We start from the raw sequence: 72089 nt of genomic DNA, 5'->3' as shown, positions 1-72089 counted from the left end.
AAGCTGGGGTCAAAAATCTGTGTTGTATTTTTTTTATATTTTCTTCAAAAATTCATTTCTCTTCTTTTTATCCTCTATTAGTCATTCTACACCTCATATTTATGAGTGCAGCCCTGAAACCTATTTTACTATTTTAATATTGAAAAGTAAAACTTATCTAATTATGCTTTAAGCATGCATTATTACTAACGAAAATTAACTTCTACATTGGTATCATAGTTTTCATCAGGGGGTTTACTTTCTACCAATGAAATCACAACACAAGTCACCCTTATCACTTATAACAAAACTATATCAAAAACTCTAACATTCATATTTATAGAGAACTTCACTTTTTTAAATGTGAATTTTTCATAACAATCCTATGAGGTAGACTACATCTATAGTAATGGCTATCCCCACATAACAGGATTGTAATTGTGTGGTTTTTACCAAATGAGACTTTAATTCTTGCTAGACAGGAAAACAAAATGTTGGCATCAGAAGCTTGGACACTGCTTTCATCAGAAAGAATTGGTACCAGCCGAGAATTATCTCTATTGTCAACACAAAATATTATTAGTTTAATAGATGGAAGTTTCAGGCTTAAGCTAAACTTATGATGTCTATTCATTGATGAGGAATGGAGGACCCAAACTTAATATTCGAGGCTTACTTCTTTCTTACCAAATATTAGTTCTACAGTGAACCCACAGAGCAAATAGCAAAGACAATTAATCCAATTTGATAATGGAACAGAATTCAGAGAAGGTATATGTATAGGATAATATATACCAGAAAATATAGACTGAAGGAACTGACATTAACAGTAAGATAACTCAGTTCAACCAGAAGAGTCCCATACCAAAGATTTTTGGAACTCAAGTCACATCTTATTTTTTTCTCTACCTCAAAAGGAAACTAAAGAACAGAGATTCAGTGATTTTATGATTAAGGAACAAATAAACATCAGAGCTATAAACAGATTCAAAGCCTTCTAATTGAATTTTCTTTCTATTTTCCTTCACTTTTTCATTCCCTTATATAAGTAAAGCAAATGGTAGAATAGAGACTTACATAAAGAAACTAATGCACATATTTCATTACATCAATTAATCACTGCCCACATACTGTTTTATTATAGTGTAAAGTGAACGTTGGTAACAATATTTTGATTTTCTATTATCCATACTGAGAAATTAATTTATTTAATTTTGACATGTATTGACAGTTATTCCATGCTTCATCTTTTGCCCTCTCTGACCCCTCCCCAACACTAAAAGCAGGTATTTGAGTTGGTGAGATAGAAGACTTTATTCAAAAATAATTATTTTTTATAAGAATTAATTTGGACAAATATGCCATGAAGTACCAAATAATGAGATTGTCAAAGATACATTTCTTTCTAACTATGATACAGAATTTTAATTCATAAGTTTCCCTTTTAGCTTATTTTCCTTTAGTAACTTACTGATACTACTTTGAGGGCAGAATCTCTAAAACAGAGTCATCAATGTATATAAATACATACAATATAGTCTCTTGTGGGGAAAACAAAGGATGACATGCATTTCATTTTTAAGGTGTATATTTTCCCTCCCTGAATTGTAACCTGAACTAGAAGAACCAGAAAAAATGAATAATAACAACCTTTCAAAGATCTCAATGGCATACTTAGGTCTTCAGTTGTATATAATACGTAGCTACAACATCACAAGTGATTCCAAAATATAATTAAGAATTTACTTGAGGATCAGATAATGTATGTGAAAGTTCTTTGAACATATGAAGAGTTATAAAAATGTAAGGCAGTATTATTATAGAGGGAGAATATTCCTTAAAAAGCACTGTGGGGTAGTGGAAAAAGTAGTGGCTAGAGTCAGAATAAGTGATTTCAAGTCCCAGATCTACCACATACTAAATATGTGGTCTATAACAACTCTGGTGGGCTTTATTTTACTAATTCATGAAATGAACAACTACAGAAATTTTCTTGTTTGCTCTAATATTCTATTATTTTATCAAATGGGACATGAGATTCCTTTTGTGTTAAAGACCACTGATGCTAGTTCTCTATCAAAATTGCTAGCAAAAGGAATAGAGAATTGTCATTATGATTTAAAGTATGTTTTCACTTTTAAAATTATACTGAATATTTTTAAACACTTCAATAAGCATGTATTAAGACATCTCTGTTTCATGGGTCATTGAACTAGGTCCCAAGGATACAAAGATGAGGGGGGAAACCATAGCTCTTCTTTCCTTCAGGAATTTAAAATATAATGAAAACTGAAAGACACATACTTAAATATTTTTGTTAAATATTTATAAATTAATTGTAAAATGATAGAAGCAGGTATAGATAAAATGTTAAAAGAAAGTAAAGGAAGGAAAATCACTGACTGCTTGTCAAGGGAGAGGATTATTGAAATCTAATGGACATGATGAATTTAAGGAAAGTAACTCTATAAGGTTCTCTTTAAATGGAGTGGTAATGAGTTGTCATATAGTTCAGGGAAAGGATTAAGTCAGTACCAGTAGCCTAAAATTCTATGAAGGAATTTGATACAACTGGAAAAGAAGGTTTCCAGAATGAAATTCTAAAGATACAGAAAGCGTTATAATGAGGACCTAAAAAATGGAATCATCTATATTGAACAATGCAGATGTCTCAAGTTATGACACTATATCTTTTCCATTTTATAGCCAAGCTCCTCTATACTTGCCTCCATTTATTCATCTCTCACTGGTTTTAATGTCTTATAAATCCAGTTTCTTGTTGGAGAGGTTAACTGAAATGGCAGTTACTTAGGTTAAACTTTTCAGTCTATATAATTTCCTTTCACCAACTAAATGTATCACTACTTGAAATTATATTATTGGCACTATCCTTTTCATCTTTATTCATTTCATTTGATGAATTTCATCAGATCCACTGACTTTAAATATCTCTATGAAGCTTCTCAAAAATCTATATATTGTCTCACTTGGAATAATGTATTAATTATTGGTTATTAGATGATAAAACTTAAAATAACAAAAACTCAGAGATATTCTCATTTGGTTTTCTTTTCTCCAAATATGTTTAGACTTGAAATCAAAAGACTTGAAGTCAAATCCTGACAATCAATTGAGATATTTACACAACCTAAGAATTCTAAAATGCAAAATTAGTAAAATAAAACCGCAAATTTTCAGTCTTATGATTATCAAGTAAACTAATATGTAATATTATCTATAAATTTCAAAAAAAATTAAAATTTTAACCTTTATATAATATTATTTCTCTGTCTCTCTCTGTCTCTTCATCTCTTTCTCTGTCACACTCTCTCCTGGACTCCATACTTTAATGAGTAATGGCTGGATATTTTTATGTAGATGTTGTATAACCATCTGAAAATATAGTCAGAATAGAATCTCACTATGCCACTACCTCACACTGCCATCACCAACCCAATCACTTTCTAAATGTTCTTATTTTTACTGAAGGAAACATCATCCTTATACTCATTTACAACATTGAAATTATATATAAATCTCACCTGCAGGTACTAATCTCCATCACTCTAGATTCCTTGTCCAAAAGATTCTTCCATGTATATTATGGATCTATGTTTTTTTCTAGTAATATAAATTCCTAGAAGAGAGTTAACTTTCCTTACTTATATTTTTATATCCAGGTCTAAGCACAAGGACAAGGCCTGAACTTCAAACTTCCATTTATAGAAAGACTTTAGATCAGGCATCTTATCATTTCTCACCTGGTTACATTGGGATTTTTCTAACTTTTCTACCATGCTCCAGGAAGCTTATTATTTGGATAACCTCCTTATCTTGTAAGTTTTATCAGTATTTTACTCACCTCATCACTACCTAATATATTCTCTTTAACTTTAGTTGTGCAATTCAAGGTGAAAATACATTTAGTAATTCAACCAGAGCAGTCAAATTAACCTCATTTAGAAAACAATCACTTTTCATTGCTATCTCATTCTACATCTCAAAGATTTTGGTCCCATGCTTGTTTGTTTAAAGTTCTACTTGACAGAGTTGGAGGAAGCAAAATAAATACCAAGAAGACCTATTATTTCATTGAAATCTATTGCCTCTACTCAAAGGAGGCAATATATAGTCCCCATCAAACAAAAACCAGCCAACCATCTTTTAATCACGGGATTCCTGATCATTTTTCTGATGCTTTTCTCATCTCTTGTCCAAGATTCCTTAATCTGCTGCTGCCCCTTTTGAGCCACCTCCATGGTCCATTGCTAATATTGACACTATAAACTTTCTAGGTCATTGATGGCAAACCTATGGCACACAGAGCTCTCTCTGTTGGCACAAGGCACTCCTTTCCCCACCCCCACAGCAAGTTCATTACTAGAAAGGCAGAGGGATTTGGCCAGAGCTGCTGCCTTCCCCCTCTCCATAGTGCCTAATGACATTTTTACAGCTCTCACCCCAAAGCCCAACAGCCCAATGGGTGTACACAGATGATAAGATTGATGGCTCACAGGCTGAAGAGCTGGAGGGGAAAAAGTGCTCAAGTCACTCCCCTCTCCCTCTCTACTCCCACTGAAGATATTCCTCATTTCACCCACTCTTCTCTCCATTCCAATGGGAGTGCTACCTCTCTCCCCTGTGTGGGGTAAGGGTGGAAGAAGTCACCTGACACTCAATGGGAGCAGGGGCATGGCATGCTGTTTGGGGGGGGTAGGCATGACTTTTGGTATGGTGTGTGGGATAGGGACAGGGCCCAGCACTCTGTCTCCAAAAGGTTCACCATTACTATACTAGGTTTTTACCCTTCTCCAGTGTCATAGAACACTCCTACTGACCTCATAAAGTTGTCTTAGACTAGAAAACAATGACCCTCTCTGACCTTTTATTGGCTCTGCCTCTCCAAAATTCAATTTGAAAATAATAAACAAAAATTAATTTGAGGCATTATTAGAATTTTGGTTGGAGAGGAAAGTTATGAGAATTTGGAAGAGTCAATGATTCTAACTGCCCTCTTGACTCTCACAACTCTAGTTTTCTTGTCATTATGCCTAAGGTTTATTACAATCTTATATTCCATCTTGATTGTATGCTTACATTCCAGACTTTTTTTTGGGGGGGGATTTCAGTTGTTAAACCTGTGCCTTGGAGAAAAAATAAAATTGTTTAGGAGCCAATTCAAGAATATACCAGATGCTCTACACTTAGTGGGAAAAGTTCATACACACAAAGATGTCCAGAAACATAAATTTACCACTATAACTTGGCCCTCTTCTCATTTTGTGACATATACTCTTCCCTAGGGAGCTAGGTGGTCCCATTGATAGAATCCTATACTTAGCCTGAGTTTAAACATGTTTAAACCAATGGCCTCTAGTACTTACCAGCTGTATGATTCTGAAGAAGTGCCTTGCAGTCTTTGTTCATGGTGTTTCCTCACTCTGCAATGCCCTCTCTCCTAAGTTTCATCATTGTTCAAATGACACTATCTCTATAAAGCTTCTCTCTGCTCTCACTAGCCAGAATGAATTTTTTATCCGAAAAATAAAAGGAATTTGTACCTCTCTTATTTTTAATATATTTTACATACTATTTTTATATTTGAATATACTATGTTTTATATACTGTAATGTTTTAGAATTATTTATATGAAATATATCTCTTCTACCAGATGAAAATATTAATAAGGAAAGAGTCTGTTATATTACATATTCATGTATATTTGGAAGCAATGTGAGATAATAGGAAAAAAAAGTTGGCCTTTTAGTCAGAAAAAAATAACAAACTGTGTTTAATGTTGGTTTCTATAAGACAAACACTGGGCCAGTCACTTAATTTATTAGTTCACCAGGTAATTCCCTAAGACTATAAATTTCTGTTATACACCAGTAGAGTGAATATGCTTTTCCCCTATGTGTCAGCTATTTTAATGAAATCACATATCCAGTTCAAATAAAATATTGTTCAATATCTATTTCTATTCCTTCTCATAGTAGATACCACTATTTTTTTCAGAATTACTAGATTGTTTCACTCAGATTCTTCAAGTATCTGTAACTCCATCACTACAGATGCATTATCTCCAACAGAAGGGATCAACATATTTTCTCTACCTTGATAGAACAGTCCATAAAGTTGCTTAGGTTGAAAATCTATCCACTTGTATTTTTACAAATTTAGACTAGTCTTTAAATAACAGATAGTATATTATCCGATGTTACAAATTTTACTATTGTCACATACATTTCACTGATAATATATAACATTTAACATGTAATAAAATATATCATTGGAGTAATACAGAATGTAATACAGAAATGAAATAGAGGGGAAAGAGTGGATCTTTGATTTTATTGATAAAGTAAGTTTAGAATAAAGAACTCCCTCTTGCAATGGAGATTAACACCTTGACTGAAATTTAGTCTTGGAAATTTTACTGGAGCACTGAAAGGCGAGTGACCTGTATGTAAAAGGAAGCTTTAAATAGTGAGTACAAATCTGATACTGGATTCAGATAGACCTGATCTCTGACACATAACGTTTGTGTGACTCTTGGCAACTCACGTAACCTCTCAGGAAGTTCCATAAAACTGTAACTTGTAAAAAAGAGGCATATCCACTTTGATGTAGTAAATTCTTCTACAAGTGCTTCCCACACCAAGGAAATCCCAGGTTCAAATAAAATGCATGTATAAGCACACATGTATACCCATAAGCGTGTAAAGTTAGTGTATCTTTATACACCAGAGAGCAGTTTGGGACAGGAGGTAGAGAACTGCTCTCAGCATATGCATCATCTATCTTCAGGACCCACTTCTGATACATACGAGGATTTGGGGCCTGGGATGTTGGCATGAGGGTCAGAAAAACCTAGAATCAAATATTCACTAGTTACATGTGATGCAAGTATCTTAATCTCTCTTTTCCTTCTTCAACTCAATTAAAAGATAAAATAATTAGACTTTTTTTCTTTACAAGGTTCCTTCCAGCTTAAGTCTTTGAATTTATGATAAAAATGGCTCACTGTCATGTTTTCTTAGCTCCTTCACTCAAGATTTTGATTTCAGTTGTTAATTTAAGTTGTTTGGATAGGAATTATTACAAGAGTTCAACTGGCTTGCTGCCTCTATTCTGGGTGGAGAAGAGTTCTTATGCTCACTCACACTGGATAATGGGCTCTGGTCTCAGTTTTAGTGCAGAAAGGAGCACTAGCACTTGTGGCTGCATGAGAACAGGGACTCATACTGGTTAAAGAACAGGGTGTTGTCTAGGAGAGCATTGATTGCAATTCTCCTCTTAATATACCAGTTGGAAGCACTAAAAATTTAGATACCTCCAGAACTAGATCTGAAAATAGTAGCTCAAAAACCCTTAATCTTTGGACATTTCTGACCCATGCACACTCCATCCCAAGAACAATTTAAACATAAAGTTAAAAGTCAAGAAACAGAAAAGATAAGCAAACAACAACAACAAAAAAGATCTGACCGTAAAAATGTAGTAATGATAACAGGGAAGATCAAGACACAAAGTAAGAAGAAGTGATGGACTGATAGCCTTAGCTACTCTGATCAAACATAGTGATTCAAGATGATTACAAAGGCCTCTTGATAAAAGATGCTATCCACTTCCAGAAAGAGAACCAATGAAGTCTAAGTAGAGAGACAAGTAAAGATAATGATTTTAGTATTCATTGTAAAATGTTATGAATATTATTTTAAGAGGCATGTATCTAATAGCTATATGGAAATTTAGAATAATAAAATAAATCCCTTTTTTAAAAGATAAGGCAATAGGTTCAGAAAGGTTAGTAAATTCTATGAGATTGAATTTCTATCTATGAAAGAATATTTTCACTTCACCAAAATGATAAAAATTATCCTTCCATTTATATGATGGAAAATAAAATGAATATTGACTTTTCCCTCATAAAACTGACGTGGAATGCTAAAGTGTAAAACAGAATATTGTTATCATTAAAAAAAACTATTACTATATTTTTTCTAAAATTTTTTTCAATTTCTGCCCAATTAGTGTAATCACAGAAATCTCAGTTCAATTAAATCAATTGATAAAAAGTGCAACCTCGGTGGGAAGATGTTCAATCAATTAATGAGGAATATATTTCTTTGATCATGCTGATGTAAGGAAGGGGATGTCTTGTGATTCACTAAAAGAAAAGGATGCACCTTTGAGCTTAATGTAAAAAAGAATGACAGCAAAGAATCCTGCAATGCAATATCAGACTAGTCTAGTAATGGAGAAATATTGGCCACCACACTGAAAGAGATTTTTTCTCTTCTCTCTCCTCCCCAATTCCCCAATTGACCAAGTGAGTTTGGAATACTGTGAATTCCAATCATAAGTCCCCCTGGTGACTAAAGTTGATTTTGGACTCTCAATCAAAGTTAGTATCAGTAAGCATAATCATTCAGAGATGACAGGCAGCATAGTGGAGATCAAAGTGTGGAGTGATCTTTAGAGTCTAGCTTAGAGCCATGCCTACATAGAATTTTTAGAGCACTTTGCCAAGAAAGAAAAGAACTTGTTTCTTACAGGTAACAAATACCTGTAAGATATCACTTTACTAAGCATTTTCTCTAACCAATAAATCATACTATCATTGTACTTTAATTTAAATTTACTCTCCCTCACAGTCATTTTCTTTGAGGGAGATGGTCAATCTCTTCACTACCCAAAAGTTCATACAAGTTTAAGAGATCCTGATATATTGTCAGATAGCGATCTTGGGTGACTGGTGACACATCACATCCAAGGATGCCAGAAGTCTCAGAGATCATTACAACTCAGGACAGAAAGAAGTACTGCCTAGAGGAACCACCTCTTAGAACCTGGCAGAGAACTACAACAAAACGAATTTAATGAGGTCTCTATAAGGATCAAAAAATTTCCAGTATCCAGGTAGTTTAGTGGCTCAGTGTCTAGATCCCTAATCTTGGAAACAATAAAACCTGAGGTTTTCCATCCTTATAAATTTACTAGTGCTGTGACCCTAGACAAGTCATCTGACCTCTGTTTGCCTCAGTTTCCCCATATGAAAAATAAAAAAATAATACCTACCCCCCCAGGATTCTTATGAGAATAAAATGAGATAATTTCTGTGGAGTATTTTTCAAACCTTGAAATGCTATTTATAAGCAATGATAATGATTATGATTTGATGCTACATGTGTTCTTTAAATGTATTTTTGTTGGCTTTTTTAATTGTTTTTCAGTTGTGTCCTAACATTTCCAACCCTATTTGGGGTTTTCATGGCAGAGACACTGGAATAGTTTTCCATTTTCTTCTCCATTTCATTTTATGGATGAGAAACTAAGAAAAACAGGGTTAAATGATTTGTCCAGGTTCATATAGTCAGTAAGTGTCTGAGACCATATTTTGATCTTAGGTTCTCCTGACGCCAGGGTCAAGACTCTATCCACTGCTCCACTTTGATGCCCTTTTCTAAATGTGTGTCTCATTACTATTGGCAGACAGATAGGAAATCAGCACTTAATGATACTTACTCTTTGCCAGGTTCTATGCAATTCCTAGACACTGTTATTTTTTTAAACAGGAGAATATCTCATTATTTTTTAAAATGTAAACATAAAGTTTAATAATAATTTCTGATGTTTTGCAATCAATGTCCTCTCACTCTCCTATCTGAGACAGCAGGTAATATAATCTAGGTCATACATGTGCTATCATGCAATATATATTTACATGTTCATTATGTTGTGAAAGAAATATATTTCTTATGTAAGAAAAAAAACTCATGAAGGAAATAAAGAGAAAATAGTATGTGTCGATCTATTTTCAGTCTTCATCACCTTTGTTTTTTTCTGTGGTGATGGAAAATACTTTTCATCATGAGTCTCTAGGAGTTGTCTTCATTGCTTGCATTGTTGGTAATAGCTAAGTTATTAACAGTTGATCATCTTACATTATTGCTGTTACCATGTACAATGTTCTCTTGGTTCTGTTCACTTCATCTTGCACACTACATCTAAGTCTTTTTAGGTGTTTTTGTGATCAACTTTTTCTTCATTTCATGTGATACAACACCATTCTATTACAATAATGAAGCACAAATTAATCAACCTCTACCAATGGATATCTTTTCAGTTTCCCATTCTTTGCCACTATGAAAAGAGCTGCTATGAATATCTTTGTACAAGTAGATTCCTTAACTTTATCTTTGATCTTTCTAGGAGATTAATCTACTAGTGGTATTGTTGGATCAAAGAGTATGCAGTTTTATAGCTCTTTGTGCATGCTTATAAATTGCTCTCCAGAATGATTATATTACTTCACAACTACACCAATAGTATATTAGGGTCCCAATTTTATCATATCCCCTCCAACATTTATCATTTTCCTTTTTTGCATTCTAGGCAGTCTAATAAGTATTAGGTGATTCTCAGCATTATTTTAATTTGTATTTCACATTTAATAGTGATTTGAAGACTTTTTTTTTTCAAATGACTAAAGATTGTGTTTTTTTTTATCTGAGAACTGCCTGTTGATATTTTAACATTTATCAATTGGGAAATGAAATATTCTTATAAATTTGACTGTTGTCTATATATTTGTGAAGAGAGGCCTTTGTAGAGACTTGCTATAAAAAGTTTTTCCAATTCTTTTTAATTTCCCTTCTAATATTGTTTGCATTGGTTTTGCTTGCATAAACATTTTTATATAATGCAATCAGTTGCCTATTTTAAATCTTGCATTGTTTTCTATGTCTTGTTTGATCATAAATTCTTCCCTTAAGAATTTAAGACCAAGCAAGAGATAAAGAAAATTACAAATTATAAAATGAATACTTTTTATTATATTCAACAGTTTTTATACTCAACGTAGAATCTAGAAGCCCCCAAACTTGCATCCTAGAAAGATTTAATGAACCCCAGTTTACTTAGCCTAAAGGTGACAACCTCAGCTTTGACCCTGTCACATGAGAGTTCCTCCCTAAGGAAAGGTCAAGCTCGAGCCAGGTGACAATTTATTGCAGTAGGCACTGAGTCAGTCTCCTAAACTGAAGGTCCCAAGTTCAATCCTCAGAAAGAGGGTGTGATATACTGGAAAATGCTTCTGGAGACAAGAAGAGTCTTGAGTTTGGCCTTTCCTCAGGGAGAAACTCTCATGTGATTCATGTTCTCTATCTCCACTTTCCCTCCACACTCCCAAAGCTGACAAACAATATCACTGTGTTATACATTATTATCATTCAAAACCTCTTTCCATATTATTCATTTTTGTAATTGAGTAATCTTGGTATGTGGCATAAGATGTTGGTCTATGCCTAGTTTCAGTGATAATATTTTCCTGTTTTCTCAGCAGTTTTTGTCAAAGAGCAATTTTTTTTTCTTCTGGAAGCTTAGATCTTTTGGTTTGTCAACCATTAAGTTGTTATGGTTATTTACTCCTACATGTTTAATGCCTAATCTACTCCATTAGTCAACTACTCTATCTCTTAGTCAATACCATATTGTTCTATTGGTTCTATTTAAGAATATAGTTTGATATCTGATGCAGCTAGACTGCCTTCTTTCATATTTTTTTCATTAGCTCCTTTGATATTCTTGAACTTTTGTTCTTAAAAATGAATTTTCTTATTTATTTTTCTAGATCTAGGAAATAATTTTTGGTAGTTTGATATATATGCTCCTGAACAAGTAAATTAATTTAGTTAGAATAGGCACTGATTAAAATAACAATTAAATAAATAAATGTATAACCAACCAACCAACCAAATAAGCAAATAAATGAGCAAGGCAGTCTCTACCCTTCAAGTTTCTTATATTTTAAAGGGGGAAGATAACAAGTAAAAGAAGCTGAAAAGTGGAGAGGGGGAGAAAAATTATCTATATAAGAGTATGGGGATAAGTTCTGGATAGTAAAAAGTACAGATAGTAGATGAGTGAAGCAAAACTAGTCTAGTCACCTCCTCAAAATTGGAGGCAACTCAAAGAATTGAGAAAAAGGAGATAGCTTCAAAGAGAGATTTTTCAGGATGAGAAGGGCATATATATATATATATATATATACATATTCTGGTAGTATGTTCAAGGCTTATGGAAAATATGAAAAACAATGTGGTTCTTATCATATCATCTTAGTAAATCCCCTTTATGAAAACCAATTTAATATATCTGATGTTAAAAAGAATCATATAAGGTATGGTTTGTGATTGAGAAAACAGACCCTTCAAGGTTACCCTTAGAATACTGAGAAAGGTACTTTTGTCTCTGAAAACTTGTCCAGCCAACATGTGTGGGAATTGAGAATAAAGTACCAGATGGAAAAATAAAGATATATTCTATATCTGTAAAATTATCTTTCAGAAATACCACTTTCCCTTCCCTCCTTAGAATACTATTCATTGTAACTAAATTTGTAAAAGAAGGAGCAGCAGTATGCCAAAACTAACCAAAAAGTAACTGAGTCAGACATATAACAACCATGTCCATAAGCCCTAGCTCTACAAAGAATAGAGGGAGGCATATTTTCTCATCTTGATTTTTGGGACAAGTTCAATCATTATTTTCAAAATAATTGTATTTTATTGTTTGCTTCATCTACATTGTTTAGTAGTTTTGTAATTTGCAATTGATTTTGTAGTTTCATTGTCTCTGGAGGGTGACTACTGCTACTCTAAACTTTCTAAGATTAATATTAAAAGGCTGGATTTCTAATATTGTTGATCAAAGTACTATTCTTCTTCTTCCCATTAATAGAAGTCATCCATATTTTATATTCTGTCAGTTTGTATTTCTTGGCTTCAATCTCTTGTACTTTGTTATTTATCATTTTTATATTGTAATAATGTTTCTTTATTTTCATGCATTTAAATTTGTTTACCTAAAACCAGATGACAGACATTTGCCTGATTTCCCATTCTTTGCTAATACAAAAATATTATTGCTGTGACTATTTTTGCAACTGTGGGATGTGTCTTATTATCTTTGACCTCTGTGAAGAATATTCCTAGCTGTGAAATATAGGGTCAAAGGGTATTGACATTAGTAATATAACAATAACATTTCTACCATAATTCCAAATTTAAAAATTACATTTAAATAAAAAAGTAATATGAGCCAAAGTTAAGGAAGTGCTTACTTTATTATATCTTCCTACATGAAGCACACCACATATGCCATCAATTCTGAGTGCAGAAATTGGCATAAGTGCAAATTATGCTGAGTGGGCAAACTGAATTTTTGGCTTAATTATGTAGTTTTGTAAGTGGGCAAGAATTAGCCAGGTTTCCATAATGTTTCATCCATTGGAAAATCACCTTTATCCATGTTTGAGGAAAGAAGACAGAGAATTGGAATTTTTTTCATGTTCTTGGCTTCTTAACACCTCCTGCAACTAAATCAATCTTGAGTTTGTTTTTAGCTTCTTGCCTACTTACGTTTAGAACCAATCTATTATGGGGTTGTCTGAAGCTCTTTTCTGAATCTCAGGGTAATCTCATCACTAATGCTTTTATACAGTAGCTATTTAATCTTCTCTATGGAGAGGACAGAATAACCTTATACTTTACTTTTCCTAATAAAACTTTGTGTGGTTAAGAATTTCAATTAGGGGAAAGAATGCAGTTACATCTTTTAAACATAAAGAACTGTTCCTAAAATGTTTAGCACATACAAAAATATCACAGAAATATAAAATTTGGCTTGCTGAACTGCTTAAGAAAGTGAAAAATATGTAATTTTCAACAATTCCTTAAATAGTAATAACTAGCATTTATTCAGTGATATCTGAGTAAAAAGATTTTTCGTGTGTTATCTCATAAAGTGCACATATTCTGGAACAGAATCTATTTATATGATACATTACATAATCATTAAAATATTACTTTAATACTTTCAAAGATATCTGATTCAATTGGATTTTTGATCCTTCCCTCCCCTGAATATTAAAAATATATATAAAACATTATAAAACTCATTGGTGTGACTTGCTCTGATTATGATAACATTGACAACAATTTTCATGACAATCATCATGATCATGATAATATTATTATCAGCCAACATTTTAGTAATGGCCCTCTCCACATTCAGTTATCCCAATCCTTGGAGAAAATCAAAAGTATTATTGTCAATGGGCAAATACCCAAAGATATTTAAATTATATATTTCTAGCTAAAGCTTTAATTTATCTAGTACAGAATTCCCAGAGGCTTTAGTTAATTCTGTACCATGAGAAAAACTTCACGTAGGATTTGAATAGGATATAATTTGTTCCCCTCAAAACTTATTAACCCATATGTATCGCTCTTTGATTTTTACAAAAAGTCACATATCCACAACAACTTGGAATTGTGCTATATTTAAAATGAAGAACACCTACATTCAAAATCCATATATAAAGCTTAACTCTGATATGACTGTGACAAGTCACTAAAGATGCCTCAGGCAACTCCCTAGGACCTTTCTAATAAGTGGGTGGGAGTCCATATTTTTCTTCATACCTGAAATTGTAAATCTTCCTAGTATTCATAAATCAGTGAATAATGTATTTTAGGTCAAGAGGTCTGTATATAGAAATATATGAACATAGTATAGTTTGTAGCCTGTCTCCTAATAGTACCAGAACTTCTCAAAGGAAAAGTATGTAGGACTCAGGACTTATTTTTAAGATTATAATAACTCCTCAAATAACTTTTGGATCAATAAATGCATGTTTCCTTATTTGACAGCCAAGAATTGAAATATAAATACTAATATGTTTTCCTGATCATCTAGAATTTTCTGACAGCAGCAGAGAGGGAAAAAATTGTAAAAGGCAGTAAGGTTGAGGAAAAAATTTGAGAACAAATACAGACTTTCGCTGTAGAAAGACAGCAGGTACAAAAGCTCCTTCTCTCCCCCATTTCCAATCCACTGTTGAAGACATAATCCTAAAAAGTTAAACTCACAAAATTATCCAATATCTTCTTTCTTTCTCTCTAATCTGATTAAGGGATCATCAGCCAAATGGTAATTTATAATACTGATTATTTCTGTTTTATTTTTTATGGGTTGCTTTATAGACTAAACATAAATATGTGTCCTTAATAAATATAATTATGTGTATTTATTATTCATTCAGTCTGTTTTCTATTTATTTAATGAGAGAAATGTGAAAATAAGGCTTCTAATGTTGAATTTCATTTAGCAGTCAACTTTTTGGAAAGTATCTTTTTCACATACCAATCAACATTTGTACTTAATTCGTTTTCAAGAGAAAACAAAATATTAATTTTTTATGCAAAGAGGACAAAAATACTAAATTAGAAGAAATGAAAAAAGTGTTTCATTTATTTTTCTCTTTCTTTCTTCTGGTAAATGAACTACAAATCAAAGTGGTAGATAATTAATTTTATTTATCAAAAGCCACACATACAACAATAATAATAACACAAAACTTATACATTTAAGTAAGGATCTGAAAGTTACTCTTAATTTTAAATTTTCATATTAAAATAGATTGATCAGCATAGCCCCAAATCAATTTGATTATTTAAAGGGTCATGAGCATTTTTTGGGACTTTTGATTGTACCTCATTTAGAGTTTGGCACTTTTTTAAGGGGAAAAATACAACTGTAGATAGAAAATTTAATCAAGATCTCAGTGACTGAAGTGAAAATTGATGATGATGATGATGATGATGATGATGATATAATCACATGTATGTTACATTTTAAAATTTACAAAATACTTTAGTATATTATCTTTTTTGATCCTCACAGCTTTGTTAAGAATGTACTATCATTATCCCTAACTTCCAAATAAAGGATCTATTGATAAGAGGTTTAAAGTAACTGAAGTAAATTAGATAGTGAGAGTTTGAGGAAGGATATTAATGCTATTCTACTAGATTCCAAGTCCACCACACTATCCACTATACCCCTTATATTTCAAAGTAAATATAAGGTGGGTTTGGAGCCATTCTCTGACATTTCATGAAACATGAAATTCACTGACTGAGACAAATTAGTTGGCTTGAGTTCTGGGGAGGGTGGAATCAATTGCATAGGAGATTATCCTTTTTACAACTCCATGGAAAAAGATCTCTAGAGTTTATACTATCTTTCTTTCCCCTTTTATCCACTTATCAAGAGATGCTGATTGTATTTCAAGTAGAAGGCACTCTTTCAAGAATTATTACTATATAATTGAATCCTGTGATTATGTAATAGTTGATTAGCCTGTCCAATAGTTCTCTCTTCCTCAGCTAATATCTGTTCAACCTTGTGATATGAGAAGAGAGTCTCTAGTGAAATTTTACATTCTTTAATTTTCTTCTTTCTTTTATTTTTTAAAACTCTTACATTCCTTTTTAGAATCAATGCTAAGTGTCCATTCCAAGGCAGAAGAGCTGTAATGGATAGACAGTTAGGATTAAGTGTCTAGCCCAGGACCATACAACTAGGGCATGTGTGAAGTTAGATTTGAAGCCAGGACATACCATATCTAAGCCTGGCTGTCTCTTCACTGAGCTCCTTAGCTGCCCTTCATTTCCTTCTTTCTAACCATATTTAAAAAGCCAAATTCTTGAGAATTGTTGTTCCAATAGATTACAACAATGATGGCAGTCATGTAATATGAACAATGACTTCAAAGACACATACTTACATTTTGGCAGATGCCTCACTTACTAATCCTAAATAGTATAGTTGGTGAAGCCTGGTTTTCTGGCATAATTCCTGTGATTATCTTTCTAGCATTACCTACTTTTTTTAAGATTCCAAATTCCAGACATCTATTCATATAAGGAATATTCCCAGACATATTCCTATGATCCCAGAAGCAAGTTGGAGGAATGTATTAACTATCGGTCTTGCCTTAGAATTAGTCCCACATCCATGAGCTTTAGTGTCTGGTCTTCTATCCAGAAAAAAAGAGAATTAGTTCAGTTACAAATTTATAAGATAGAGAAAAGTATTATTCAAGTGGTCCCCATACCAATGGGAATATCAAATTCTGAAAGACATAATATGGGGAGATCTAAAGAGAAAGGTTATAGTTTTATCTGCATTAGTAAAGAGTTTAACATTAGTTTTAATATCATGAAAAGTACCTACATAAATATCATGAAAAATACCAGCATAAAAATATTGTGAAAAGTACGAGCATAAAAACATATAAATTTTGGTAAAAATCTGAATTAATATTTTTAAATTAAAATTAATTTCCTTAGTCCTATTTAAGTACATGTACTTGTGTGTGTGTATATGGATATATAGACATGCATATGTAGTAATACAAAACTGATCTTTAGATACATTGATATTTATAACTTCCAAAGATTAAGTACCTAATCACTTATCCCTGATGTTTACTGTTACATGGTTTGTTTTTTATAAATATATTTGCCATTTGAAATTTCTCCAAATCAATTAAGCAACCAATAAAAAAAAACACTCTTATAATTAGATTTCTTCAGAAATGGCACCACTCCATTCAAATAGAATAGAGGATTATCCCTAGACACCAATTAACTTCATTGAAATGTAGAACTGAGTTTTAAATATAAAGTTTTATCTCCTCTATTGCAATTAGACATGACTTTTAATATAGCAAAAACTTCAAAAAGGAAAGGAAGAGACTAAGCATTTATATAGTGCTTACTACATATAAGGCACTGTGTTAAGCATTTTGACAACTTGGATATATAGGTGCTCTTAATAGTCCACATTTTGCCTCAGTTGAGGAAACTGAAGTACCCAGAAGGTAAGTGACTAGACCAGCGTCACACAGATAATAATGATCTGAAATCAATTTTGAACTCAAATTTTTCTGACTAAACCTAGTGTAATATCATCAGTTCCTATCAGCGGCCTCTGTTTTACTAAAAAATAAGAACCAAACATACAATTAAGGCATGCTATATGCTCTTAAATTCAAAATATTTGTATATTACCTTTTGTATATGAATGTTTGTTTTAAAGATTTTTTCTTCATACTTAAATAATTCTTAATATCTGTCAAAATGAGATTGGATTCCTTGTGTGCAAAATCATCAAACATTTTCTTTTCACTCGTTAGTCATTTATGTCACCCTTCTTGAAAATTTAATGATGTTAATTATCATCCAGTGAGCCTGTGATGTGTTTTTAGTGTGGGTGGGGATCATTCTTAATCATAAAGATTCTCACGTACATACTGTTGTGTTTTAAAAGTAATGTAATGTGAAAATACAATATGTAGTTCACTGGGTACAGTTCAGAATAATACTGCTATCAAAAATTGGAAAATGAGGGGATGTCCTTCAATTGGAAAATGGCTGAACAAATTGTAGTATCTGTTGGTGATGAAATACTATTGTGCTCAAAGGAATAATGAACTGGAGGAATTCCATGTGAACTGGAAAGACCTCCAGGAATTGATGCAGCGTTAGAGGAGCAGAACCAGGAGAACCGTATACACAGAGACAGATAGATTGTGGTACATTTGAAAGTAATGGACTTCTGTACTAACAGCAATGCAATGATCCAGGACAATTCTGAGGTACTTATAAGAAAGAACACTACCCACATTCAGAGGAAGAATTGTAGGAGTAGAAACACAGAAGAAAAACAAATACTTGATCACATAGGTTGATGGGGATATGATTGGGGATATTGACTCTAAATGATCACCCTAGTGCAGATATTAATAATAGGTCCTGATCAATTACACATGTAAAACCCAGTGAAATTATGTGTCAGTTACAGGAGGGGGTGGAGGGTAGTGAGGGAAAGAACATAAGTCTTGTAACCATGGAAAAATAATCTTAATTTTTTAATTAATCATAATTAAAAAAAGAATAATACTGCTATGCCTTTAGTAAGTCACTTATACTCTGCCTTAGTTCCCTCATCTGTAAACTAAGGATAGTAATATCATTTATGTAATATGATCATTTTGAAGATCATATGCATATAGTACCATATAAATCATAAATATAACATAATTATTAAAATTATATTAATGCTGATGTTTTTCTTTTCCATTGGGGGATAGATCCATCTGAATATTATAGGATATATTTTTGTAAGCAGTCAAGTATTTTTCTTCCTCAAAAAAATAATATGATACAGTGGAAAGAGTATAAGTTTTGAGGTCAGAGGATTTAATTTCACATCATTTTCTTCTACACATTAACTTTTGACCTTGGGCAAATTAGTTAATGTCTCTTTTGCTCATTTTGCTCTTCTCTTAAATAACTGGTTGTTGACAAGACGACACTTAGGATTCTTTTTTCTTTATTTCCTTGATCTTCTTATGAACAATCTGACTCAGCAGATCCGTATATCATGGAGGAGGCACTACTTTCCCAAAAGCTAGGAGAGAAGATCATGAACTCTTAGTTAAGTTCAGGTAGACTCATCTCCATGTAGGCCTCCAACTAAAGGGTTCTTCAGTCACAGAATTCTTTAAGATCATCAACTATGTCATAGAGAAGATGCATCAAAGAAAAGATTAGAATTCCTTTATTATCAAGAAGATATTTCAATATAAATTTAAAATACATTTAAATATTTTAATTATAAAAGCTTTACGAACCATGTTTTTGTTGATTAGTCACTCAAATGACTTTCATATCATGAAAAATTCTTGATAGTAAATAAAAATAACAATAACTTAATTTAATGTAAGTGCTCTTGAAAATAATGCATTATGCTTGCATACATTTGTTGAATAATTTGTTGATCGATATATAATTGTAAAAATATATTGGTAGCACTAGCTAATGATTTATTTATCAGCAGTTGTTATATATAGACTACATGGAAAATTTAAAACATAGATTTTTGAAGACATTTTACTTTGCAAAGAGTTTTTATGAAAGAGTATCTTTAGATGGCAGCATATAACCAGGAAAAAATAAAAGAAGTTGAAGACTAAGTGAAATTAAAAAATGTATCATGAAGCAATATGCATAGGATTTAATATTTAATTCTCTTATTGATTATAATAACATATAGTGTTTTTATTAACACAATAGTCAAAAGTGTTTAATAATATCTAATTAAATTTAGTATTTCTAATTTGTCATTTAAATGTGATAATTTATTTTTCTAAAGCAGAACATACAACTATAAAGTAGGCTGTAGTGATTACAAGAAAACATGATCAAACCTATGCCTGAAGCTATGCATTTAGCTTAATTATCAAGTCAATAAAAGGTAATTATTAACTATATACCTGAACTGACATAAAAATAATGATGATAATCTATATATTTTTCAAATAATAGGAGGTATTAAAACATAATTTTGACAATTCCCTAAAATATAGCTAGTTGGAAAATATTAATATTGGGTGAGAAAAAAGATTATGATTATTGATTTCAGACCTTTTTTTGGTATTTTCTATGATCTTTAAAGATTGTTACAGTATGGCAGTCCCAAGTGGAACACTTACTCCCTTTTCTCATGATGTACTACTTATAGAGTTAATCCCACTAATAATCTTTAGAGAAATGACAACCATATCAACATTTATCATATGCCTACTTTTCCAGGCTCTGCACAAGCCCATGAGAAGAAATAAAATTGTTAAATTAGAGTGCCTGACCGCATGGAGTTTATAATGTTCCCATCGGTAACTAATACAGAAGGAGGCATAACGTGTTCCTTGAAAAGTTTCAAAACAGAATGAAAGATTCAAAGTGGTAACCCAGTAACATTCTGGGGGATTCGGGTAAGCTTCTTGGTAGGTGTAACATTTGTATTGGGATCCTAAATATAGGCAAGTATTAACAGGTGAAGAGAGGGAAAACATATTTTAAGGCTATGAAAAATCTTTTATAAAAAAAGCATGAGAACCATATTTAGGAACTAGAGACTTTCAAATTAGTTAACACTTAAAAAACAAGTATTAGATGATAAGGCTAGACAGCATGATGCCAGGTGCTTAGAGATTTTAATGACATGATGAAGTGTTGGAACTTTATGTGCAAGACAGTTGGGAGACAAATTTTGGTGACTAAATGATTGATAACACATCTATTCTATTCTATCTAGCTACCATAAACCATCAAACCAGTTTCATTATCTGATATTTGTCCTTCTTAGGTACTATTTATATTTCCTCAAATCCTGTGCTTCCTACCTCATATTATAAGAATAACAAACAAATTAATACCAGTGCTTCGGGTGGCATTTTTTAATAAATCTCCCTTCCCTGGATACCATTCTTAAATAGGTGGTCTCCCTCCATTTCAGGATGTGAGTTCTTTGAAGGCAAGAGTGCTTTAGCTTTTTTTTTGTTTTAATATATATCCCTAGCTGTTTCCATATTAAATATTATATTAATAAATATTGACAAATGTTTTTCATTTATTCATTCATGAACATTTTTTAGAAACACGGTGATATGACTGAATCCACAAGTTTCAGGATATCTTTTTAATAACATCAAAGATTAATTAATTAACAGGAGCATACCCTTTTACTTGTAGCAACTCTTTTGTTGTGGCAAAGAACTGAAACCAAAGGGATGCCCATAATCTGAAGAATGGCTGAAAAATTGTTGTATATCACTATAATGGAATACTATTTTGCCAAAAATAATGAACGAGACAAATGCCCATCAATATCTTGATCCTTTGATGAACTAGGTCAACTCTATTCTGTCCTCTTCTATAAATCCCCTTGTCTCATACCTCTATCACCAATATTTCCCTGCCAAGCCTCAACTTTAATTTACTCCATCTGTTGCCTTTGTTCATATTCTAAGTCCTACTTCATTCCTGTTTTACATGAAAAGGAGGTATTTATTTTGTGTGTAGGCAAACCTCATTATAGTCCAAGTAATTGAACAATACTTGTCCATGTAAAGCCCAAGAAATGTTCATTTTATCCATTCTTCATTAGAAGTTTAGGTCTTTTATTCCTATTCTTCCCTAATATAAGACCTTTTATGCCTACTGGCTACTTCCTTTTCTGTTTATCAGTATGGTCTTGAATCTCAAAATTTCTAACTTGATTTATCGACACCAAGTAGTTATGATTCTATTCATTTTAAGTTACCAATAATACAGTAACAGCAATAATGTAGGATGATTGACTCTGAATAAATTAATTATTATCCGCAATACAAAAACTGAGACAACTCCAAGGACTCATGACTAAAAAGTTTGTCCAGAACCAAAAAAAGGAACAAATAGAGTCTGGATATAGAATATATCATACAATTTTTCATTTTCTTTCCTCCATTTATTTTTCTCTAGTGTAAGGGATATGTGTTTTTTTACAGTGTAATGATATTGGAAATATGTATGATATATTTTTCTGAACCTTTCACTTAGAGCATTATATAACATGTTTAATTTTTCTATCCTGTCTCTGTGGGTTTATCTGTCTTTATCTCAGTATATCTGTATCTATATTTATGTTTTGTGGATATGTATATAAACTTACATATTTAAAATTATATTTACAGATAACTTGATTATGCATCTTTGATTCAATGTTTCTCTCATCAATGAAAAGAACTATTGAATAAATCACTCATATTCAAAACACTGATAGTATTTTGTCAATTGAATAAAAAAAATTATTCCCCCCTCAAATGGCTTCAAGATTTATAAATGAGTAGTTATGACTAAATGTGACCAATTCTTATTAACATTTTATTCATTATTGTAAAACAGAAAAAATATTGCAAGTAAAGTGAAAGAAGGAGACACAGAGACAGAGAGAAATAGATGGAATGGAAAGGGGAAAAATCTTTACATGGAAAACAATCTGACTTGAAAATGAAAAAAATGGAAAAATTAGTATTTTTAAAATTTCTATAAAAGTTTAATGAAGTCTATATTTTCATTCTGACTTGGTAAACCTCATAATTTAGAGATGTTTTCAAGGACCCAGAACCACCATTCTAAACATCCACTCTACTCCTTCCCAAGATTCATGCAGTAGGAGACACTGATTCAGCCCAACCAGAGAAATAAACAGAAATGGGAGACGGAGGTAGTGGGGAGAATTGTGCTTGGCATTTCATGAGGCCTGAAGGAAAATAGTCTTGAATTTGTGTGAGACTTGCCATTTTCCCCAGAATCTACTTGGAACAGAGAGTACAAGTTGAGAAAATCCAAGGTAAATTTGAATCTAGTCATGCGATAAAATTTACCACTAAAGGAAAGGAATTAATAAGGGAATAATATGGGGAAAGAAAAAAGGCTAAAATCACTAAAATATTTGGAAATTTCTAAATTTAAATATAAAAACAACATAGAAACAGATAATTAGTAGAAAAAATGGTAAAGTTAGAAAAATGCCAAGGTATCTAAAAGATTGCAAACATATCCAAAAATATTTCTCAATGAAAACACAGAACCTTGTAAATTCTTTAAAAAAGCATCTGTGAAAGAATCACCATATATGGAGAGAAATTAAAATCCTAAGAAATCAAAAAGAAAAAAATGTAGAATTTTTTATTTCAACAGTAATTATAATATCTTGAGTAACCTGAAATGGTAGAGGCTTTCACCAGTACAAGTATGCTATTCATCATAACTGTATTGCAACTAGAGCCATGTTTTTTTTTTTTTTTTTTTTTTTTATGATTTTCATCCTGATCAATTCTTCATGACTCCATTTGGGGATTTCTTGGTAAAAATACTGGAGTGCTTTGATATTTTTCCCCACTTTATTTCGCAGATGAGAAACTGAGACAAACATGGTTAAGTGACTTACCCAGGGTCAAACTGATAGTAAATGTCTGAGGCTAGATTTGAACTCAGGTGTCTCCAGGCCTGACTACTGAGCCACTCTAACTAAAGGGAATGATTAATGTGGTTATTTTAATCACTAACAATGTCCATGTGTAAGCATATGATATAGGAGGAAAATGAATACTCTTCCCTTGCAGGTAGGTTCTTTCAGTGCTACATAAATTACAGAAGATCAAGTGGCTGCTCCTTTATTTCCACAGAGAAAACTCTAGATATCAAAACATATAAATCAGTTTGAATAAAATTATTTTAGAGTACATTTTTAAAAAAATAAAACAATTGAAAGAACTATTTTTGTTTTATGTGTAGTGTCAGTTGATCCATTGGGTTTTTACCCCACATTTTACCTGAGTTTTGCTATCATGACTGAGTTTAATAATATTTCAAGGAATCACACTATTATCCTTAGAGTTCTGTTCCTGACTACCCAGATTTCAAAATGATGCCAAAGCTCCTCTTTTATTCTGTAACTTCCTTTGAAATCCAGGAAAACCTTACTCTGGCATATCCAGGAAATCTTATTAGCCTGGAACATTTCCTATCAGGTAGACTCCATTCTCATTTTGGTGAGAATCTCCTGGGCCTCTTCATTACCTTTCCATCTTTCTTCCTTATTTTTCAGTCTCCAATATCAGATATTTGAGGTAGATACCTTTATAACATCTAAAGTCCTCTTTTACAGGTCTCTTCTATGTGTTGCATCTCCTAATTAAAATGTAAGCTACATGAGAACAAGGATTATACTTGAGGCTTATTTTGTTTGTATTTGTATTAACAATACTTTATGATAGTTCCTATTATAAAATTAATCCTTAATAAATCCTTAGTAAATGTTCCTTCCTTCCTTCCTTCTTTGTTTCTTTCCTTTTCCACATTACAGTAAGCAAAAAATATCTGCAGTAAGCAGCACTATGTTTTTTGTTCAAGTTTCCTTAGATGTGCCATTATTTATTCTTATGTGTAGTACTTTTAGCACAAGATCCATTTTTTATTACCATCAATTAGCTCTAGGTAAATGGCTTTAGTGACCAGTCTTTTCAATGATTTGTTGATGCTCTTATCTAGAACTTTGAATGCAAATGTAGTATATTATGTGCTAAACTCAGAATGACATGAAATACAATTTTATTAAAACTTTATCTCCTTGCAAGTAGCAAAATCTTGGCCTTGGCAGCTACCCCAATTTTTTATTAAGTGAGTATAAAAAGTAGATAAAGCCTTTATGTTGTCACAATATCATTTTGAGTGATTTGCAGAGGCTCAACTGTAAAGATCCAATTTGAGTTGCAGAATCTGCTATACTAATATTAGGAAAAAGGAGAGGTAACCTTCACATATATCATAGCCATATCTTTGATGAATATCCAAAGCAATGGCTAATATAGTTTTGTAGGGTTCATTGCATGCTATGTATTTTCCATTAAAAGAGGGGAGAGCATATGTTTTATACCCTTTACTCATGTCAGTGGAACCAATTTATTTCTTGTCATGTTACTATTAAATTGGATTCCTTATCTAGAATTGCTTATCTTGTCTTTAATGTAGTGTAACATTTACAATTCTGTACTTATTCCCATGAAAGTGCTAAATTTTGATTGGGGAACAATATCTCTCTAGGGTAAGAAACAAACAATGTTTTATAGGAAAGAAAATGAATCAAAAAATGTAAGTACACAATCATCTTTGGAATTTTGTACTTAATTTTTTTAAAACTCTTGTACTTCGGTGTATTGTCTCATAGGTGGAAGATTGGTAAGGGTGGGCAATGGGGGTCAAGTGACTTGCCCAGGGCCACACAGCTGGGAAGTGGCTGAGGCCGGGTTTGAACCTAGGACCTCCTGTCTCTAGGCCTGACTCTCACTCCACTGAGCTACCCAGCTGCCCCATTAAGTTTTAAAATTATACCAAAGAGGAATTAATGGTGAATTGTTTTAACTATTTGAAATCTATGGAAGTATAATTTTCAAGAAGTTTAAGTATATATTTAATAATTAAGTTTAATTCATTCAACCAATTAGTGACTATTTAAATGTGGACATCAATTGCATAAGATAAAGCATGCCTACATGCTGACCAGAACAAAGATGAATAAGACATAATTCCTTACTCCAAAAAAAAGACCTTCATATTTTACCAGGGAAGGAAAAAAATTAACACATGTAACTATGATATTCTGGAGACTGGTAAAAATTTCTTGAAGGAAATGACAGATTAACCGACATTTGAATGATGAATAGAATATTGGCAGGTGAGGATGAAAATACTTTTGGCTTCTGTAAAGAAATTATAATACAGCAAAAGTGGACAAGTTAGATACAGGTGTGGCAAGATCAACTAATTAACATTTTATAAAGGCTGCAGAAGATAAGGCTTGTAAAGTAGATTGTTATGTCATTTAGGTCCTTCAATATTGGACTAAAAAGTTTGAATTTGGTGCTCTCATTAATGGGAAAATATATAGTTTATAAGTGAAAGATCAACATGATCAGTCCTTCTGATTTAAGCCTAATATTTCATTTTTTGAAATTTTCATTTTCATTTTGAGAGCAAAGATTACCTTTTTGTTGTTTTTTTTTTTTCATATCTCCATTTCCCAATAGAGTGCTTGGTACTTTGCAGGCAATTAATAGATTCTTATTGAATGACTGTCTGACTTTGTGGTGGTGAACAGGCTTGTTAATTTAAGTTTCCATGAAAATATGATATAATGAACTATGAATGTTTAACACTTATTTAAATTGTCTCTCAAATATGCATTTGGGTAACCATGACTTATTTCATATTGTCATTCATACAAAGCTTTATATTAATGAATGTTTGAACAAAATCACATTTTCATTCATCTTTAAGTTTTCCCTTATTAGGAAAAGGAGATATAATATGGTCATGAAAGGTCATTATGATGAAATATATATTTGAAAAGGAGAAAATTAATGATGTGTATATGTCTACATTTTAAATATTAAAACCTGATAAATACATTTTATATACCTTTAGAGTTTAGTATTAAACGTTTTTATATTCCAATGATCTAAGATTTTTTGTCAAATAATTTATATTGTAAATAACTTATCTGTATCTTTGTTATCACATCATACCATGGTTTGTTAATTAGAAACCACTTCATGGAATGGGGTAAGAACACTATATGTGGAGTCATGAAGACTTAAGTTCAGTTTCCAACTTAAATATTTATTAAGCAGGGTGACCCCTGGCAAGTAATTTCACCTCTTTCTTGATCAGTTTCTTAATGTATATAAATGGTGTTAGAGAACTGTTATTATAATCAAATGAGAAATATGTATTTTCTATTTAAACCATAAAGTTACTATGTAAATGCTAGATAAACTATATATTACTTATAACTTATGCTGTTATATCAAACTTATTGAATGCGCTTCACTATTTTTGAAAATATTTAAGATTTTGTGATAAAACATTTTGAGTGTCTGGATCTATATTCAATTTATTTTTAATAAAATAATGGTTGTTAAGAGCTGAAAATTATACACATATGTATAAATAATGTTTATTACTATTAAAAATATTTAGAAGTACATCATAGAATTCATCAAAAAATAATGATACTCAGACTTCAATACCATGTACAAATTCTGAAATTTTTTAATTAAAAGTGAGTCTACACAATTCCATCTTCACTTATGTCAATAAGTTGTGTCACCTTAATCATGTATCATGTTTTTTATATTTTTAACAAATGGGTTCAATAACCTAGTATTTTCAGAATCCAAAGATGTAAGATTTTGGAAAACCTCATTATTTGACAAAACTCGCAAGGAAAACTAGAAAACAGTATGACTCATAACTAGATATAGAACTAAACCCAAACTAATATCTCACATAATATGTAGTAAAATACATTATAAACAACTTATAAATAAAGGGAGATACCATAATCAAATTAGGGGAACAAAAAATAATTTATCTATTAAACCTATGGATAAGGGAAGGATTTATGATCAAATGAGACAGAGAATATTACAAGATATAAAATAGGTAACTTTGATTACATTAATTTTAAAAGTTTTTGCACAGGGAAAAGCAATGCAAAATAAAAAAGGAAACCACCACCTGGAAAAAATATATAATACATCTCTGAAAAAGGCATCATTTTTCAAATATATAGAGGCCTGAGTCAAATTTTATAAAAATAAAAGTCATTTTCCAATTGAAAAATTGTCAAAGGATATAAAAAGACAGTACTCAGTTGAAAAAATTAAAGCTGTCTTCATTCATATCATAAAAATGCTCCAAATTACTATTAATAAGAGAGATACAAATTAAATTTACACTGAAGTATCAACTCACATCTATCAAATTGGTCGGTATTACAAAAAAAAAAAAAAGGAAAGTGATAAATGTTGGAAGGGATGTGGGAAAATTGGGACACTGATACACTGTTGGTGGAGTTGTGAACTGACATTGCCCTTCTGGAGATTAATTTTGAATGATGACCAGATGACCATAAAACTATGTGTTCCCCTTGACACAGCAACAAAACTACTGGGTTTTTATCCCAAAGATATGAAAGAGATCAGAAAAAGGAACCACTTGTACAAAATATGTCAGCAGTTCTTCCTGTAGTGGCAAAGAACTGGAAATTGAAAGGATATCCATCAACTGGAGAATTACTGAACAAGTTATGGTTTATAATTGTAATGACATACTATTGTTCCATAAGAAATGACAAACAGGATGATCACAACAAAACAAATCAACACCAACAAAAATCTGAAAAAACATATATGAAAGGATGAAAAGGATAGTGAGCAGAATGAAGAAAACATTGTACACAGTAATAGTAAAATGTATGATGATCAACTATGAATGACTTGTCTTTTATTAGCAATGCAAGGATTCAATATAATTCCAAGAGACCCATGACAGAAAAGGATATCCAGTGACATAGAAGGAACCAATGGAATATGAATGCAGATTGAAGTACATCTTTTTTAACTTTATTTACTTTGTGAGTTCTTATAAAGTACAAATGATATATCTTTTTTCACATGACAAACATGGAAATAGGTATTATATGTTAGCATATTTTTAACATATATTGCCAACTATTTAAGGAGGGGAAGAGAAAGAGTGAACACAAATTGAAGAGTTTATGTGTAATTTTGAAAGATATAATAAAAAGTTGAAAATTCTTTAAAAATTCAATTTGAAACAATTTTAAACATATGAGAAAATGTTGTTTTCACTTTAAGTATGCAATATAAAAAATTCAGTGGTGACACAGATTTCTGAAACAGCATTTTAATTGTTAAATATGTCATTCTTCATGTTGATTTAATACTATTGTCATCTTATAGCTTAAGACACAATATACACCTAAATTTTCAAAGACTTTTAATGATACAAGCTGTGGATGCTTTGTATAAAGTACGAAATCTCATTATGAGCAAATATGGGGTGCTCTCATTTCTTAGAAATAGATATATGATTACTTCTTTTAAGAAAAGTGGTATTAGGGTTCCATTTGAAAGGAAGCTAATAAGATGTTATTAGTTCAGGTGCTATTGTGAAGCATTTGAACCAATAATTATGCATCTCTTCTGGTCTTGTTGATTTCCAGTTCTGCAAATAAAAAATGAGTTTCAGTTATTCCCTTGTTGTAACTTTCTACATTTCCTTATGTTACCATTATGTATAATTTTTATTTTTTCTAAATTATATTTGAATTGTTTTGGATTTCCTTTGAATACCACAGAGGAACAGAAATTATTTTACATACATTTTCCTTTTATCAAAGTTTTTTATCTCTGATTTAAAAAAAAATCTTGTCTCCATAACAGTATTATTTTCCTGGAGTCCACAAGCATCCTAATGGGTGGTGAATAGGTTTCACTTGGTCTAAAGAGTTGGATAAGTAAAACAATAACATATTAACTCTAAATTAAATTTAGAGTTTCCTTTAATTATTTAAAATATAATTATTACAAAAATATAAATATAAAATTCTAAGAATTTCTGTTCTATAATGTTTATTAATGACAACTTGTTTATTTTTCCACATGGCTTTCATTTCTTCTTCAGTGTTCAACTTTTGAATTCTGCTTTCAATTTCTGATTAAGATAATAAGAATTTTTATTTGCTTTTGATGTCTGGATTCCTTTCTCCATGTTCTGGTTTTATTGCCTTTAATTGAGCTTCATGGAGTTCGTATTTTCTACTTTGCCTGAAAACTAGATAAATACATAATTTCCCAATGATTTACTTCAATAGCTATTTCAAATTGCTTCATTGTTCTCAATCATGGTGTTTCTTTTTTTGTTTTTGACAGACGAAGCCAAGAATTTTTTATTGGATATGTGATAATGAAATTGCAGAGTAGAATTCCAACTGCAAGAGATGGGGTCAAGTCACAGCTCAGAATTCCAGAGGGCCCCCCATGAACTCTGGGAGAGGGGGCAGCTTAAGATAGTTAAGGGCAGTTGAGCCCTGGGTTGGAAGTAAGCAGGTCACTCTGTTTGCTGGATCCTGTTCCTGGTTGCTCTTGAAGGGCTTGAGGCTTGAATGTGAACAAAGCCAATTTACTTCCTAGCTGCCAACCTGCTTTACCTAGATTTGATCTTCAATCAACATCACAGTTATCTTTATTTAGTTATTTAGATATAGAAGAAGATTATCTATAGGTTTAGAGAGCAAACTAGCAAATCAAGTTACCTTTCCCCTTTGGGGGGAGGGGCTGCTTGGACATAACAGTTTAGGGCTTCCCAGACCTTATCTATCCTTGTTTGATCACCCTTCCTTCCCTTCCCCACATATCATTAAACCTTTAATCATTTGGGAGCAGTGCCTGGTCATATTTAGGGAAATACTCACAACTTCCTCAAGCTGATTTCCTCCAGTCTTGTATTCCAAAGTAAGACCCTTCCTCTGTGCCATAGCGCTTTAAAGACATCAATCTCCTCCTATTTTCTCCTATTCAATCCTGTGGGGAAATAGTTTAGAGAAAATTATCATAGTTATGAGTTCATCCTTTCCTAAGTTACTGACCTCTGACCTGGCCCTGTGTTTAACAAGTCTGTCCACCATTATCTTTCAGTAACTAATTTACAACTGCCTAGTGGGAGGGGGAAAGTGAAGGAGGATTCAGCAAGATCCTACCCCTCCCTTCAGTCAAGCCTATTAGTAGGTGAGACCTGATTGCTACAGACCACTGGCATCTTACAGCTTCCCCAAATATAACAGATATCACATTAAAATACATTTTAAGATATTGTATATTTATAGCATTCAAGAAGGTCTTCATAAAATTCTAAAATTCATTAGATATTTGTAAGATAAATTCTAGTCATAATACAAATATTAAAATTCATAGTTTTAATATTAAGAACAGTTCTATTAAGCTCTATTTTTTAGCATTTGGAAGAATAGCTTTGCTTAAGAGGAAGCTCAATTGAATTATACATTATTTTTTTAAAATTTTGTATGACTTAATAAATAATGCTATTCAATAGGAAAAGGGTAGGAAGAGGGAACAAAAAGAACAAAGATCCAGGAAGAAATAGGCCTCTCTTAAAATGCTTTCCCTTGTTTTTTCCATGTCTGCCTTTACCAGCCTAAATGATTGGTCCTGGATTAGGGATATGTCAAGAAAGCTATTGGGTTACTGAAAGGTCAGGAATTTGATAGAAACAAGAGAAAGATTCTCTTAGAACACTGGTACTGCTTCCACAGCAGTGTCTCTGGAAGTCAAGGTGTGATACAAGAAAAAGAGAGAGGAAAAATACCAAGACAAAACACATGAAGAAGTTACTACTCCATTCACAAGAACTTGAGGGTGAGCACAAGACTCCAACCACATGTGTCCTGAGAAAATTGTCTTTTGCAAAATAAGATACATATTCATTCTCCTTTGGTGCTGTTCTGGGATGAGGAAGGAAGGAAGTAAAGGCAGGATGAGCCAAATTTTCTCTGGGCGTTTCTCAAAGTCTCTTGGAGTCTTTGATTGAACTTGTCTTACTTTCTTTGCACTTACTGGATTTTGTCCTTTTCTCCCTTTTCCAAGCTAGTTAGGAAGTTAAGGAGTTTCAGGATGGAGAAGGCATCCTATTTCAGTTCTCCAGTCTCCTTCAGCAAAAAAAACTGAGGATTTTTGTATTAGGATTAGTCAGTAGGTGAAGACAGAGGGAATAGTCAGTGATAGCTCCTGAAATAGCACTTACCCATACTAGTGTGTCCCCTTAAGTAGAGCAAAGTTCTAGGGATTGCTCACTGCAATGAACTTCTTGAGTAGTGGCTGGATAACTTTTCTGATAATGGTGGTTCTGCTAATATGGAGCTGCTTGATAGCATAGAATGGCAAGTAGAAGGGTATCTTCTTGTCTGGGGTGGCTGCCATGGTCACCTCTTTGATGGCATCATTGATAGACCAAGCCTGGATATTTACTGTTATTATTCCCAGCCTCCAAAGTTTCCATACATTTTAATGAAATCTGTATAGGTTCCATTTTTGCTCAGCTTCATACCCAGGCAGTTTTTCTCCTTTTGTAGTTGTCAATTTTCTGTTTGATTTCCTATAACGCATAGTTCTGGGGATTCTCTTCTTCCACTACATTGCAGACATTTTTGTACCTGAGTTTAGTCCTGGAAATAAGAAGACAAAAACAAAGCCTTTTCAGGGCTTCCATCTTCCTTCTAAAGTGGGGAGTTATTGAAGTAAAGAGAAGGCCAAGAAGGATTTTCTTAGAATGTAAGCCAGACATACATTCTAATTAACATTAATTTCAAAGTAGAATGTCATTTGAGTCTTAAATAACATTGAAGGATTTTTTACTCAATAGTAGAGCTCCAGTTTTTGCACAACAAAAAACAATTCTATTAAGAGCCTGATCCTTGTAGTGGGAGTTGATGTTGTGCCACAACCACAAACATTTCACTAATATTTGTGACATCTTGGCAAAAGGATATTATGGTATGTCACATTTCAGAAACAAAATATTGAGTCTTCTCATGCAGTCCTATGCAGTCCAGAGTGCCTTGTCACCATTGTTCTAGAGCAGGGGTCGGCAACCTTTTTGGCCATGAGAGCCATAAATGCCACATTTTTTAAAATGTAATTTCGTGAGAGCCATACAGTGCTCACAATGCACACTCCTGTAACAGTGCATGCTCCTGTAACACAGCCTGAAAAAAAAATTGACTTTATGGCTCCTGCATAAAGAGCCATACGTTGTCGACCCCTGTTCTAGAGGATCACCACATGCCCCATCTTGGGGAGTACTGTAGGACAGAGCTCTAACATTACATTTCTAAATATGTGGAACTGAAGTATATAGTGGGAATCTTAATCATTGTGAACATTTCCAGAGCAAGGTTCTGATTGACTATTGGCATTGGAGTTTGTGCTATTTCAGTATCCAACTGTTGTTAATGGGGAGTCAAGGACAGAGTTCTTTTAACATTTCTTTGTAACATGTTCTGTATAGAAGATGTCCACATAGCAAGATATGAGCAACTACATGTCCTCCAAACTTATGGAACAATTTTGTCCAGAGACATTTTCAATGCACTTGTGGGAGACTCCAGGATTGGCATAGGTTACATTTCAGGAACAGTGAAAAAAATCTTCCATTCCAATTCTACAAATTCTATATATTTCACAATGGTATTGCTTCTTCTATGTGTCAAATAGGTGACATATATTGCAATAATATTTTCCAAACCGTGCCACATTCCTCAGAAGTCTGAACTATTCTGGATTTTTCCTCACTTTGTACACTGTAATTCTTTTACTTTAAAATGACCCGGATGATGATCCTCATTGTTATCATAGTATAAGTAGTAGGTGTAAAGTTCATCACTGAAGGGAGCCTTGAGGAGGAATCAGCCCTCACATGCCTCACAGTCCTGGTGTACTCCACCTATACTATCATCAACACATCATGCTCCATCTTCTTCCCCTCCTCCAGATAAGCACCTGGTCAAGATACAAGCCTTGGGTAGGGACAAAGCTGGATCCCAAGATGAGAAGGACCACTCTAGACCACAGCCACTGCTTACTTTGGGGCCAAGTGGCCACTAAGGGCTGAGGTGCCACAAGACACATAACTCCACCTGGACTGCAAGTATTCTGCTTCTTGACAAGAGGTCAAGGTAGAGGTGTGAACTATGATGCTTTGTAGTTGCTGCTAGGATGGTTTTGACATTTCTTGGTAGGAACATTCCTTAACACCTTCACCTTTCTTCTTGGGGATGCTACTATGACCAAGGCTGTGACACATTTTTATGGGAATGATTCGGTATTTCAGCACTTTCTGACAAAAACTATAAGAAATTAAATTGCTTCAGGAATGTTTAAATGGATATCATCTTTTATGAACTACCCAGCATAATCCATCTCTTAGTTAAGTCTCTTAGTTAGACTGATGTCATCATACTCAAAAAGAACTGTTTGTAATTACAATCCAATATCAGACTCATTTGAAATATTATAGCTATTTTGTCATCCATTTCATTATCAGGTATGATTTTAGAAATTTGCAGTAAATCACAAATTATGACCTGAGAATTTTCACTTTATTGCTTGTTGGATTTTAATTAATTCCTCAATTTCATCCTTATTTCATCTCATCTAGACTTAAAGATGATTATTATTTTTTCCAATTCTGGTTAGCAAAAATGTTTTATAAAAGGTATACTGTACTAAGTGTGACATTTGCAAAGAGTATCATGAGGCCCTTTAACATAATTTCTAAGATCTGTTTCTGGTGTGGTAGTGGTATTGATATGTAATTAAAGTATTCTTTTCTTTGGTTCATTTAATTGAGACTCCTAGTTTACTCACTTGAGTGTTCAGAAACATACTGGAATGAAGCAATTCTAGCCTGCTAATCCTTTACTTTGTCTTTGCTACACTCCCTATGGCATAGATCAGTGATTCCCAAAATGGGAGTTACCGCCTCCTGGTGGGTGCTGCAGTGATCCAGGGAGGCAGTGATGGCCACACTTTTTTTGGATTATATTCTTTTTTTTTTTTTAACCCTTACCTTCTGTCTTGGAGTCAATACTGTGTATTGACTCCAAGGCAGAAGAGTGGTAAGGGTAGGCAATGGGGGTAAAGTGACTTGCCCAGGGTCACACAGCTGGGAAGGGTCTGAGGCCAGATTTGAACCTAGGACCTCCCATCTTTTGGCCTGGTTCTCAATCCACTGAGCTACCCAGCTGCCCCCTTTGGATTATATTCTATTGTGAGTTCAAGAAATAGTTTCATAATTTCCAGAGGGCACTAAGTAATATTTTTTTTCTGGAAAGGGGGCAGTAGGCCAAAAAAGTTTGGGAACCACTGGCATAGATGAAAGGTCAGCTTTGAGGTAATTCTGTTCAACATTTTTGATCGTACTTGGAAATAGACTACAAGTCACTATCTTACTATTATTCTTTTATATTTAAGGTTATGTAGATTATTAAGAAAATCAATCAATGGGCCTTTTCTATCAATAGAAGTATTGAGAGATAGACTAATCTTTTGAAGGTAATAAGATTTATATTACATAGTTATGGCCTATTGTATTTTCTATGCTTTATGATAAATGCTAAAAATTTTTTCTTCCTTTGGGAGGAGGAAGTATTATTTTTTATAGTTGCCTTAGAGTGATGAGCCTTATATTTCATTAGTATCATATAGATTTTAAAACAACTTCAAGAACCATTTTATTCATTTTACAATATTGAAAGTCTACATTGAGTGGTATTTTGTCAATGTTAATTGCTCTATGTTCTGATCATTAAGCTATGGCATTATGATGACAGCCTCTTAAAATATACATCTTCAGTTGTCTTCTGGATGGATTTCACTTTAAAACGTTCTTGCCTAGGGCAGAGGAAGTTTTTGTAAGTATATAATTTCCCCCCATTATATGTTTTTACAAACAACAAATACAACAACAATAACAACTGTTCTCGCTAGCTTTAATCATGAATTTCAACTCACTCTGAGCTTTGGCCTTAATGACACTATTTTAATGAATCCAAATCACTTAAAATCATCCTTTTAAAAATTATCTTCCATTTTCTATAAATTCTTTTTAAAATTTAGGTTATTTATTAAGTTCCTTGTGCATTCCCTTAATCCTTTTCAGACAAATCTTATTGGTATTGTTTCCCTTTTGTGTCTTTAGAATTTTACTCTTGATCATATTTAATCCCTTCTGAGCTTACTTCCTCTGAAGCATTTTAGGGTATAGCATCTTATTTATATTTCCCTTGAACTCTTCAAATTTTGTTTTCTCAAAACCTATGTTTCATGTTGTACTTCATTCATACTCTCTCTCCTTTATCATAAACTTTAGAATGCATGAGTCACTTTCTCAAAATATATCCCATCACTTCCTCTCTAGAAACTGGTACCTTGCTATTAGTGAAAACAAAATAAAATGAACAAATAAAACAATAGAATAGTTTACTCAAAAATTCCTGAACCATTTAAAATATCAAAATATTACAAGTTAAGTCAAGAAATTATTAACTGTAATGGGTTTCTAGTTAAGTGAAATTCCCTTTCATGTTCTATCATGCCTCTGTACTCAGGCTGTGCTGTTTCTCAAAATCTTCATCTAGTGCTTTTTTTTCTTTCCATGTGGTCTGTAGATCTTTATTTTTCAAGAACAAAAACACTTAAATCTCTCCCACCTTTGATATTCATCCGGATATACACAATCATGTTCCTACCACTCCCTTGCTCTGGTTCCTGGATTAGTATTCCTTCTTAATATACTATGGAACACCATATTAGTTCCTTTACTCTCTTTTAGGCTTCTTCAGAATAAAATACATCCAGCCAAAGCTACAATCTTGTCATCTTACCATATTAAGTGAACACTGAGTCAAATTTGACTCCTTGCATTAGAAATCATAGTCTATCTTTTTTTTCTGATGAAACTTTTAGCATTTAGAAAGAGAATCTGTGATTCTTTTCTTTCCTCTTGGCCCCTTTCATAGATTTTTTTTTAACCCTTAACTTCTGTTTATTGATTTATAGGTGGAAGAGTGGTAAGGGTAGGCAATGGGGGCCAAGTGACTTGCCAGGGTCACACAGCTGGGAAGTGTCTGAGGCCGGATTTGAACCTAGGACCTCCCATCTCTAGGCCTGGCTCTCAATCCACTGAGCTACCAAGCTGCCCCATCCTTTCATAGATTTTTATCTCAACATCCTGTGCCCTGTCTTTTAAGATCCCAGGAAAATAATGATTTTACTCAGTCATATCAGAGGTTTTACAATTTGACAGAAAGAGTAATACTGTATTTTTGTCCCAGGATAGTTACCCATGCATTTACATGGTAAGCTTGTATTTTTTAGCTGCATCTGTTTTGTTTTCTGGTGTCAAGATGGACACTAATTATGCATCCAATCATCTGTCTTAATATAAGTGTCTCAAATTTAGAGTTCCCACAGTAATTACTGTTTATAAACTTTTGAAAAACATGTTGTTCTTAGCATCTTCTCCCTTCTTTTCTGCAACTCTACAACTGTTACTACAGAAGAGGAATGCAGAAGATAGCACATTATTTTCTATTCTGCTTTACTTCATAAATTTGCCATAAGCAAAACTTGCAACATCAAACAGTTAAGTTTATGGTAAGTCTTTTTGTATCTACATTATGAAACTCAGTAATCAGATATAGTCCTAACACTTGAATGATAGAACCTTAGAGAGTTTGAGTACTACTCACACAGCCATTCATCATCTAGGGTCCTCTCCGTGCCATAATCAGGCAGCAGAGGAGAATATTTGGAAGGTGTTAACATATTCAAAGATAATTCAAAAAAAGTTTTTATATAAATAGAAACAGTATTTATATGTGAAATTGAAATTGTGATAAAATTTAAATTACATTTTAAGTATTAATTGATATTAAATGAATACAATTGGAATCTGAAAATTCAGTGCAAAATTTTTAAAAATATACTAAAATGAAAACAAATGGTGGGGGTAATTTATTTTTATAATATTAAAGGAGGTAATATTATTAAGTAATTATATTGTTATTTGAAAAAATAATACCTTTACTTAAAATTTTTTTCTGAGATGAGAAGAAAATGATGAATCTGTTTAAAATGATGGTACTGGATTTAACTACTTTTGTTTTTATTTTAATGTTAAATGTTTGAAGAACAATCTAAGATGCAGAAAAATGAGGAATTATTATCCCTTTGGAACAGAAATAGGACATAAATAAGAACAGAAAAAAGCATTAAGCAGATGAAATCAATAGTTGTCAAGCAATAAGAGATCCCAGTGACAACTTAAGAAAAGAAGTATCTTCTAAATTAGACATAGGCTAAGGATTTTGAAAAGTAAGCTGACTTTATATTTAAGTGACTGAGAAAATATAAAGCTCAGACCAAAATGAAAACTACAATAAGCAATGCAAAAATAACACATAATAATTAGAGAAACCTAAAATCCATAAGAATATACATAGCTTATTAGAGGTATATACTGTTATATTTGGGAAGCTGTAAGATGCCAGGGGTCTGTAGCAATCAAGTCTCACTAATCTTTTGGTCTATGGAGGGACACACACACACAAACAGGCTTTGACTGAAGGGAGGGGCAAGATCTTGCTGAGAGTTTCTTCACTTCCCCCCTCCCAACAGGCAGTTAGAAAATCAGTTACAATATGGAGGTTGATCTGTTATCTTCTGGGCTCAGTCAAGAAACTAGGAAAAACTAAACTCTTAAAGATGATAACTTTCTCTAAACTATTTCCCCACAGGATTGACTAGGAGAGAGAACAGGAGAAGCTTGATGTCTTTGAAGTTCACAGGCACTAAGGTTAAGATATAAACCAGGGCTACCAAGTAAGAGGAACTCAGCTTGAGGAAGTTGTGAATATTTCCCTAAATATAACCAGGCACTGCTCCCAATTGATTAAAGGTTTAATGATACATGAGGATGGGAAGGCAGGGAGATCAAATAAGGATTGACAAGGTCTGGGAAGCCTTCAAACTGTTATGTCCAACGAGCCCCATCCCTCAAAGGGGAAAGGTAACTTGAATAGCTAATCTGCTCTCTATGCCTATAAATATTCTTCCTCTGTGTCTAAATAACTAAACAGAGGTAAACTGTGATATAGATTGAATGTCAAATCAAGATAAAGCAGAGTGGCAGATAGGAACTAAAATGGCTTTGCTCAGATTCAAGCCTCAAGCCCCAAGAGCAAAACAGGACCCAAGATCCAGCAAGCAGAGTGACCTGCCTACTCTAATCCCCAGGCACCAACTGCCTTTTACTTACCTCTCTGTCAGACTTCTCGGGGGCCCAATAGAATTCTGAGCTGTGGCCTGATCCCCTCTCGGCACCTAGATTTCCACTCTGCAATATGAATCTCACAATACCTACCACAATTATTTTTCTTAGAAAGTATTTTATTGCATATTATAATAAAATATGTGAATGTCATATCCAAAAAACAATCAGTTTTATTGCTCATTTTCATAGCTGCAGTTAATTTAAATGATATTTTTGGATCTAGTAATCCTTAACCAATTTATCCATCATTAGATAATACGTATTATCAATTCTATTTTCCAGAAATAACCAATCATCTATCCCAAGCGGATGTTGACTTATCTAAATTATATATTTTAAAAACTGTTACTAGAAAAATACTAACAAAATATTAGTTCAGTCAATAGTATTTAAATGAATTTAATTTCAATTTTCCTGACTTTTTATGAGGAATACAAATAATAATGCAAAATTTATTTATTTGAAACTACTGATTATATGTTGAGTATTCACTTATTTTTTGAAGTATTTGTTTCCTCATTTGTAAAATATAGGGACTGGACAAGATTGCTTCTAAAATACCTTGCAGATCTCTGATCCTAATGCAAATTATCTTCAAAACACATATTAATGTATCAACATCTACCAGCATGGGCTAGTAGGTACTTGAGTGTCAGGCAAATTTAGGGCAAAATTTAGATAAATGACTTATAGCTATTTTAACCCTATGATGGGTAAAAATGATTTATTGATACTCCTGGTCAAGCACAGTTTAGAAAACTATAGACAAATGAATATTAATTTAACCTAGAATCTATAGAAACAAGAGGCAAATAATGTGTTCTCATTTGGAAAGTATAAAGCCTTTTGAGTCATTCAGTGTACATAGAGACTTAAGACAAAAGGTCCACTATGGCAGCTATCACATTAATGGTTGAGTTAGAATATACGAAATAGTAGAGATAAATGTGTCTTTAAAGATTAACCAGTCTTATTCAAGGTAAGGAATGTAGAATTATAACTGCTGCATTTGTAATATAGAAGGACAATTTCAGCAAAAAGTTGCACCTAGACACGGATGAAATTCTTTCCTTATGTATACTAGCAATGCATCAATGTCCCAATTTTGCCACATCCGCTCCAACATTCACCACTTTTCTTTGCTGTCATGTTAGGCAGTCTGCTAGGTGTGACCTCAGAGTTGTTTTAATTGCATTTCTCTAGTTATAAGAGATTTAGAACACATTCTCATGTGTGTATTGATAATTTTTATTTCTTTATCTGAAAATTGCTTATTCATGTCCCTTGCCCATTTAGCTTTCTTTTTTTAAAACATTTATTAAAATTTATTTTTTAGAAAAGTTAACATGGTTACATAATTCATGCTTTTACTTTCCTCTTCACCCCCAGACCTCCCCCACCCCATGGCTGAAGCATATTTCCACTGGTTTTAACATGTGTCATTTATCAAGACCTACTTCCAAATTATTGATAGTTGCATTGTTGTGGTAGTTTTGAGTCTACATCCCCAATCGTTTCAATTGGGGAATGGCTTGATTTTTTTATACAATTGATTTAACTCCTTGTATATTTGAGTAATTAGAGCCCTGTCAGAGTTTTTGTTATAAAGATTTTTTCCCAATTTGTTGTTTCCCTTCTGATTTTGGCTACATTGTTTTTGTTTGTACAAAAGCTTTTTAGTTTGATATAATCAAAATAATTTATTTTACATTTTATAATTTTCTCTAACTCTTGCTTGGTTTTAAAGTCTTTCCTTTCCCACAGATCTGACAAGTAAACTATTCTGTGTTCACTTAACTTATTTATAGTTTCCCTCTTTATATTCAAGTCATTCACCCATTCTGAATTTATCTTGGTGAAGGGTGTGAGATGTTGATCTAAACCTAATCTCTCCCATATTGTTTTCCAAATTTCCCAGCAGTTTTTTTCAAATAGTGGATTATTGTCTCAAAATTTGGGCTCTCTGGGTTTATCATACACTGTCTTGCTGATGTCACTTACCCCAAGTCTATTCCACTGACCCTCCCTTCTGTCTCTTAGCCAGTACCATACCTCTTTGATGACCACTGCCTTATAATACAGTTTAATATCTGGTACTGCTAGGCTCCCTTCCTTCACATTTTTTTCATATTTCCCTTGATATTCTTGATATTTTGTTATTGCAGATGAACTTTGTTATAGTTTTACCTAATTCAGTAAAAAAGGTTTTTTGGAAGTTTGATAGGTATGGCACTAAATAGGTAAATTAATTTGGGTAGAATGGTCATTTTTACCATGTCAGCTCATCCGACCCATGAGTAATCAATATTTTTCCAATTGTTTAGATCTAGTTTTAATTGTTTGGAAAGTGTTTTGTAGTTGTTTTTGTAAAGTTGCTGTGTTTGTTTTGGTAGATAGATTCCTAAGTATTTTATATTGTCTAGGGTGATTTTAAATGGTGTTTCTCTTTCTACCTCTCGCTGCTGTGATGTGTTGGAAATGTATAGAAATGCTGATGATTTATGTGCATTTATTTTGTATCCAACAACTTTGCTAAAGTTGTTGATTTTTTCTACAAGCTTCTTAGTTGATTCTCTAGGATTTTCTAAGTAGACCATCATATTATCTGCATAGAGTGATAGCTTAGTCTCCTCATTGCCTATTTAGATAACTTCAATTTCTTTTTCTTCTCTAATTGCTACTGCTAGTGTTTCTAGTACAATGTTAAATAATAGAGGAGATAATGGGAATCCTTGTTTCACTCCTGATCTTATTGGGAAGGCTTCTAATTTATCCACATTGCATATAATGCTTGTTGATGGTTTTAGGTATATATTGTTTATTATTTTTAGGAAGGGTCCTTCTATTCCTATACTTTTCAATGTTTTCAATAGGAATGGATGCTGTATTGTGTCAAAGGCTTTTTCAGCATCTATTGAGATAATCATGTGATTTTTGTTTCTTAGACTGTTGATATGGTCAATTATGTGGATGGTTTTCCTAATGTTGAACTATCCTTGCATTCCTGGTATAAATCCCACCTGATCATGGTGGATGACCTTCTTAATTACTTGCTGGAGTCTCTTTGCTAATATTCTATTTAAGATTTTTGCATCTATGTTCATTAGGGAGATTGGTCTGTAGTTTTCTTTCTCTGTTTTTGATCTCCCTGGCTTTGGAATCAGTACCATATTTGTGTCATAAAAGGAATTTGGTAGGACTCCTTCTTTGCTTATCATATCAAATAATTTGTATAGTATTGGGATTAGTTGCTCTTTGAATGTCTGATAGAATTCACTTGTGTATCCATCAGGGCCTGGAGATTTTTTCTTAGGGAGTTCTTTGATGGCTTGTTCAATTTCTTTTTCTGATATGGGATTATTCAGGTATTCTCTTTCTTCTGCTGCTAATCTAGGTGATTTGTATTTTTGTAAATATTCATCCGTATCTCCTAGATTGCTATATTTATTGCCATATAATTGGGCAAAATAGTTTTTAATGATTGCCTTAATTTTCCCTTCATTAGAGGTGAGGTCTCCCTTTTCATCTTTGATACTGTCAATTTGGTTTTCTTCTTTCCTTTTTTTATTAGATTGACCAGTACTTTGTCTATTTTATCTTTTTTTATTTTCAAAATACCAGCTTCTAATCTTATTTCTTAATTCAATAGTTCTTTTAATTTTGATTTTATTAATTTCTCCCTTGATTTTTAGTATATCTAATTAAGTTTTCAACTGGGGATTTTTAATTTGCTCGCTTTCTAATTTTTTAAGTTGCATGCCCAATTCATTAATCTCTGCTCTCCCTAATTTGTTAATATATGCACTCAAGGATATAAATTTCCCCCTGAGTACTGCCTTAGCTGCATCCCACAGTGTTTGGTAGGATGTCTCATTGTTGCCATTATCTTCAATGAAATTGTTGATTGTTTCTATGATTTCTTCTTTGACTAGCTGATTTTGGAGAATCATATTTTTTAATTTCCAATTAGTTTTTAATTTGGCTGTCCAGGTGCCCTTACTAATTATTATTTTTATTACATTATAATCTGAGGTTACATTTATTATTTCTGTTCTTTTGCATTTGTTTGCAATGTTTGTATGCCCTATTACATGGTCAATCTTTGTGAATGTACCATGTGCAGCTGAAAAGAAGGTGTGTTCCTTTTTGTTCCTATTTATTTTCTCCACATGTCTATTAAATCTAAATTTTCTTGGACTTCATTCTTCTCTCTTATTTCTTCTCATTTATTTTTTGGTTTTTGATTTATCTAGATCTGAAAGAGGGATATTTAGAACCCCCACTAGTACGGTTTTACTATCTATTTCCTTCTTGATATCTGCCAGTTTCTCCTTTGTGAATCTGGTTGCTATGCCATTTGGTGCATACATATTGAGCAATGTTATTTCCTAATTGTCTATACTGCCTTTAATCAGGATGTAATAACCTTCCCTGTCTTTTTTAATCATATCTAATTTTCCTTCGGCTTTGTCAGAAATCATAATTGCCACTTCTGCCTTCTTTTTCTCATTTGAGGCCTAAAGGATTTTGCTCAAGCCCTTTACCTTAAACCTGTATATGTCCATCCACCTCATATGTGTTTCTTGTAGACAACGTATAGTAGGATTTTGGTTTCTAATCCACTCTGTTATTTGTTTCCTTTTTATGGGTGAGTTCATCCCATTCACATTCAGAGTTATAATTATCAGTTGTGTATTTGCCGCCATTTTTGTGTCCTCTCCTAGTCCTACCCCTTCTTCTTACACTATTTCCTTTTAATCCAGCGCCAACTTTATGTCAGTAACCCTTGTCCCCTTCTTTGATTTACTTCCCTTTTTAACCCCTCCCTTATTATTCCCCTCTATTTTTAAGGCCTAATGAATTCTCTCCCCCTTCTTCTCCCTTCCCTTTTTAACCTCTGCTTGGTTTATCCCTTCTGACTTTCTTAGTAGGGTTAGATAGAGTTTTATATCCCAATGGATAAAGCTACTCTTCCGTCTCAGGGTTAATTACACTGAGAGTAAGGTTTAAATATTATCTCTTAATGCTCTCTTACTCTCCTTCTTATAATAGTATTCATCCCTTCCCCTTCCCATGCCCTTTTTGTGTGAAATAGAATATCCTATTTTTCTTTTCATTCATGTTTCTCTTGGTATCCTCTTCTATTCACCTCCCTCTTTCCCACCCCCATATCATCTTAGACCATTTAGTAATCCAACCTCTCCATATGAATATTTCTTCTAATTACTATTTTAGTGAATACTATAATAGTGAATAGAGTTCCTTACAGAGAATTATACATAACATTTCTCCCCATAGGAATACCAATAATTAGATCATATTGAAGTCCTTAAAGAGGCAAATTTAAAAAATGTGAAGTTTCTTTCTTTCCCCTCTGTTTCTTATTTATCTTTTCATATTTATCTTGATTTTTGTGATTAGATATCGAACTTTCCATTCAGTCCTGGTCTTTTCTGTGCAAATACTTGGAAATCTTCTATCTTGTTGAATGCCCAAACTTTCCCCTGGAAATATATAGTTAGTTTTGATGGCTAGCGGAATCCTTGGTTGTAGACCTAGTCCTCTTGACTTTCTGAATATCATATTTCAAGCCTTGCAGTCTTTTAGTGTGGAGGCTGCCAGATCCTGTGTGATCCTGATTGGTGCTCCTTGATATCTGAATTGTCTCTTTCTGGCTTCTTGTAAATTTTTTTCTTTTACTTGGAAGCTCTTGAATTTGGCTATTATATTCATGGGGGTTGTCTTTTCAGGGTCTAGTGTAGAGGGTGTTCTATGGATCCTTTCAATGTCTATATTACCCTCTTGTAGAACTTCAGGGCAATTTTGCTGAATAATTTCTTTTAGTATGGAGTCCAAATTTCTATTAATTTCTGCTTTTTCAGGAAGACCAATGATTCTCAGATTGTCTCTTCTAGACCTGTTTTTCTTGTTCTATCACTTTCTCATTGAGATATTTCCTATTTCCTTCTATTTTATCAGTCTTTTGACTATGTTTTATTTGTTCTTCTTGTCTCGACAAATCATTAGCTTTTAATTGCTCCATTCTAGCCTTTAGGGTCTTGTTTTCCTTTTCAATCTGGTCATTTCTGTTCAATTTGCTTATCAGTTCATTTGATTTCTGAGCCTCACTAACCAATTGCAAAATTCTGCCTTTTAAACTGTTATTTTCTTGCCAGATCTCTTCCATCTTTCTCATCATCTCATATTTCAACTCTTCAATAGCTTGTGACCAGTTTTCATTATTTTGGGAAGGTTTGGATATGGTTCCTTGTTTGTTCTCCTCTGCTGTTTGCTCTGTTGTCTGGATTGTATCTGTGTAAAAGTTGTCAAGTGTTACAGATTTCTTCTTGATGATTTTTCTCTTTTGGTGTTCTTGTCTCTGCCTTGCCATTGTTAGCCCTGTGACCTCTCAGGTTTATCCTCACACCCCGGGTCTGTCTGTGCTCTATAGGCTGTTGAGGTCTTAGGTCTAGTTGTTCTCAGGTTCAAGCCTCCTGGTAGTCCCCTTGCTTGTTTCTCTGCCCAAGGCTCCTTTAACAGTCTCAGGGCACTGCTTCCACAGTTGTGCACCCCTCTGCACTGTGTCTCCATTCAAGGTCACCGCCTGCACTCAAGATCTGAGACATCACCTGAGCTCAGGAACTGTGTCTGGGCTTAGGTCTGCTTCTGCACTCATGCCTGCTCTCAGGGTCTGTGTTCAAAGTCCACATGTTCTTTAGCCTCTTGGGCTCTTAGGTCTTGCTGCTCTCAGGAGCAGGCCCTGGTGACCCCAGGTAGCTGCCAAGGACTTAATGGGTGCCCCAAAATTACTATAACTCTTGTGCACTGGATTTGGCACTCTAAGTGGTGTGGGGTGGGGAGGGGGTTGCTTAGCTCGTGTTTTAGTGAGAGCTGTTTCACTGCTTTATAGTGTGGAAAAGCCCCCATTCCATGTACCTCCAATGCTGCACTCTGTTGTGGGGTCCCTTCGCTCCTCTGGATTTGTTTTTATGTCTTCTTGAGGAGTCCTATATGTTTTGTTTAGGAGAGGTTAAGCAGTTGCTTTTTACTCTGTCTCCATCTCAACCAGGAAGTCTCTCAATACCCCCTTGTCCATTTATCAATTGGGAAATGGCTTGATTTTTTTTTGTACAATTGATTTAGCTATTTATATATTTGAGTAATTAGACTTTTGTCAGAGTTTTTTGTTACAAAAATTTTTCCCTAATTTGTTGATTCCCTTCTAATTTTTGGTTGCATTGGTTTTGTTTAAACAAAACCTTTTTAGTTTAATGTAGTCAATGTATTTATTTATTTATTTTGCATTTTGTAATTTTTTCTAACTCTTGCTTGGTTTTAAAATCTTTCCTTTCCCAAAGATCTGAGAAGTATACTAGTCTGTGTTCACCTAATTTATTTATAGTTTCCTTCTTTATATTCAAGTCATTCACCCATTCTGAATTTATCTTGGTGTAAGGTGTGAGATATTGATTTAAACCTAATCTTCCTATCATATCCGAAACCAAATGGAAAGTCCTCTGTTTGCTTTTCAAAGTCCCTCATAACCTTTTCCTCACTTTTTGATCTTTTTATACTTTATGAAATTCCATATACCTTTGGTTAAGTAATACTAGCTTCTTTCTTTTCTTTTTTTTTGACAATTTACTTGTCCTTTTCACTGGGTGACTCCATGCTTGGACAGCTATTCCTCTTCATCTCCACCTCCTGGTTTCCTTGGCTTCTTTCAGCTTCCAGATAAAATCTAATTTTCCAAAAGAATCCTTTCCCAATCTCTCTTAATTAGGGTGTCTTTATTCTATTATTTCCCAATTGTCCTCTATATAGTTCATTTGCAAATAGTTTACATGCTTTCTCTCCCATTAGAACTTGAGCTCTTTAAAGACATTTATAATGATTTCTGACATCTAGTGCATGCTTAATGACAGAGTCATTACATCAACTTGTCATCTAGTTTCCTGAATTCCCAACTCACTTGATTTGTAAGGAAAGTTTAAGTGTTTTATAGGCAGGGGTGTTTAGTTGAGTGGTTGCTTAAAATATTTCTATTTCTTGCCATTTCCCATTGAACAAATTTCCAATTTTATTGCCAAGCATTCAAGGGAATATATTACTCATCTGGAAATTCTCCATATCAGTGAAATCACAGACCCAGTCCTTATCCATAAAAAATTATCTACAAAATAATATTTTCTTGACTTTTAGCTTAATGAAGCCAGGTACATTGTCTGGTTATCTTCTGCATTATCTAGTAGGTGCATTCTTGGAAATAAAAAGTAAATGATAAATATTTGGACCAGTGAGTTGACACAATGGATGGAGTCAGGTTCTAGAGTCAGAAAGACATGTTTAAATCCAGAAGTCTTAGAAACTTACTAGCTATGTGATCCTGGGCAAACCACTTAGTCGTATTTATCTCATTTCCTCATCTGAAAAATGAGCTAGGGAAGGAAACATTTAAAAACATCAGTATTTGACAGATATTCCCTGTATTGGGAATAGTAGTCTTGAATATCCATCTCAATGTCTCTTTCCCAGGGAAGTTATCATCACCAAATTAACTGACAATTAGAATGCAAAGTACTTATGGTATGCCCATGTTAGCTAAATTTAAATAAATAAAAACAGGATATGTAGTGATTCCTGAATGGTGATTTTCCCACATTTCAAAATGTATATAAATTCAGATTTTCAGTGTTATATTGGATTCTATAATGTCCCACAGGATGGGTATGTTTCCCATTGCTTTTTCCCATTATAATACCATAGAGTCAAGCCAACACAATTACCAATCCAGAAAGGAACACCGACAGCCCATCCATACCACACAAGTTATAGATCCTTCAACATGGAGGAGCAATGCTTATTCTCCTGATGGGATAGCAACTGTGTTATATATCTAATTGATTTTGCTTAACACACCCAATTCCAGAAAAATGGAAACTCACTCTAGTAACTCTGCCCAGAAAAACTCAAATGGAGTCACTAAGAATTGGACAAAACCAGAACAATTCAACAACAAAATAAGTATTTGTTGATTTGAATCAGGTGGTATATTAGAGCTCTCCAATTTTACTTGACCCTCATGATTTCCCTACTCTTAGTGGATGCAATATACACTGCCCATTTTAGAAAGAAGAGAATGCTCACAATATTAGTATATGTGGCATTTGGTTAGATAGTCACTAATCTGAGAAGGAAAAAAAAAAGATCTTGAGGTTTTTTACATAACAGTGAAAATTCTCAGAAAAATAGAAAGGGCTTTCTTCAGGAAATAGTATGTTCTTTCCTGGAATTATGCAAGGACTAACTGGATATCATGACATAAGAGATAGAGGTTCAAATCATTGTGTGAATGTGAGTAAATTACTTAACCATTCTCAGTTTCACTTCCCTCATCTGGAAGATGAAACTCAATAGGTTTGAGCTACAAATTGCTTATGATCCTCATTCTCTGTACAATTGGTTCAAATAGATCCTAATAAACAATATCTTCATCTCATAACCTATTCTATGGAATGTAGATGTTGAATATAGCATATCAGTTTATGACCCTGAAATGACTCATATGCTCCTTCAGTAAGAACTGAATCTTTAACAAACACATGTAATGTAGTGCTTCTACTCTTTACATTCTAATTTAATATACTTGCAAATTATAAAGGCTATTTCTCTGATTTGTTAACAAATATTTTCTAAAAATAAAATCTAAAATTATTTCTCTTTTTCCCCATCACCACTAGAAATTTTCTACAAAATACCATTTATGGAGCTGACCTTTATTTGTGGATGAAAATGACTTTATAACAGCATGCATGTTATATAGTATGAATATGTTTTCATATAAATCTCCACTATCTGAATGATAGTTTATCAGAATTTATTAAAATTTTAGGTTAAATATTATTAAGTCATTCTTTCAACACATATTTATTAAACATATATAGGTCACATAGCACTCTGCTAAATTCATGTCAACATATTTTGAGTGACCTATGCAACAAAATAAATCTCTTGCTTTGGAATGGGGGACATTGGACATTGTAGAGTATTCTTTAAATATGTTAAAAGATATGAATGTTCAGGGAAAATATTTCTACATTATTCTGATTTACAATATAAAGTTATCATTTTCAGTATCTTGATTATTTCTAGAACTGTTGTTATTTTCCCTTAGATAATTCTCCTAAAAGGAGTATCAATTTATTTAATTTGTTTTCTTTGCTTTTATTTCTAAGCATTTTAAAAGAATCATTTATATTTTCCTTCTTTCTAGTGCCCAATTTCTTTATTTATTGCTTGCAACAAGAGTTTGTAATCTTCTTCTTTGCAACATAAATATTTTCCAGGTGTAATCAATTTAATCATTTCAGAGAACAGCATGATACAGTTGATGGTGGAAATTCTGTTCACTTATGTAATGGTGTCTGACTGCTATGGCATTACTTTGAAAACACAAAACATCCAAATTCAGAATTATTCAAATTATAAAGTTTGGTCTGCTATCCTATGTTCTTATGTAAATAATCAATCCCACTGTGAAAGATTATTTATTGGTGTGCTTTATGTATTTAGATAACTCAGTTAAGGCTTTAAGGTCATATAAAAATTAATTAACTCAGTTGAAGTAATCAATAGTTCCCATTGCCTCAAAAACTGTGCACATTGACAAAAAAATCTAATTTGCCTCAGTAAATAATTTGCTTGAATCATGTGATAATCTCTTCACATTTCAACTTTACATATGAATTGATGTTTGTTCTTTAAACTTTATTAAGTACTTTATATATGTATGACAATATGCTAGGTACTAGGGATTAAAAAAGCAAAATGGAACAAATTCAGTCTTTAAGAAGTCTACGTTCAATCAAAGAAAACTAAAAATACAAAGATATATTTTCACATGTGTGTATACGTATTGTTTTTGTTGTGGTGGTGAATTCTTCATTTTTGAAGAAAAACATTGACATTTCAAGGTGTTGTCTTGACTTGTGAATTAATTGGATTCATATTAGTCAGATTTGTAAAAAGTTCTGAGCCTCATTCTCTCTTCCAGATTAATTGAAGTCCAGTGGCAAGACAAAGTTAGGACACCTGATGATGGCCCAGCATGCAATGAATGATACTGGTGTCTTCAATGTCTGACCAAGCTCTAAGCAATCCATGTATCCTTCCTCAGCCACCTTCATGACCACTGGAACAAATTGCTCTCACCCATTCATGCTGCCTGAGGAAAGCCTTCATGGACTTAGGGTAGATATCCCCCTAAATCACCCAACCTCACTTAAAACCTCTACCTAGACTATTTCACTGAGGTTTGGCCACTGCCCCTCAGCAGCCCCTCACACAAGAGGTGTTAATACTCCCTGGATATATGCGAACATGCATATAATATATATGTGTACATTTTATTTTATATTTTAAAAAACTCATTTTGGAGGAAGAAGATGAAGTCTGGAAGGAAATCAATGATGAATTCATGTAAAAGATAGCACCTCAACTAAAATTTGAAAGGAAAAATAGCATTTGTGTGGGGATACTGTGAAGTATAAATAAAGAGATAATTTATTCCAGGTATGGAGAAATAAGATTGGAGATATATTATTGTTTGAAAAAAGAAACAATAAGGAGGTCAAGTTACTTTATATATAGAAGAGGAGAAAAAATAATATGAAATTAGCCTGGAAAGACATATTTTATAAGTTTTCAAATGGGAAAAAATAGGAAATTATATTTTATCTTAGAATTAATAGCAATTAAAGCTTAACTGATGTTGTCTGCTCTGTTTTGACTTAATAAGTAAAATGTCAGATGTGTACATTAGGAAAATAAATTTGGTATCTCTATGGAGGGTAAATTGGAAGGAGAGATACTTGAGTCAGGAAGAACACATAGGAAGTTACTGCAGAAATCTAGGTAAGGTGATATAAGAGTCACTTCTAATTTGCAGAGGTGAGAATACTCAACTCTCTCCTCAAAGCAGAGAACCAGTATACCTGAAGTGAAAATACCAGTTCTCTTTACCAGTTCTCTGACCCTGGTATCTGAGAGGAACACAATAATTTTCTGTAAATGAATATTTGTCATATATTTACATATATATATGAAGTGTAAATGTTGTCTTCCCTTTTAAGAATATAAGTTCCTTTAGAGTAAAGATTGCTTTATTTTTATTGTTTTATCTCTCTGCACCAAGTACAGTGTCACAGGATAGAATTAAAAAAATATATATTTACCACAAATTGTTCAACCATTCCCCAAGTGATGAGTATACTCGCAAATTCAAATTATTTACCAGCATAAAAAGAATTTCTTTGAATATTTTTGTTCACATAGGGAACCCCTACTTTTTTCTTTATCTCTTTGAGATTCAATAGTAGTGGTATTGCTAAGTCTAAGGATATGCATATTTTATACATCTTTGGGCACAGTTACAATAGTTCAGAATGTTTGGAACAGTATACAAATCCACCAACAATATATCAGTATATTAATTTTCCAACATTCTCTTCCAACATTTCTTATTTTCCTTTTCTGTTATATTAGCCAGTTTGATGAACCTGGAATAGTACTTCATAGTAATAAATAATGATATAGAATATTTTTCTAATGACGAATATAGCTTTAATTACCTTGTGTGAAAATGGGCTATTCATATCCTTTGATCATTTATCATTTAGGAAATAATTTACAGTCTTAACATTTGAATTATTTCTCTTTATATTTGAGAAACAGAGCCTTTTCAGAGAAATTTGAATCTTGAAAATTTCTTGAAAGATGGTGTAATTTTTTCACAGCTTTGATTATTAAGTGTTTATTTGTCCCTATTTTCTTTTCCCCTTTTTGCCCTACTCTCACCTTTCACTCTATCTATCTTCAAAAGTATTTTGCTTATTACCACTTCTCTAAATCCATGGTCCCTTCAAATAGGTCTCCCTTCTCTTATACCACTCCCCTTTTACTTTTTTATTGGGTGACAGATTTTTTATACCCAAAGAATTTTTTAATTCCAATTTGAGCCAATTCCAATTATTGTAAAGTTCAAGTTCTCTATCCTAAATCTTCATCTTTCCTGCCATTTTCAAATATCTCTTATGCCTCTTTCATGTGCAATAACTTACCTCAATCTATGTCTGCCTTCCCTCTTTTCCAGTGCATTTCTTTTTCTTACCTATTATTCTTTTTAGATTTCATCTCAACATATTTAACTAACACCCAGCCCTTCTATTAATGTATATACCCTCTACCTGCATTAAAAATAATAGTCTTAGGAGTTGCAAGTATCATCTTCCCATGAGAATGTAAATAATTTAATCTCATAGATTTACATACCCAACTGAGTATGAATGTTATTTTCTCTTTGAATGAAGTCTGATGAGAATAATGTTCAAACAGAATATCATATTCCAAACCTTCTGATCATTTAATGTAGAGAATCTTGTATTGTGCTGATGGTGTCTCCATAATATTTGAATTATTTCTATCTGGCTTTTTACAATATTTTTTCCTTGGTCTTAGCTGGCATTTGGCTATAATACTCTTGGGAGTTTTGATTTCATTAATTGGGATCTCTTTCATGAGATTATCATTGGATTTTTTCAATTTCTCTTTTAATCTCTGCTTCTAGAATATCAAGCCAATTTTCTTTGATAATTGCTTGAAAGATAATGTCCATGCTTTTATTTTACATAGTTTTCAGTTAGTTTAATAGTTCATTTTTTAAAAAAAAAATTCAGATTACATCAATCCATTTCTTAATATTTTTTGGATATTTTGAAGCCCTGTTCTTTTTTCCTTTCTACTCTTCCTACCTCCCCAAGAAGTCAGGTAATATGATATAGATTATGCACATATTATCATATAATACATATTTCCACGTTTGTCATGGTGTGAAACAAGACATATATTGCTTACACTAGAGAAAAATTCATGGATAAAATAAAATAAAGAACCATATGTTTTGGGGGCAGCTGGGTACCTCAGTGGATGGATAATCAGGCCTAGAGACAAGAGGTCCTAGGTTTAAATCTGGCCTCAGACACTTCCCAGCTGTCTGACCCTGAGCAAGACACTTGACCTCCATTGCCTAGCCCTTACCACTCTTCTTCCTTGGCTCCAAGACAGAAGGTAAGTATTTAAAAAATGTTTTAATTTACCTTTAACTCCATCTATTTCTTCTATGGTAGTCAATACCCTTTTTTTTGTCATGAGCCTCTTGGATTTGTTGTGTATCCTTGCCTTGTTGATAATAGTTAAGTCAATCACAGCTGATCCTCATAAATTATTGTTGTTACTGTATTCAGATTTCTCATGGTTCCGTTCACTTCATTTTGCATGGCATCACATAGTCTTTCCAGGGTTATTGTTTGTTTCTTTGTAATCACTTTTTAAAAATTTTTATAGCACAATAATCTTCCATTATAGGCATATACCACCACCTTTTCAACCATTCCCCAATTGAAAGACATGTCTTCAGTTTTTAGTTCTTAGTCACCAAAAGAGTAGCTATAAATATCTGTCTACAGGTATGTTCTTGCCCCCATGTTTAATCTTTTTTAATACAGATCTAGTTGTGGTATTTCTGTGTCAAATGGTATGTAGTTTTATGACCGCTTGGGCATGGTTCCAGATTGCTTTCTAAAAATTTTTATGAGTTTTTCTGATAATTTTCTGAGTTGATTTTTCACAGCTGAACCATAATTCATTATTTTCATTTTTGTCAGGTAAGGCAATTAAATTCGTTTGAGAGAGTACCTCAGATTTGTTTAAATTTAAATATCTCTAATAGTGTTTAGGAGCATTTTTACAAGCACAAAGGTAGTTCTAATTTCTTCTTCTAATAATTGCCTGTTAAAATTCTCTGACCATTTGTTAATTGGGAAATGTTATACATTTTAACAGATTTTACTTATTTCTCCATATATTTCAGAAAGAAATCTTCTGTCAGAGATATTTGTTCCTGGTTAGTTTTTTGTCATTTAATCTTGGTTGCTTTGATTTTGTTTGTGTGGAAATCTTTAAATTCAATATAGGCAAAGTTATCTATTATACATTTTATATATTCTCTGTGTCTTGTTTTGACCTAAATTCTTCCTTTTTTATGGGTCTGGTAAGTAAAGTATTTTATATTCTTTTGATTTGTATCATCCTTTATTTCTAAATCAAGTATATATTTTATTTTGCCTTGATATATGGCAAAAGGTTATTAGTCTATCCCTAATTTCTATCAAAGTGTTTTCCAATTTTCTTAAGTTTTTGCCAAATATTGAGTTCTTATAACAGAAATTAAGATCTTTGGATTTATCAAATTCTAGGTTTCTATAGTCATTTAAGATTGTGTGCTAAGTACCTAATCTATTCATTTCATCCTCCACTCTATTTCTCAAACCATACTAGATTGTTTTCATGATTGCTGCTTTATATTTTAGTTTGAGGTCCAATATAGGTAAACCACCTTTTTTAAAATTTATTTTCATTAATTCCATTGATATTCTAGCTCTTTTTTTCCTTCTAGATGAAGTTTGATATAATTTTTCTAGCTCAATGAGATAATTTTTGAGTAGTTTGATTAGTATTATACTGAATAAGCAAATTAATTTAGGAAGAATTGAATTTTCATCATATTTACTTGGCCTTCATGTGAGCAATTTATATTTTTCCAATTGTTTAGATCTGATTTTATTGGTTTGAAAAGTGTTTTGATGTTGCTTGGATATTTCTTAAAATATCTCTGCTCCAACTATGTCTCCATCTATTTCAATTAATTTTCCTATGATATAACATATATTTTCTTCTACTCCTTTTGATTTATTTAAATTATTTTCTTCAGCAAGATTTTTATGCCCTTTTCCACTTAGACAATCCACTTTTTAGAAAGTTCTTTTCTTAAGTGAATTTTTGTGTCTCCTTTACCAATTGTCAAAATATGTTTTTAAAACTATTTGTGCGTGTGTTTCTCCTTTAACGACATGTTGAATATTTTTCATGATTTTCTATATCACTCTCCTTTTTTTCTTCTTCTCATTTGATTCTCTAGATCATTTTTAGCTCTTCTAGGAATTCCTTTAAAGCTTGGGACCAATTCACATATTTTCATGAGACTATTGCTATAGAAGTTATGATTTTGTTGTCTTCAAATTTTTTTTTGTTTTCTTCCCTGAAACCATAGTAATGTTCTATGTTAAGATTATTTTTGTTGTTGTTGTCGTCATTGTTGTTTTTGTTATTTACTCAATTTTTTTGCCTTTTTTAAACTTTAACTTTATGATAAAATTGGGCTGTGTTCCAAGGGTGAAGAAAGAACTCTTCCAGAGTTCAGTTTTTTGTTTTTGGTTTGTTTGTTTATTTGTTGTGCAACTGTTTTCAGAGCTAGTTATGGGAACATATAAGTTTTAGTTATTCCTAAATGGAATAATCTAAGGAGTAGTGTATTTCCTAGTTTCTTGACCTGTGCTCTGGTCTGGAATTACTACAAGTACTCTTTTGCACCCTGGAAATATGATTATGGTCTCTGCTTCTTTGTTGTGGTAAGCTATTGTGTGCTCATTCTTCTCTTCTCCCTAGGACTGTGAACCAAATCTGTGACAAAGTTCCACTTAATGGGAAATATAACAATGTCCTGCTACCTTGTAATCTCCTTTTGACCATTTATCTGACTTCTTTACTGTCTGTGGGATTAGAGTTTCAAAATCTCTTCTCTTTTCTCAATTCAGTTGTTCCAAAAGCCTGGTTCTCTCTAGCATCTAGGCTCAAGATGCTTCCACTGCTCTGAGCCAGCATTAGGACCTCATTGATGGGCCACAGAAGACAATTGGTTTCTGCTTTCTTTGGAGGGCTTTTGCTGATCCAGATTGTGCTCCACTTTTCTGACAATCATTACAGTTTTATTTGGTGGAAAAATAGTTTCACCCCATCCTTTTGTGGGTTCTGCCATTTTAGAATTTGTTTTGAGCCTTTTTTTATAGTTCGTAGTAAGGGTATTTGGAAGAACTCAAATGAGTCCTTGCCTTTCTCTGCTGTCTTGACTTCATTCTCTCCAGTATAAAGATAAACTTTTGACTGTGACTCTAGCAAGGTTTATGAAAACAGCATGTAATTTCACCTCTGTTTATCAAACAAGTCTATGAGACTTATTCATTAACTAAGAGTTGAGATATAAACTATGTTTGTGAAAGGAAACAACACCTGAAGAGTTCAAAGCAATTTCAAACCACAAATTCTTTGTGCAATATCTATGAATCATAGTAACTATCACATGTAGGGTAAATCTTGGTATCATAGAAACTTCTGTTGTATTAATTATCATAAATGAAGAAACTAGTATAGAACTCAGGATTATATACTAAAACTCTCTTATTTTATTATCAAAGTGGATCTTAGATTAAATAGCATGTCCATTTAAAAACATGGAATTTGATTGTCTGCTTCTAAAGTCAATATCATTCCACTGTATCACTTTGCCTTTAATTCAGCTTAGAAAAATATAAGTCGTAATAAAAGTAGTAATATTGAATAGTAACAATTTTCAACACTCAAGTTCAGTAGGAACATCAACAACATAATGAAACAACATAATGAATATACAGGTGGTAGCAACATAAAATGAGTAAATGTAAAACTTCTCGGGCTAAGATGGCAATAGATTAGAAGCAAGAGTCTTCTTCTCTTTACCACCTACTGATATAAAACACCTCAAAATACAAATACCAAAATCAAATGAGAGAAGTGACTCTACTGTAGGGCAAATCATGAAGATAAGCAGGGTTTCGGCATTTCTCTGCTATCAGGGGCTAAAATTACTCCTACCAAAGCACGAGCTGATCACCCCTCCACACTCCACCTACAACACCAGAGTCAGAGTGAACACAGGGAAAATTCTAGATTCTCAGAGTCTGGCTGAGGATACCACAGACTTATCCCTGAGAGCAGTGAGACTTGGGACCACAGGAGGCTGAGGAATGCAATGCTTGTGCTCAGAACAGGGCAGAGAGAGGCTACCTGTAGAAGACTCTGAAGAGACTGAAAAAATAGATTTGAGGCAAAAAACACTCTGTAGCTTGATACACAAGGACCTGTCTATCTTCCTCACTCAGATTTATCACTGGGAAGGGAAGAAAAAATCTAAGACAACAATGGCCACCAATACCCAAGAACTACAATCTATAACCACTAAAAAAAAGAAGAAAAAACTTTGACCCTGGATAAATTCTATGAAGAAAACCAACAATCTACAGAGGAGAGAGGAGAGGGTGACAAACAAGCAAACATCTCCAAACTTTCCTAAAAAGTGAAAATTGGTATCAAGCCCTCTAGGAAATCAAAATGGAAGTAGAGAACAAAGAAATAAAGAAAGAAAAAACTTGGCAAGAAAAGAGGGGAATAGTTTAAAAAGAAAATAATAATTTAAAATACAGAATTTCCCATTTAGAAAAAGAAGGCCAGAAATCAGATGGAATGATGAACAAATTTGAGACGAGAATTGACATGCTGGAAGCCATGAAAAGTGGGATAGACTGAACTGAAGAGAAAAATCAACAGATCATAGTTGAAATCCAGTCCTTAAGGACTAGAATTGGGCAAGTAGAAGTTAATGATCTCACAAGACAGTAAGAATTAATAAAGAAAAGTCAAAAGATAATTATAAGAAAATTAGAAGGAAACCTAAAATATCTCATTGATAAGATGACTGATTTGGAAAACAGGTACAAGAGAGACAATTTGAGAATCATAGGCCTACCTGAAAACCTGGAGGTAAACAAAAATATTGACATCATAGTACAAAAAATTATCTAAAAAAACTGCCCTGAAATTCTTAAACAAGAAGGCAAAATAGACATTGAAATAGTTCAAAGGTCACCCTCGACATTAAATACTAAAGACAAACCCCAGGAATATAATTTCCAAATTCAAGAGCTTATAAGCTAAGAAGAAAATATTGCAAGAAACCAGAAAGTGACAATTCAGATATCAAGGAGCACTAATCAGGATTACACAAGATCTAGCAGCCTCCACACTAAAGGACCACAAGTCTTGGAATATGATATTCAGAAAGGCAAGAGAATTTCATCTAGAATAAAGGATCATCTGCCCATTAAAACTGACTATATAATTCCAGGGGAAAGTATGGACATTTACCAAAATAGAGTATTTCCAAGTATTTGTAAAGAAAAGACCAGAACTAAATGAAATATTTGATGTCCAAATACAAAATTCTAGAGACATGTGAAAAGGTAAACACAGAAGAGAGAGAGAAAGTAAAACTTCTTTTAAAGGCTTCATTAAGGTCAAATTGTTTATATTCATATATGGAAAAATAATATTTTTAATTCTCAAAAACTGTATGTACTATCATAGTAGTTAGAAGAATTATTCATATGTAGAGGTTGGGGGACTAAGTGGTTTAAAATAAATTATACCACATAAAGAGGCACATAAAAGGAGGAGGGGTAGAATACTATTATAAGAAGGAGAGGAAGAGAGTGATAATAGGTAATATGCAAACCTTACTCTCAGTGGAATTAACTCGGAGAGGGAAGAATGTCTAGATCCATTGGGGTATCAAATTCTATCTTACCATAAAGGGAATTTGAAAGGGAAAAACAAAGGGGTTGGGGCAAAGGGGAGACATACCAAAAGAGAGGGGAGGGTTTAATAGACCCTAAGGCAAAATAAGGGGGCAATAAGAATGGAGAGGGTGGGAAGTGAAGTAATATAATGGTGGGGATTAGGAGAATGGATTAAAAGCAAAACCCTGGTGTAGAAGGAAATAAATAAAGAAGGAAGAGTAGGAGTAGGAGAAGAAATCAAAATGATGGGGAATACACAAGTGGTAATCATAAGTCTGCCTGTGAATGGGGCAATGGAATATTGGAAGCTAATAGCAGAGTGGATTAGAAACCAAAATCCTACCATATGTTGTCTACAAGAAATACACATGAGACTGGTAGACACACATAGGGGAAAAGTAAGAGGCTAGAGCAAAATCTATTGGGAATTAACTGAGAAAAAGAAGGCAGGAGTCACAATCATGATATCTGACTAAGCCAAAGTAAAAATAGATACAATTAAAAGAGATAGGGAAGGTAATTACATGCTGATAATAGGCAATATAGACAATGAAGAAATATCAGGATTCAACATGTACGCACCAAATGGCATAACATTCAAATTTTTAAAGGAGAAATTATTGAAGCTTAAGCAGGAAATAGGCAGTAAAACCATACTAGTGGAAAACCTCAACCTTCTTCTATCAGATCTACATAAATCAAACCAAAAAAATAAATAAGAAAGAGGTAAGATATGTGAATAAAATCTTAGAAAAATTAGAGTTTATTTATAAAAATATAAATTGCCTAGATTAAAAGATGAAGAAATAGAATCTTTATTTAATCCAATACCTAAAAAGGTAGCCATCAAAGAATTCCCTAAGAAAAAATCTCCTGGGCCAGATGGATTCACAAGTGATTTCTATCAAAAATTTAAAAAGGCAAATAATCCCAGTACTATACAAACCTTTTGGCAAAATAAGGAAAGAAGTGCTACGAAATTTCTTTTATGACACAAATATGGTATTGATTCCAAAGCCAGGCAGACAAAAACAGAGAAAGAAAACTACAGACCAGTCTCCTTAATGAACATAGATGCAAAAATTTTAAATAGAACACTAGCGAAACGACTACAACAAGTGATCACAAGGATTATTCACAAGGTGAGATTTATAACAGGAATGTGAGGATAGTTTAATATTAGGAAAACCATCCACATAATTGGCCATATCAACAATCAAACCAGCAGAAATCATATAATTATCTCAATAGACGCAAAAAAGCCTTGACAAAATAAAATATCCATTACTATTGAAAACACTAGAAAGTATAGAAATAGAAGGGCCTTTCCTAAAAAAATAAACAGTATATATCTTACACCATCAACAAAACATCATATGCAATGGGGATAAATTAAAAGCATTCCCAATAAGATTAGGAGTTAAACAAGGATGCCCATTATCACCTCTAACATTTGACATTGTTCTAGAAACACTAGCAGTAGCAATTAGAGAGAAAAAGAAATTAAAGGTATTAAAATAGACAATGAGAAGACCAAGCTATCATTGTTTGCAAATGATTCTAGAGAACTGACTAAAAAGTTAGTGGAAATAATCAACAACTTTAGCAAAGTTGCAGGATACAAAATAAAATGCACATAAATCATTAGTATTTCTATATACTTCCAACACTTCTCAGCAGTGAGTTAGAAAGAGAAATTCCTTTTAAAATAGCCCTGGGTAACCTAAAATATTTAGGAATCTGTGTGCCAAGACAAACACAGGAACTATATGACACAAAATCAAAACACTTTCCACACAATTAAAACTAGATCAAAACAATTGGAAAACATTAATTGCTCATGGGTAGGATGAGCTAACATAATAAAAATGACAATCCTACCCAAATTAACTTAGTTATTCAGTGCTATATCTATCAAACTACCAATAACAATTTTTGCAGAATTTAAAAAAAAAGATAACAAAGTTCATTTGGAAGAACAAAATATCAAGAATATCAAGGGAAAATGTGAATGATGAGGGCCAATCAGTAGCAGAATTTAAACTGTACTATAAAGCAGTAGTCATCAAAACACTATGGTAATTACTAAGAGACAGAAGGGAGGATCAGTGGAATAGACTTGGGGTAAATAATTTTAGCAAGCTAGTGTTTGATAAACCCAAAGATCCTAGCTTTTCAGACAAAAATCCGCTATTTGATAAAAATCCCTGGGAAAGTGAAAAAATGGGAGAGATTAGGTTTAGATGAACATCTTACATCCTACACCAAGGTAAATTCAAAATGGGTGAATGACTTAAATATAAAGAAGGAAACTATAAGTACATTATGTAAACAAAGAATAGCTTACCTGTCAGATATATGGGAAAAGAAAGAATTTAAGACCAAGCAGGAGATAGAGAATATTAAAAAAATGTAAAATGAATAATTTTGATTATATTACATTTACAAGGTTTTGTACAACCAAAACCAATGCAACCAAAATTATAAGGGAAACAACAAATTGGGGAAAAAATTCTTTATAACAAAAACCTCTGACAAAGGTCTAATCACTCAAATTTATGAGGAGCTATATCAATTGTCCAAAAAATCAAGCCATCATGTAATTGATAGATGGAAAAGGGACATGAATAATCAGTTTTCAAATTTAAAAAATCAAAATTATCAATAAGCACATGAGAACGTGTTCTAAATCTCTAATAATTAGAGAAATGCAAATCAAAACAACTCTGAGGTATCACCTTAAATCTAGCAGACTGGCTTATATGAAAGCAAAGGAAAGTAAATATTGGAGGGGATGTGACAATATTAATGCATTACTAATGGAGTTGTGAATTAATTCAACCATTCTGGAAGGCAATTAGGAACTATGCACAAAGGGCTTTAAAAGACTGTCTGCCCTTTCATCTAGTCATACTACTGCTGGGTTTATACTCCAAAAAGATGATAAGGAAAAAGACTTGTACAAAAATATTTACAGCCACACTCTTTGTGGTGGCAAAAAATTGGAAGATGAGAGGGTGCCCTTCGATTGGGGAATGGCTGAACAAATTGTGGTATCTGTTGATGATGGAATAGTATTGTGCTCAAAGGAATAACAAACTGGAGGAATTCTGTGTGAATTGGAATGACCTCCAGGAATTGATGCAGAATGAAAGGAGCAGAACCAGGAGAAAATATAACACAGAGACTGATACACTGTGGCACAATGGAAAATGAATTTCTCTACTAGTAGCAAGGAGTGATCTAGGAAAATTCTGAGGGATGTATGAGAAATAACACTATCCACATCCAGAGAAAGAACTGTGGGAATAGAAACACAGAAGAAAACAAAACTGCTTGATCACATGGTTTAATGGGGATATGAGTAGGGATATTGACTTTAAGAGATCACCCTTGTGCAAATATTAATAATATGGAAATAAGTCTGCATCAATGACACTTGTAAAATGTAGTGGAATGTTTATTCCACTACAGGAGGTGGCTGGGATGAGGGGAGGGAAAAAACATGAGTCATGGAACCATGGAACAATAGTCTTAATTAATTAATTAATTAAACTTAAAAATGAGTAAATGTACTAGTTTTTCATTGTATTATTAAATATAAAGGCACGTAAGAGGCATGTTGGATTAGAGTTCTGGGCCTGACTTAAGGAAGACTAATCTTTCTGAGTTGAAATTTGGCCTTAGACACTTACTAGTTATTTAACCCTGGGCAAGTTCCTTAATCCCATTTGTCTCAGTTCTTCTTTTATAAAATGAACTGTAGGAAGAAATGGCAAATCAGTACAAAAACTCCAAAAAGAGTCAGATTTCACTGAAATTATTCAACAAATAATACAAATCTTTGAATATGAAGAATATAAGTTACTTCTATTACAGTACTTAATTTTCTCCTGAATGAATATAAAAACATATTTCTAACAAATGAGAATTTTTTCTGTAGTATATTAATTTCCAATTTGCCCAATATTCTGGATTACTTTTACATTTTATTTAGTAAGAGAGGGAAAATATATATATGAACAATTCCCGTGGTACATTGTTATCCACAAGAAAAGAAATAGCTGTAATTCCTTGGGTTAATTTTCCTAGGAGGATTAAAAGAAAACCTAGACAAAAATCACAAAGGTTGAGAAATTTTAGGAATATTTCACTTTTCATACTCATATTAAAAAAAAGAATAGATGTTTCAAAGTACCAAAAAAAGGGTCCAAAGTCTCAAAATTGATTAGTTTTCCCAATTCTAAATCTGCTTCTTAATAATAATGAAGTAAAAAAAAATAAACCAAAATTAGGCATTTTCAAATGATAAGTTTTAACTTTATCTTCCATCAGCATAGGTATTATTTCTTAGAGTTTTCCATAAATAGCAAGGACTCCATTGTCAGCTTTACATTTTCATTTAGCATCAAGTAATTCACCTTACAAACATCTCTGCATCTGTTACACATTGTGCTTTTCAACAATTAGACACCTGCTTAGTTAGACAATTTTCCAATGTAATCATAAAACTAAAGGTTGAGCCTTTATCATCTATTTCATAGAATTACTCTCTTACCAATTTTGTTAAAAAGAATTGGATGAAATTCAGTAAATGATCAAATTTGGATTGTTTATTGAAACTATTATTAAAAGTACCAAGATTTTACCATTATGACTAATTTTATTTTGCTAATCATTCCCTTGAAGTGTTAGTTTTGTTTTCAGTGAATTATTAGCATGTGACTAACAACAAATAGGTTTTGTTCAGCTTATTTTAGACATTATGAAACCAGTATTCTTCTAAAATTCCTGCTTTTCATTCTGCAGTATGACTTTTCCAAAGCCATTCATAATGTTCAGCTGTATCTAGAGCCAGTTACTAGGCATCATTTCAAAGGAAATGAGTTGAAAAGTTCAGTCAGGATAATCAAATCGTAAGTATAGAACAAATTTGTATTTATGATAACCTTTCAGCTGAGAACTTTGCCTCATAGCTCTCTAAAAAGTAAAAGTCATTTGCCCAAATCAACTTTTCTCTGCTCCTCCTCCTCTCACTTCATTCTGATATTTTCTCTACTCTCTCTCTAAGTTTTGCTCCAATCTCTGAAGTGACAATCCATTTATTTGATTGGATGAGAAAGCCAGAAGTTGAGGAAAAGCTAGAATAAGAGTAAAAAGAGAAGCTGACAATGGAGTTAGAGACAGAATTGTGAATTCATGCTGAGACTTGAAAGGAACCAAACCCTTTTGAGCCTGGCTGACTGGAGAAACACAAACCAGAACATGTGCTAAGACCTAGACTGGAAGAAAATAATTGAAACTGGGAGTTTATTGGAAGAAAGCAGATTCCTTTTCTGCTTGGCAAAGTTGGCAGGAGAAACAAGCGTTTTATCTGTCCTATATTTTATTTCCACCTATATCTTGAAAGTTGGGCATATTTCATACACTTGTGTGTCTTCTTTACTGCATTCTACAGCTTGAGGAGCAAAAGCCCTTCAGAGCCTAGCTCAGATAGTTCAATAAAGCAATTCTCTTAATTAATTTCTAGGTCCTAGAATATATCTGCAGAGCCCAGGCTTACTAGAAGTGCTTTATTGAACAATCTGAGCATTATCAAGGAAAGAGGAATATCTAGATTTCACAGATTACTTGCTTTCCTAAAAGAGCTTAGGAAAGAATATGCTGGAAGCCCAAGAATAGTAGCTAGTAAGAATAGCTCCACCCAGGAGTGCAATCAAACAGCCTAGAATAAAAGTGGCCTTACACATTCTTCTATATTTAAAGGATACTACATCCTTCCTTGGCCTTGCCATCCCAACCAAATGACTTCTTTTGTAAAATTTTATTATTGTTCAGTTATTTCAGTAGTGCCCCACTTTTTCTGACCCCATTTAGAGTTTTCCTGGCAAAGCTACTAAAGGAATGTTTTCCATTTCCTTCTCCAGCTTATTTTACAGCTGAGGAACTGAGACAAGCAGAGTTAAGTGACTTGCTCAGGGATGCACAGCTAGTAAGTGTCTGAAACCAGATTTCAATTCAGGAAGATGAATCTTGCTGAGTTCAGGCCAGGCACTTTATACATTATGACATCCAGCTGCCCCATTTTCAAAATAGGCCCTTCAGATTATGTTGACTTCAATTTAGAGCATTGTTCTGTGACCAATATTGATAAATATCTGTTAAATTAAATATTGGACAACATTTCACTTGTCTTGGTAATAAGTGTGTAGAAACTCTTATGAAAATCTCTTTAACCTCTTTGTTTTGTAATATGTGCTTCTCTCTAAGGAAACCAATATTTCAAGACAAGTATTTCAGAGATACAAATATTTCCTCTCCATGAGTCTCCTGACTTATGTGCCTTCTTGCTAGGTTCCTGCACATTTGTGTCTGCTATCTCCTATGGACTCTTAGTGCACTGGTGAGAGAGTATGACCCAAATTTATAAATGGATTGTTATATTATTGCTTTTGCTTTATGATTACTGAATATTCTATGTGCATTAATGGTATTTTTATCTTGACTGATTTTTTTAATGAAAATACACTTAAAAGATTTAGAGAAAATCCATTCTATATATTTCCAATCTGAATATCTCTTGCAGGCTCCAATTGTGCATCTGAAATTGTTTATTTGACATTTCAAAATGTTTATTTCATAAACTTCTCAAACTCAACAAGTGCTACCAAAATGTAGGAACAGCACTTTAAATGAATAAACTCTGGAAATTATTTAACAATTTTTAAATCTAAAAATGAGGTACCTGGGAACAAAGACACAAAGAACATTGCTTTTCTGGGAATAAATCAGTGCTATTCATAAATAATGATCCAAATTCCAGACACAGTTTAAAGCAGAATTGCCTTTTTGCTACTAAGGACCCTATTTTCTCTGCCATTATGATAGTAGGAATCTTGCTGGTAGAGAAAAGAGTAAATAGGAAAGATTCATTTTTTTAAACTATCTAATAGTATGACAACAATAAGAATAGGATAAAGGTTCACATGTGCCATATTAACTATTTCAAAGGGAAATTAAACTTTACTCTTCTTTTCTACAATTTTTAAACATGTATTAATGAAATTGATATCAATTTGTTTTGGAAACATGCCTTTCATCACTGCATAGTTTCTTCAACTTTTATAATTAAGCTTGAATCTTACACATGATACGTCAACACCTTGAGGATTTGTGTTCTCTTTTAAACTGATAATCTCTCTAAAATTGCTTTGTTTATGAGAACACAGCATATGTTTCATTTTCTCCTGGTATAACATATAAATCAGCTAAAGTAGGCCAGAAAAATTCTATGTTAGCTTCCAGCACATATGGGAGTCATGTCGTGAAAGAATATGGCCCATTGTAATTACTGCTCTACTTGCAATATTATTTATTAACTATTTAGAATAAATACTTCTTTTATCTTTTTAAATCTGATGAATAAAATGGTGGAAATATATTTGAAAACTTTAACATAATACAAAAACAAAATGAGCCAAACCAAACTTAGGGACAATATAATACATCCCATCTTGTCACAAATCCTTTATATTCACAAAGAGAAGAAATGTGACATGATCTTGGACTTGGTGTTAAGAAAATGTTCTTTTCAGGCATCCTACCACTAATGCATTTAGCTGCATGCACATGAGCAACTCACCTCTCTTCTCACTCACTTTTCTGATTCTATGTCTCTTAATCTATGAAATGAAAAGAAATATACACACCTCTAAAATGTCATATGGTAGATATGATGCCTCAGTTAGCCGATATGCATGAAAGTATTTTGCAGAATGTGAACCACTGTATAAAATTCAGTTTTTCTTCCTATGTAGTATTCTGACTTGCTCTTGGGGATAGTGAGCATAAGTCAATTCCCTGACAAGAGGTCATCTTATGCATATGGCTGAATTGATCATCATATAAGAAAGAAAAGAGAGTAGTCCTAGTTTAAATAATTGTATGGCAAAGTGCTCTTGGTTCTTTAGATGATAATAAATGTATTCTGGCAAAATCACAATATGCAAAGAAATGTACATCATCATAGGAAAGAAAATGCATCTCATGAATATTTATAACCCATAAATCATCCATTCTAAAGAAATAGTAATATAAATCAGTTTAATAAAAATGAGAAATTTCTTTGGAAGGAATATAAAACAAAACAAACAAAAAAGACCATGGAATCAATTATAGTCAAGTGGTGCCAGTACTAGTAATGAGAGGCTATAGTCATGCTAAATTTAAATTATATTTAAGAAACCTGAAAATGTAAGAATTTCACAGATAATTTATATTAAAGTGTATGGCTTTGCATAACATGCATATATCTTAATAGTTCTTGCTGTCAGGGAAATGACTGAGTAATTTGTATTATATGATCATAATGGAATACAAGTGTGCCATAAGAAGTGATAAGTTGATCATGAAAAGCACCTGGAAAAACATAGGAAATGATGCAAAGCGAAGAGAACAGAACCAGAAAAATACTGTAGATAATAATAACAATAAAGTATGATGATGAACTGTGGAAGGACTTAACGATAATCAACATGGCAAGGATCCAGGACAACTTTAAGGGACTCATTAAAAAATCAGCTGTCATAGAAGGAACTGACAGATTGTGAATTCAAATTGAACTATAACATTACTTAATTTTATTTACTCTATGAATTTTTCTTTTCTTCTTTTTCTCCTGAGTTTAAATGATATGTTTCTTCTTTCCCAACATGTTAAATATGGAAATATGTATTTTATGATAACACTCATACAATTGATATTATATTATCTGCTGTCTTGGAGAGGAGGAAGGAATGGGAAAGAGGGAGAGAATATTGCTAACAAATGTCAGAAAAAATACTAAATATTATATGAACGTGTAACATGGAAAACATAAAAATTAAATATAAAAGTAGTTCTGTCTTTTCTATATTATGATCACTTCTGAATATGGGTCAAATTGCTATAGAAAAATATGCATAGTCTAGAATTTGTATTTTTTACTCTTCCATATGTCAATAGTAGGTAGAGAAGCTCACTGCAATCTCGTCAAGGGGAGTAAAAATGAAGTAAATTCATCAAAATATCTTTTGGAGTATAAATAAAAGATGTCAGATGAACTCCTAAAGATGGAAATGCAATATGATATTCTAATATGAATATTCTGATAATTGCTATTACTATACCTTATTTTCAAGACCTAAAGTTCTTCTATTGCAATTTTTTAAAATCTAGGCCTTTAGATTCTATTAGTTTATATATATACACCCTGTGTTTACTGTTATGAAGGAGACAATATGGTGGTTGCTTGAGATCTCAAGAGGAAGTCTAAACTACTTCATTGGAATTCAAGAGGATCTGAAAATCAGTCTAATGATCTCTGATGAAATAAAAGAAGAAAACATACATTGCCTAAATTATGTCCTAACAAATTTCATTAAATCTCTAATTTATGGAATGAAAAGATAAATTTAATTTGTACTTGATAAAAGCTTATTGAATTGATTTGAACATATAATAACTCTTCTTAGCATTCACTCCATGAAATGATAAAGGTGATTGTCAATCAATAGCCATCCTTTATATGAAAAGTTTTCATAAAAGGTTAGTGACTATGATATTGTTGTCTAGAAGGAAATTATTTCAGTTTCATTTCCTGTGTGGTAATGTAAAAGCAACCCAATGGTCTATGAATACTAATAGCCACAGCATCAACAATATAGTATTTTTTTTTCAAATATTTCCTCTCAAAATTACTTTAATAAAATAAAATTGATAAGGAACAACTAATTCAATTTTAAAATAATATTGATTGATATTTTACTGATTATTTGAATGGAAGTGAATGTTACAGATGAACATTTAGAAAAAATAATGCTGCTAAAACCTAGAATCCTAAAAAAGGAGAATCAAAAGATCCATATGAATGTTCTCTAAATATATTCACAAATTTGTTTTTGTTTCTGTCTTATTTTTTCACATTCTATTCCTTTTATTTTTGTCAAATAAATGTAGAAACACTTTTTAAACAATTACCTTCTGACCTTTTGCAACGCAAATTTTGTTTCTCACTTCCCTCTGTGATCCTCTATCTCTAATTGATAAGCAAGTATGATATAGAGAAAATTGATATGAATCCTTTGATTCTCTTTTTCAGGATTCCAGGCTTTACCACAGCTTAGTACAATGCTTTCCATGGAATAAATGCATAATAAATGTTCATTTAATGGAACTGGACTGCATATAATTAAATATGGATACATAAATATATATATATATATTTAAATTATTTTTCTCTAAATGGAATAAATAATATAATTAACAGCAATGCAGAATTGTTACATTTATTATATTGGCTTGGTATATCATGAGCAGTTAATGTTTTTCTCAATTATTTAGGCATCATTTTCTTTCTGTGTAAATCATTTTGTAATTGTCATCATTTAGTTATTGTGTTTGTTCTGTTAGGTATACTCCTAGAAATTGATATTGTATTCAATTATTTTAAGTGGAATTTTTCTTTCAATCTCTAGACTTTTTCGTTGGTATTATAGAGATTCTGCTACTTTTTTTAGTTTATTTTATGTCTTGCAACTTTGATAAAATTGTTTATTAGTTTGATTTTTAGTATTGGTCTATGGTTTTCTTTCTTTGTTTTTATTTTCCCTAATATATGTACCAGCATCATATTTGTGTCATAAAAGGAACATCATGGGGTTCTTTCTTCACCTATTTTCCTAAATATTTATATAGTATTGGCATTTTTTAATGTTTAGTAGGAATCATTTATGAATCCATTAGGCCCTGGGATTTTTGTCTAAGGAAATTCATTGATAATTTGTTTAATTTCTTTTTCTGAAATGGTATTAGGTATTCTATTTTCTCTTTTCTTGTTTATTTTTCAGATTTCAAATTTAGGTTTTAATTGGGGTATTTTAATTTATTCTTTTTCTAGTTTTTCAGTTGAATGCCAAAGTTATTGATTTGCTTTTACACTATTTGATTGATGTAAGCATTGGGAGATATAAATTTCCTTCCAAGTAGTCCTTTGTCTGTATCCAATAAATTTTGTTTTGTCAACTCCTCATTGTCATTAACTAACAAAATTATTGATTGTTTCTCTCATTTGTTTTTTGATCCACACATTATTTAGGATAAGATCATTTAGCTTCCATCAAATTTCTGGTTTTTCTGCTGCTCTGTGTTGAATGTAATTTTATTTCATCATGGTTTGAAAAACATGTATCTAAAATTTCTTCTCTGTTTTTGTTTGTAATGTTTTTGTGGACAAAACATGCTCAATTTGTGCCTTCTTCTTTAAATGTTTTTCTTAGCATATTGTGAGAATCTGTCTTTTTTTATTATTCTTTCTGCTATCCTCTTACTTTTTATAAGGCAATTCATTCCATTTACATTCACATTAATGATTATTATGCATTTTTCTCCTTAATTTCATTCTTTCTGTCTCATTTTAGCCTTTCATAATCATTTTATTTCTGACTACATCCTCCCTTAACTCACCCTCTTTTCCATTCTCCCACTTTTCCCATTTCCCCCTCCCTCCTAGTTCCCTTTCATGTAAGATTGTTTTCTATAACAGACTGAGAGGGAATATTATTCCAGGTTTGAATTATTTCTGGTGAAAGCAACGATCATACATTGCCCACAGATTCCCCATATTCTCCTCCAATATATTGACTCATGTGCTTCTTCCTGTAACTTCATTTACCCTTTTTTTTCTCCTCTTACTGTGTTCCTCTTTCTCAGTTTGCTTTTTGGATATCATCCCATTCTATTCAACATCCTTCTTTATGATTACATATACTCCCTCTCTCTATTCTAATAAAGAGAAAATTATTATATATCTCAGGTACTTTTAGTATCTTGCATTCTTTAATTACCCTAAGTTTCTCTAGTATCAAAAATGTATTATCTTAATTAGCACTTTTTTACACAAGAATGTATCAGTTTAACCTTACAGAATCCCTCACATTTTCACTCTTTTGTTTATCTTTTTATATTTTTTTGAGTGTTGAATTTGATCGTCAAATTTCTTTTCAGCACTGGTCTTTTTATCAGAAATAGCTGGTAGTTCTCTATTCCATTAAATATAAATTTTCCCCCGTGTAAGATTATGCTCAGCATTGCATGCTAGATAAATTTTGGATGTCATCTTAGAACTTTTACTTCCTGTGCTTCTAGTCCTTTAATGTAAAAGCTCCTATGTTCTATGTAATCTGACTCTGGCTCCAAGATATTTGAATTGTTTCCTTCTCACCTCCTACAGTACTTTTGCATTGGTTTGGGATCTCTGGAATTTGGCTATAATAGTCCTGTTGTATTATATTTTGAGGTATCTTTTAGGTGACAATTGGTTGATTTTTTCAATTTCTATTGTCTCCTTCTTCAGTGATATAAGGACAATTTTCCAGATTTTTTTTATCATGACTTTTGGGTATTTTGATGATTCTTAGGTTATATCATGAAAACTTGCTTTTTCATTCAAAGGTCCACATTACCTTCTGTGAAAGAATTCTCATAAAAGTTGTATAATCTCCATATGTCCAGAAGCCTATGTTTTACTAAACACATATGTTCTTAGACATGGGTATGTGTATATACACATATAAACAGAATGCACACATGCAAATATGTGTATACCTAGGCACTTTTAGGTGCTAAATGGAGACTATATAATATCTTGAATAATAGAAGGCTCAAAATCCAAATCATCAATGAATAAATAAATGACAAGAATAAGTATTGTTAGCAATAAGAACAAAATTCATGGGATTTGGCTAATGTAGTCCTCAGAAAAAACACATAGAGAAAGAAATAACTGACAAATTGAACAGGCAATGCAAAAATGAGAATATAAATTAATAAAATAAAAAATAAATCTTTACAATTAGAAAAAACATAAATATAACAGAGTATTGAAAGATCTGAGAAAGAAAAAACAGAACTAAGCTCTGTTTTACCAAGTCTAAAAAAAACATAAAATATTAGTTAATTTAAGCAAGAATAAAGAAACAGCAGTCATATTTTTAATGAAAACATTTAGTAGCAAAAAGGGAGTAGATATACCTAATTATCAATTATTGCCATACAATTGTATATGCCCCAAAATTTCTTTTAAAGGAAATGCATAAATTTCTTAAAAAAAACCTAATAACACCATATGGAATAAATAATATCCATGTTATGATAATTTACTTTCATTTCAGATGATTAAGTATAATAAGATATGTAAAAATGTGTATCTATGATAAGGGATTTCTGAAATGAGATACCACAAAAAAACATAATTTTTATAATGAGCAACTCCAATTTTAATATCAAAACTGGAATCTAAATTGAGACAAAGGTAAGCATTAAGCTTTAAGTTTATGATATGGAAACATCACAGATAAATGTTATAATGGAAAAAAAACTGGATTAATTTCTGAGGAATTATGTTTTTGTTTCTCATTTTTTCTGTAAATACCTTTATTTTCTTATTTATAAAATGAGAGGTTGGGCTGTGATTAAGAGTTAAATGATGAGTTTT

General features: G+C 32.5%; 2 pseudogenes; both read right to left on the bottom strand.

The window, feature by feature from the left end:
* Window positions 1-31587: 31587 nt before the first annotated feature.
* On the bottom strand, window positions 31588-32372 carry LOC123241827 (annotated as a pseudogene).
* Window positions 32373-32985: 613 nt separating this feature from the next.
* LOC123241826 lies at window positions 32986-33561 on the bottom strand (annotated as a pseudogene).
* Between the last annotated feature and the right edge of the window lie 38528 nt (window positions 33562-72089).

The sequence above is a fragment of the Gracilinanus agilis genome, chromosome 3, assembly GCF_016433145.1.
Source record: "Gracilinanus agilis isolate LMUSP501 chromosome 3, AgileGrace, whole genome shotgun sequence".
NCBI lineage: Eukaryota > Metazoa > Chordata > Mammalia > Didelphimorphia > Didelphidae > Gracilinanus > Gracilinanus agilis.
Note: the sequence above shows the minus strand (reverse complement) of the source record. Positions and strands in the feature narration are given on the sequence as shown.